We start from the raw sequence: 72,089 nt of genomic DNA on the forward strand, positions 1-72,089 counted from the left end.
AATGTTCCAAGGTTCAAACCTCAGTTATCTTATGGTTATGGCCATGAGGTAACTAGATTTTTGTGATGAACTATGTTACACTGTTTTTACTACATTTTACTAGGTCTGAATACTTTTTCCACATCTGGCTTATTATGCCATTTGGCTGCTGAATGAGATTCGTTTTTGTGTTATTTAGATTGATTCAAGTTGCCAGAAATGACAGACAATTTAAAGATTTATTTTAATCCCACAAAGTTATCATCAAAGCACAGCTACAGCACATCTGGAAGGACAGACAATGACAGAGATGATAAATTCATGCCATTAAGCTTCGGATGATTAAAAACAGGAATGATTTTAATCATTTAAAAGTTCATCAGATAGCTGAGATGGTTGTTTTTTAACAGATGCTTACATCTTATGGTTAAATGTACATTATTCCAACATGCTAGTTGTTTTTCTTGGTTTTCTAATTTTGTTCTTAGGAATTCAGGACGAGAAGATTGTGTTTTATTATGTAGATATAAACCTTGTTTTGTCATAAAGATTCTCCCTGTCAACACTGCCACAAAGGCTTTATAGTCTGCATCTCCTTTAGTTCACCTTAATGACCAAATTGCCCTGGGGAAAGAGACAAGTGGAAGAAAAAGAAGAAGAAAACGTTTTGATGTAGTGAAAACCTGAACATCAGACTGGTGCCCTTCTTCGGGTATCACAAAAATCATTAAATAAAATATTTTATCAGATTAATCAAATGCAAAACACTCTGAAATTGTGTTGGATGATATGAAAAGGTGCTTATCCTATTCCAGTAACAGAAAATGTCTCCATTGTAGCCTCGGTGATAGTATGATTAGAGAATAAACCACACTTGCTGTAAATTCCCATTTCTCCAGCTTTCACTGGCTGTTTAGGTTCCCAAAAACTACTTGGAGAGGTTTAGATAACGATGTAGGGTTAGATTACAATATAAAGACTTCAGATGTAAAACCCTCTGAACTCCACTTCTGTCAAAAATCAGAAAAAAATATCAAGTGGAAGTATAGAGTAATCAGATGCTTTTCATTCAAACATCACCAATTAACTCTAAATGCCACTAGCATTTGTCAGGAAAAGCCACTACAGCACCTCTAATGAAAAGATGCAAACCAGATCATGTGACACCGAAATAGTCAGACTGACTTAGAAGTTTTTGTATCTTAAGTCTTGATATACACTTTCAAAAGATTAATCTATCATAAGAAACCTCACAGAGGTCCTTTACATTAACCTGGTTCTTCACGGGACCGTCACCAAAGGATACATTGTGCGTTAGCAGCTTTGACAGAATGTTGCTCTTTGACACAAAAATAGGGGAATGGCAAAGTGCTCCTATGGCAATGATGTCCTTTTATAGTCTATAATTTCTGTTTCCTAAAGTGCAACAGTGACCATCCACCTTTCAAGGGCTTTGAAGTGGATTTCCCATTTATTTTCTCCACTGATGTTTATGAAAAAAATGGTTTTAAGCTTTGAACAAAGCCAGCCAGCTACAAGGTCAGTCATAATTATAAAAAGATTTGATTTGGATAAAAAATAATATAATAAATAGATAATAAAGTCAAACAAAAAAAGTAAAAAGATACAAAACTGTGCATGTTTATCACTTTTAAGAGTGAAGGAACCCACAATGCACTGCAAATTCCACAGGGCATGGCTTGTTTGTATAATAGTAGTTTTGAATGTATTTTGTAGGTAATGTATATGTAGTGACTTATAGTCTAGTTATGGATCTAGTACTGTGCTTCATATCTGACTGAATGGCGTAGAGTTCATGGATTTAAACGTTACTCTATTTCCAAACTCCAAAGCTTAAAACACACTAAAATTGATCCACCCCAAGGATTGGGTCCCCCCGGCACAAACAGAGTAATATAGTGTACGCTGTTAAGTGCCAGCAGGATTACAGTGATTTACTTTGGGGAAGCCAAACAACCTCTGGCTTAGGAGATGGCACAACACAGAAGAGCTACCTCATCGGGCCAGGACTCTCCAGTCTGTTTACACTGATAGGACAGTGGACACACTTTCAATGATGAGGACGTACATATTCTGGACAGAGAGGGACGCTGGCTCAAGCGGGGAGTCAAAGAGCCCATTTACAGCATGAGAACAGGGAAAGGCCATCTCTGAACTGAGGAGGGGGTTTAAGGGCAAATCTTACATTGCAGCCATTCCCCAGCTTTCTGTAAACGGCACTTATGGCCATTGATTAGTGGTCATGATGATTTGCATATTAATGTTCATGAAACTGACTTGTATTGCTTGTAGTGGTGCAAGTTTTGGTCTTAAGTAGCACATTATAGAACATCTCTCCCTGATTCACTCTGGTCACATGATCACTTGCATGCCCTGCTTGTCTGTCAAGATGCTTATACTTGTATATACATTACATTACATACATATATATGTGTACATATATATAAATCTATATATTTTACCCACAAAAGAAAGAAAATACATTTCATGCAGCTGCATTATTTCCCTGCTTTGTTCATGTGTTGACAAGTCTGCCAGCATCACCTAACTAATTTGCATAAAGATTTATGATTAGATTGCTGGCAGAATCAAGATAACAAGGATGCTTATTAATATCAGATGTAAATGCAAAGATAAAATCAAGATAACATACCCAGATACAAACAGTATGGCTTAAGTAGCATATTTGATTATATTACTGTGTTAGCTGGCTATTTGTTCCATACATGTGACTAGACATCCATAACCATGACCATGAATTGGAGAAGCAGTTAAGAAAATGGATGGATGGATATCGATAACTGTTGACGTCAGTCTAGTGGTGATAAAAACTAGGGCCAGAAATTTATGAGTGAGACAAATATAAGTTCAGGAATAGAAATACTGAGCAGGGAGACAATCCTGATGAAGATGTTTAGGTGGACATACAGGAAAAAATGAAAAAGGCTTAAGTGTTATAACACCCTGCCATTATAAGTCAAACTATAATGAACATTGGCCTCCAACAGTAAATGTCAAGGGCAGAAGCAAAGTCAGGGAGACAAGCCTATATACTGTAAAAGACGCTATTTGTCAATGTTCTGCATCCCATTACATACTCTAATTTGCAGCTGTAGCACAGCGCTATTCAAAAAAAAAAAAAAAACAGACTCTAATACAAGCCAGATAATCTCTACAAAGCTGCTATGCCTCCAGTCCTCTTTTGCATTTTGGAAGCATCCTTAGGACATAAAATGAAAAATACTATTACCGCTTGGATTCGAATCAGTGGTGTCTTCAAATGGCTAACATCATAACTGTTAAACTTTGATCTTCTTTTTCTGACTCCTCTTTTTTAAGGCAGATTTGAACTTTTATGAGAAGACACATTTTACAAACTGAATTATATGTCTTTTTCCACTGAAGATGCCTCATATTTAAGCAATATCACTTATGCAACAATGGAGTTCTCTATATTTAGTTCATCTTGATCAATGCTCAATGATAGAGCCATTTTCCAGCTCCAGGCATTAGAGCAGCCATTAGGGTTTCTCTGATGCAGCACTTTCCGTATACCGTAAGTGGACAATTTTGCTGACTTTCCCGTTGCAGGTCGATAATAAATTGGATTCTAAGTAAACACTGATGAAGCACCTTAAGCAGTCGGTATTGGCAGTCATAAACCCTGCTCTATATTTCAGCGATTCCTAATCATCAGTGACAAATATACTTAGGAGCACCTTTGGGGCACATTCGACAGAGGCGCTGTGTGCACCCAACATGACATCCACTCCCCACTGTTGATCAACCAGCTACCCTGACCTTCCTCCACCTTCTTGGCTCATGTTGCCATTTCAAACTATATTTTCACAGTAATCCACTCATCTGACAGTATCTTCGAGCCCTTTCATAATAATCTTTAATAAGGACGACCTTTTGATGCCACAGTAAGCTTCTCTGGGCTGTCTGATTTCGTCTAAGCATGCCGACAGGCTAGTAATCCTCTCATCTTGGCTCCCTGTGATATCGAGGCTTAATTTTCTTCAGGCTGTGGTTGCTCTTAGTAATGAACTTCGATTTTTTTCTTCCTACTCCAGCAGATTGAGAGTCAGTGTTAGGACTGATTGTCAAACCCCTTAAAAGGGAAATGATACTTCACACAAACTGTGGTAAACCTTTCCAAAAGGGGACCAGAACCATAGCTAGTTACAGCACAGGCATTTCACCAGGAAGTCAACTGTATTCACAAGTCTACTCACAGATATTTTAGTATTTCAGCATTCACTGTGTCACTTTCCTAAGAAGAATATCAGACCGTTTCAGGAAAATGCTTCCTGTTGGGTAATAAAACTTAACATATATAAGTTATATGTCCCCAAATTTCCCATCAGGGCAGTATGTGTCAGCCTGTGCTTCAGTGCTGAGCAGCAAAAACTGCCTAAGCTGAGCTGATAGATGGTTGAGAGCTGCAGGCATCTAGGACTGCCAAGCATCACCGCTCAGCTCACTCGAGTCTCATGCTTGAAGCCCTAGGTTACACCAAAGAGGCGAGCTACTGGAGCACTATCAGTATTCTCAGAGATTATAATGTCATTATAAGCTTGTACCACAGAGAATTGTACTTGGGAAAGACACATACACACTTCAAGATGGTCCACTTTAAATGAAAATATATGCAGCTACATTCAGACACAGTGCCAGTGCTTTAGGGAAAGACAGACAGGTAACGCATCAATATTCTCATCACGACTGCCACAGCCAGTTGTAGACAAGAGGGGTCTCGTCACTTAGCCAACATAATACTCTTGTGTCCGGCAGCAGTCGTAAGAACGAGCATTAGTCTTGGCTCATTTAGAAAGTCATAATCTGGGGGGCATTGCAAATTCTGTAATTTTGAAGTCATTGAAATAAGACAAAAAGTATAAGTCAGTTCAGAAAAAAAGTGTCAACACTTGTTTCAAATCAGGCAAGGTGACGGCAAGAAGGGAAAAAAAATCTGGCAAGTCATTTCAAGGCCGTTCCTGGTAATCAACACACAGCTGTTTACTCCAGGGAAGACACCGAGTGGTACTAACAACCAGCCAGCACCATATGTGTGAGCTATTAGTGCTCAATGGTTTAATCACTATACAAATCCAGACTGTTACTATACTGTGATGGAAAATGTGAAAATTCATACTCCTGACTCACCTTTAACAGATGGTGGAGTTGCATTTAAATCGAGCTGTTTATGTCTTTTTGATCGGGGGGAATGAAGTTCACGGATCCAACTTGGTGGCAAAACCGTAAGCCACCCAAAATAATTGAACTAAAACAATCCCCCCAAATAATCTGCACTTGGCTCTTTCTAGTGGGTGAAATATTGCATGGTGTCTTTTCTTTTGCTCCCTTCCTGCCAATTGAAGCAATGCCAACCTGTAATTCTCTTCTCTCCTCCAGATCCCCACACTGACATCAAGTGAAACAAGTCCATCCCTCCTCCCTCTGGAGGCAAGCTGCCAAATAGTTCCATTAGCATGCCTCTGGAGGAACCAGGCAGGGCAATAACGTTGCTCATTCCCTGCAAGTCAGATGGGAAAATGCTGCTGCAACAAGGCACCACAGAGAGTCACTTTAGCAGCGCGATTCAATTGCAGAAGGTGTGAACAAATGATATATGGCTTCATACAGATGAGACCATTGTAAAAGTTCCACTTTTAATGCAATCATGTTGAACTACTTCTGCACTTTTGATTCTGCCCCAAAGGAAAAAAAAAATATTTTGAGCGTCTGGAATTGGTTGGTAGCTAGTTGTCTAAGAATCCATTGACAGAAACAGTAAAGTATGGAGAGCCAGAGTAAATATAACTGGAATCACTTGTAAGCAATGTGGAAAATAGCAATAACCAAAAGAATTTAATGATATAACAATTAACAACTTGGTCTTGTGGGACTGGCTTGGTGCGTGCACTAATCTGCTACCAAAAACAAAGCCCAAGAGCTTACTTTTAAAGTGCAATTAAATTATGTAACTTTCAAAAGAACAAACACTCCTACACTGAAAAAAATGTTTTGTTCAATTTACTCAATTTTTTTATGACAAGTGGTTGCACGAAATAAATTTGTTTGAATCCAGAAATATTTTTTAAGTACACTGAATTTAATTTAAGCGAGTAAAACCAACATATATTTTTAAGCTACTTTAACTTAACTGTTGTGGATACGTCTTAGTCAAATATTATTAGTAAGTCCAACTAAGGTCGTGTTAAATGTACCAGAATAATTTGTTTCCTTTACACTTATGTCCCAAACTTATATTCAAATCAAATTGTTAATTTCTCTCTATTTCAATTAAGTTAAGTTTACTTAAAAAATATTGCTTACCCTGATTTGTAGTTTTTAAAAACGTCAATAATGAAAACTACAACATTCTTTCACATCATTTATTAATGCAAAATTTGTTGCAAACAGAATAAGAATCCACATCTCTAAGGGAAATTGCTGCAATTTGTATAATACAAATTACAAAACTTTTGCCTATGAACTAGTAGCTTTAAAAAGCTGTATTCAAACAAAACAGAAACAACAGACAAGAGAAATGTTAACCAATGTTTCTCTTCCTCTAAAAAAGAAAAAAAAAAAAACCAAACTCCTTACATAAAAGAATAAAACACTACCAGCAGTATAATGTATCACAATTAGAAACTGATGCATCCACAAACTAACCAGTTTCAGACTTGCTGTTCTGCGATCCATATTTAGAAATTGCATTTTAATAAGGTAATTAGACTTAAAATTAAACTTGTGTTTTCCTTACTGCTTATTGACCACTGTCTTTCCATTCTAGTCCTTCCTTGAAGATTCTGAATGTTTTACATATTTTCTGACCTAACATACTCGCTTCAAAACAATTAATAGTCTTTAAAGTGTTACCAGTGTGCTGCAGTGTGGTAATCATGAATGGTTTTTTTTGTTTTTTTTATCCGGTTGAGTTAACACTGATTATACGCAGGGCAGCAGCTATAACTGAATAATTACAAAGTTGCTCTTCAAGCTACTCAAATGTACCACACGTGAAACATTCATTATTGAAAGTTAAAATGTTCAATCGAAACATAACACAGAACAAATGATGGTTGTACAAGAGTTTCACTCCTATTCACAAGAGCACCAGTCATTGGTAATTTACATAACAGCATTCTCTTGATGTGTTATTTTAGAAATCTTCCTATCCAGTAGCAATTTTGTTCTTCAGCCCAAAGACTTTGGGGGAGAGCTTTTCAAATTCAAATTCAAATTCAAATTTTATTTGTCACGTACACAGTCATACACAGTACGATATGTAGTGAAATGCTTGGACAACTGCTCGTGACCTAAAGAGAACAAAAAAGGAAAAGGCTATGAATAAGATAGGAAATAAATATGAAAAATTAAAAAGGGTAAATTTAACTAGGAAGGAATAAAATATAAATTAAGGTTAAAAATGAAATAACTGTACAACACAAATTAGAATGAAGGGTAAATTTAACTGGGAAGAATAAGATAAAGATAAATATATAAATTAAAGTTGAAAATAAAATAACTGTACAACAAAATACACAATACACAATATAGAACTATATAAGAATGTATGAAGAAATCTAAATCTAAATAAATATATACACAATAACAGCAGCTGTACAAGTATTAACCGGAAATGAAGAATATAGTGACCAGTGTTGTGCAAAACCAAAGTCCAGAAAGTCCAGTGTGTGTGTAAGAACCATATGTGTGGGTCAGTACTGTGTGGTGGTGTGATTGAGAGACCGTATCGCCTGCGGGAAGAAGCTCCTCCTCAGTCTCTCTGTGTTGGTCTTCAGGGAGCGGAATCGCTTTCCTGACCTCAACAGAGAGAACAGTCTGTTGTTGGGATGGCTGAGGTCCTTCACGATCTTCACCATCGAATCCCATCAACACTTTCTAAATGAATTCATAATAGTCCTTCAATTCCTTGGGGAAGGCTAGGTTTAGTGCATAGATTACTTCAAGCATCAATGCACAAGCTTGGGCCAGAGATCCAATGTTGTCCATGACTATCTCCCCTTCAACAAATATTCCAATGTCATCATAATGTCCATTTTGTCCATCCTCCCTGTTGATGACATAAATGCCCATGGTGTGCTTCTTCAGGTCTCTCTGGATATCATCTCCTTCAATGTCCTAAACATTTAATAAAAAGGTAAAAGAAAAAACAATTAACTCTACAATTAAATTCCAATCTAGTCGTGTGTGTGTGTGTGTGTGTGTGTGTGTAAAATACACACACACACACAGATATCTATCTAAAAAGTGTGTGTATAGATGACTTGCTTACAATGACTTAAATGACTTACAAAGAACTCCCGAATAAGGCTTCCGTCCTCTTCACCAAGGTAGAGGCAAAGTGCCCTGAGAACTGCTTCCCTTTTCACTTTAACATCACTTTCAGCCTGTTTAAAGAGAGTTGCTGATTAAACCAATTTGGAAAAAAGAACAATGTCTGACATTCGCAATAAGTAAATTTTATCATATGTCAGTTCAAACATAGTAAATAAAATTTATATATGAAATTTCAAAATTTAGATTGCTTGGCTGGTCACCTAAAACGGCTTATTGGACTCACCAGTGACCTGCCACTTAAGACAAAAGAAATCCAAATAGAATTTGCAATTAGGGCTGCTCAATTAATCAAATTTTAATCACGATTACAATCTGGGCTTTCAACGATCATTAAAAATGACTGAGCCGATTATTAGCCCCTCCCTCATTTATCCGCGACACCTTAAAGGCCAGTCCGTGAAAATATTGTCGGGCATAAACCGGTCCGTGGCGCAAAAAAGGTTGGAGACCGCTGATTAAGAGGACCCGAGGGAAGCTCGGAAAGCTAAGCAGAAGTTATTTGGAGAGGAGAGAGTGACTGCTGTTGGTTGAAAAGAGAGGTTAAAAAAAAAAAAAAAAAACTTCAGTGGTGTTGCACACTATTTTATATTATTTTTTAAAGTCATTGAAGCCGGTCAGAGCAGCACACTCCGTTTTGTGTAACTATTTTTAAATCCCTGTAGAACCTGAACCGTGTAAGCTAGCGCAATAATTTTTTTTGCATATGAAACCGGAGGAGTTGTACTTACATCTGATGCCATCAGCTTGTCCTAGGTCACGGTTTCCTTCCACATATAGCTTTGCAAAAACTGCATAGAAAGCGCTTGCAGGAACAAAAACATAATATTCCAGAAACACGCTTTGCTGATCCGATCAGCTGTTCGTAACACTTCCCACAGTGAATCAGACGTCAGCACGAACTATCACATGTCTGCCATTTCCTCCCCGAAACTGGAAGTGACGTCATTTTCGCGGAAATGTAGTTTTTTACTTGTAGGCCTTAAAAGCCTATACTGGTCATGTTTGACTTTTCTGAATAGTTTCTGGGATGCTTAGAACTCGAATTGCACTGCTGGAAATCGTTTATTTTGATGCACCTTCTGTTTTCTTTGCAAATTTGCATCATAGGATTGTTTTTTCGTTTTTCCTGCAGTGTATATAAAAATTGGTGTATCTCCAAAATAAAACTATGAAGACACTCAAAATAAATTTCCTGTTGTTGTAAACTATTTTTTGCAACTTTTTTGTATTTAAAGTTTTGAGGGATAAACCTCTTAAATTTCTCCAAGTAGAAATATATGTAAAAAAACAAAACCGATTTTCAATTTTTTTGTAGTTTATTGCAACTTTTTTGCAATTTATGTAGTTACTATGGACATAATGCATACATATTATTAAAATATGGGCTATAACAGTTGTATAGCAACTTGAAATGCTCCCACAAATGGCACTACAACATGTAAAAAAATAATATAAGCTCTGGCAGACTTGGTTCTATGGTAGGTCTTAAAGGGTTAAATAAATATCGTCAAATAATCGAGATCTCAATTTCAGTGAAAATAATCGTGATTATCATTTTTGCCATAATCGAGCAGCCCTATTTGCAATATTCAGATTTACCTCTTGCATGATCTGCAAGTGGTGGGCAAGTTTCTGCCCAGAAACACCGCCCTTCTTCTGGAAAACTGTCATCAACTGAGGTGTAATTCTGTCTAACTGTGCCGCGAAGGTCATCTCCAGTTGAAGTGTTGTAATACACTGGAATTCAGCATTTACCTGTATCACACACACACACACACACACACACACACACACACACACACACACACACACACACACACACACAGAAAAAAAGAAGACTGGTGCTTAATCATTGGTATGATTATTTTGTTATTTCTTCATTAAATGCTACAATGCAATTGCCATCACTTCATAAAGCATGATTATCATATGGGTTAGTATACAGTGCATGAAGGATGTTACTACTGTTAATCAAAGAAGAAATGAATGGCATCAGTCCATTTAACGGGTTTAAAGGGTTTTAAAAAGCAGATATTTGTCTGTTTCAGGTGGTTGGCAACACATTTTCCTGTGCTCTTTGTCCACTGGTGGGAGTGTCTCACCTGTGAGGTCAGCGGGGCAGAACTCTGCCATCAGCAACAGAGAGCAGAGAAAATTTAGATGTGCAACTAAAAACATGCTTGCCATGTAAGCCCCAAACATCTCTGAAATTGCTCTGCAAACTTCAGAGTACTTATACTTCAGGAGTCCTGTGGGTACCGTAAAGACTCATGTATGCAAACAAACCACATTTTTTTTTGCAATCTGATCCTTTTTCTCTTGGCTGTTTCCTTCAGGGATCACCACAGTGAATGATCCACCTCCATCTAACCCTATGCTCTGCATCCTCTTAACTCACAAGAACTAAATTCCTGTTTTTCATTTCACTTTCGCAAGTTTTTTTTTTCTTTTGTCCTGGATAAAAGAAATTTAATCATATATATTAATTGATATTAATTAATATCAATATTAATAATCACAAGAACCCTTAAGATGAGATAGATAAACTTGTCCCTGCAATACTGTGACAAATACTGTTGTGATAAATATGTAAGGAATTTGCATGTACTTACCAAAATAACACCATCTTCTTGAATAAACAGTAACACATAAGGGGAAGAAAATCTGCCAGAAAAGGAAGACAAATAAAAAAAAAAAAAACTTTAGAAAGACAAACAATTACCGTTTCCAAGCCATTAGTGCATTACTTCATGATACTCCCTTGTAACAAAACAAATCTTACTTGTGCCTCTGTGCAAACTACAGATGGCACGATACCACTTTTTTATGTCCGATACCGATATCATAAATTTGATTATCTGCCGATGCCGATATGAATCCGATATAGTGTATTTTATAATAAATAAAACTGTTTTTATAAATATTTTACTGCATTTTGTATAAGTTCATACTCAGTTTTAAAAACAAAACATTAAAGCTATTCTGTTATACCTGTATGCAAAAAATACACTGCACCCAAAATATTTTATACTTCAGCAATACTGATCAACCTAAAAAACTTACACCATCCTCCTTATTCAGGTATTCTAAACAGTACATAGAAATATTAAACTAACTAATAGGACTGCCAACTCCCAGCAAAAATATTAGGAAACCACCCCGCACCCTCCGCCTGATAATGCTTAATTGACGTAATCTACTTTAATGCACAGAAATCAATTATTTTTCTATAATAATTTGATTCAACATTTTTCTTCAATACAGTTGCAGACAGCGCAGACAGCATACCTTCCCAAAGGAAAAAGTGCTATATGTACTACTATTACTAGGGCATATATTAGACTTAATATTTACTACATACAATAATGGATCTCTATACATTTAACCAGATCACCACTTTGGTAGTAAGATTTAGAATAATTATTTATTAAAAGCTAGACATTTTAAATGAGAATAAGAAAGAAAATTATGTCTTTGTGTCTCCCTTTCCCTGTTAATGCCCTACCTGGCCCCTGGCAAAACTTTGCTAGATCTGCCCCTGCACAGTTACCAGATGTCAGCTACCTAAAAAAGGATCCTGGAGTTATTTGTCTCTCAGAAACAGTTCATAACTTCCCTTCAACTCATTCATGTGACCTAAAATGTAAACCTGTTTCTTCATTACCTGTTCAGCTCTAATGATTCAGTAAAAACTTCTCCTGGTTTCACCTTCATGTTTCCTTCTCACCACATATCCAAACTATCATGACCAGCAGCTATTATGGCTGTGGCTCCAGAAAACATAAGCGGATACTAGAAGTAATATTAAAAAAATTCTAGCAACAGCTTATCAAGCTTAAACGTGCTGCTGTTGTTTATCTGCCGTTTTCCTCTTTCTAGCGCAAACTGGGTGACTAACAAATGAGAGAGACTAGCGACAGAAAAGCCGATCAGCTGATAATCGATCAGTTTCATGATTGAAGTAGCAACAGGAGAGGGAGGGGGGAGAATGAGGGAAGAAGTTTTAGCTGTTCAGCATGAAGACACCGAATAACTCCAGCTTTGTGTCTTTTTTCATTCTAGCTGAAGTATAAAACAAATCGCTTCCTTTCCCCCTCAATACAAAACTCCGACAGCCAGTCCAGCTGTGGCTCCATACATCGGTTGTTAAGCTCAACATGGAAATACTATGCAAACATAAAGAGATGAACTTACACACTTGCTTTACTTCTCTGTGTTAGTTTTCTCTGAGATTAAATGCAGCGGTTTGGAAGCACGTAGCGAGGCTTTAAATGCTAAACCAGACCGCTGACAGGTCTTGCACTCAACAGCTCTATCAAGTGAAGCAACTTCTTTTCTGAGTTAATTTCAGTTCTGACAAACATCACTCTCAGTGCCTTTTGATCTCACATTTTTGGCAACCACTGAGTTATTCTCCTCCACAGTTTACAACCATTATTTTTTTCTGCACAAAAGACGTTGTGCAACGCCAATCCTACTTATTTCCTACTGCACCCCTGACTGTGCAGGTGCGTTCAGAAGCCCCCTCCCCCGCCCGACTATTCCTTAATGCCAATGTTGTGGCGGGAGGGACGATTTCTCAACTTAAAACTGCAGGCGACTGTACAGTGAACTTTACAGCTAACTACAGAGAAATTGCCTCGTTCCATAATTTGTTAGTACAAAGTGTGCCACAAGAACTAAGCTAAAAACATATGACATTTTAACGCATCAATACAATTACTCTTTTAATAGAGCAGTAGCTAATAGAGCCCATAGCTAGCTTAAGTCAAATTCACGACAAAGTTCAGAGGTGTACAACTACTTAGACTTCTTTCTCCATGTGCACACGTCTTAAAGAGTCAACATGCTTTGACTGAGGTAAAAAAATAAAACAAAAACGACCGTAAAAGGTTTACTTACCGAAGCTAGACCACCTTTATATGAAGTTGTGCGATTAACTTGAGCCCGCTTGCAGCACACAAAGAGTCCGCTTCTTCAGTCCGCGCGCAAAATGGTGGCCTGTCCTAACGCATGCGCAAAATGGCCCAGCAGGAGGCTATGAAAAACATACTTAAGCATTTTGAGCTACATTTAATTAACTAAAATTAATTGGATTAAAACGCAGGGAATGTATTCTGGAGTTACTCGAATTATATATGTAGACAGGAATTACTCATTTGAATTGAAAAGATATACCAAAATATAATATGCTATATTTAAAAGGAGACAATATCACTTTTTTCAGTGTACAAATGAAAAAAAAAAATGTTACTGTATGTGCCTACAGTAGACCAATGGCCAGCATCTTATGTTGTGGAAGGTAATTAAAATACAGTCAGGATAATGGAAATAATGCTAAATAAAAATGTGCCTTTTTTCCTTAAAAAACCCAAACAATTAAAGTACATGGATTGAATATGCTAATATGATGCTGCAAAATGTAGTTGAACTGCCAGGACAATTAGTTTAAGTTCACACTTCCTTGCATCTGCTACAGTGAACCAGAATATGCTGCATTGCTTTGACCGATATGACAAACCTGACAGTATGTTCATCTTTTCAGTCATTCACCACTCTACCAACTGAAAGATGACAATGTAATCTTGTAATATGTGTGTAGGTTAATGTGACATAAAAGCCGCATATCCCTCTTCCTCTGGTGCTCCTACTTACAATAAATATTCATGATTTTCACCAGAGACTCTACCATGAAAATTATCCCTCTAGTTGGCATTACCACTTGGCTTAGTTGTTCTTGGATCATTCTGGTTATTTACCATCTTATTTTTTTTTTTCAAGTTTGTTATGATAAATGTGTGCACTGCTGAGCCGTAGCATTCTCCAACTGAAGAACTGAAAAAGCAATTGAACATGCAGTTATTACACCCACATTGCGTGTGGATTTCTTCACAAAGGCAATTGGGAGTATTGATGGGGGAGTCTAGAGAACTGACTTCTGACAGGAACGTTACAGAATCATCTTGAATACTTGAAATAAGTCAGTGGAGTCAACACCTTCTGGCTTCTGTGATACTTTCTGTAGTTTTGACTCGCAAAACAGCAAACACACTGAAATCATCAACATTTGTGCCAAAGATTTTACATGTATTTACTTTTTTCCCTTTCTGCTAATGCAAATCCAGTACTTCAAATCACATCTCTTATTTGTGCCAAAATAGAATAAATACATTGTTGCTGTTTGGCATCACTGTTATTTTCTTGGAAGTCATGGAAAGTGCACCCTATTATCATTCTTAAGTTTTACATATCAAACATAATAATAAAAAAAATGAATTTGGTCCTTAGCAAATCATAAAATTAGATAAATTCAACCTCTTCTAATGAACAACACATGATAAATTTGAGGGTTGATGACACTGCTGATTTGTTGATCATTGTTCACACTGCCAGGGAGAAAAGACTACACCAATGATATTAGAGAACTGATACCCATCTATCTGTGAAGAGTGAAGGCTATTTCCAAAGAATCAGTGAGAAGAATTATTCAACTGGAAAACATTCCAGATAGTTGCCACTCTTCCTAGTAATGGATGTCCCAGTAAGGTCAGCCCATGTAATGTTCAGAGAAACTGCAAAAATCCAAAGAGCTATATTTCAGATTCAGCAGGCTTGGTTAGCATGTTAAATGTTAAAACAGCTGAATAAGTTGAACTTGTTTGGAAAGGTTGCAAGAAGAAAGCCTCTTTTCTCTAAAAAGAGCATTGCTGCAATTCTTAGCATCACAATATTGCATCTGAAAAAACTGAAAAAGGACTTCTAAAACAATGTCCTTTGGACAGACAAGACTAAAGTGCAGATGTTTGACAGTAATGCACAGCGTGATATTTGAAGAAACCAAAATACAGCATATAGGCAAAAACTCCTGATCAGAATGAACCAAAAGGTGGACCCAAGAGGCCGACTCACACAAATGGAGAACACTGAAAACAATTTCATTTGCATACAGTGAAACAACTACTAAAGTTAGTGAGGCACAATAGAAGCAGATATAGCGAGATAATCTGAAAGAGGGAGAAAACCAGAGCTCGAAATAAAGGATTGGCTGTAACTAAATTAAACAGAGGAAAAACAAATAGCACTTAGGTGTCACACTGTAGTATGAGAGGAAAAGGGTTGCAAAGAGAGGGCAGGGAGATGAGCAACTGAGAGCAGGAAGACAGGTGAGCAGGAAAGCCAGATGGGTTAATCCAGGAGGATTAAGGTTTACAGTTTTTCTGAGAGTTTGAACATGATTTTGTGAATCTGGAAAAAGCTAAATGAATGGGAAACCAAAGGAGGATAAAGGTACAACTTGTAGCATGGAAATAAGATCATAAACTAGAGAGATCTAAATGTTACCACACAATGACGATCTGACGATGAACTGCCACTTGGACTGCTTCTTAAATACTCTCTCCTGATGATAGAGGTCAGACACAGCTGAGGAAGACAAACCTCTTCACAAGTGCATTTGGTCATGGAGGAAAGCAAAAAAGAAACCAAAAATAACTGCCCCAGCCTGCCCAGGCACTCACAAGCTTCACACCAATTGTCAAGCAAGGAGGTGGAGGGCTATTAATTTGCACTTGTTTTGAAGCCATAGGACCTAGGCATCCTGCAGTCATTGAGTTGACCATGAACTCCTCGGTATACGAAATTATTCTAGAGCCAGATATGAAGCCATTTGTCTCACTGCTAAAGTTCGGCCTACATTGGGTCATGCAGTAGAACTATTAAGGCATAGAAAAGGTATAGAAGTAGAAGTAGTAGAAAAAATATACAACAATCTAAAACAGAATGGATGAAAATTAAAAGAATCAAGGCATTGCAATAGCCTAGTCAAAGTCCAGCCTCAACCAGATTGAAATGTCTTAAGAGAGCTATGCATAAATGAATGCTCACAAACATCAGTGAACTGAAGCAGCATTGTGAAAAGTCAAAACTCTTCAACAAAGATGTGAGAGATCGATATAGTGATAGAGAAAAAAACATAGTGGGTTGCTCTTAGCTTTTTACACACTGCCTCTCCATTTTGGCTTCATCTTTTTTTAAACAAATCACGAAACAGTGGAATCTGGTTTGCTGCTTTACACCTGGGGTTTGATTTAAGTAATTTTAGGAGCCCCTAAAAACCAGCTGATTTATTATTATGTTGTGATATGTAAAATCTTAGAACTATAAGCATTATCACTCTATAATTACAGACCTGACAACTGACCATAAAAGTCATAACGTCAAAATACTTTTAAGCCTGCAAAGTGGCAGGTTTCATAGTTGTTGTTTTTTTCAGTAACCATTTAAGGGTGTAAACAATGTTCTGAATAGGAAGAAGAATTTTTACCTGAAGTTGTGTTTACACTGAACTCTGGTTTTGTCTCTTCCCCAAAGCGAGCCTCAGAGGACAGAATGACACATTAGCTGCTCTCTCATCTCCGCACCTGCATTTTCACTTGTGGCAAACTGTGTCTGCTGGTGCATGTCTTTAAGCCATTTTTGCATACATTTAAATGAAAAAGGAGTGAGAAAAAAAACATAGCAGTGAATGTGGTAGGTGTGGAGGTGGAGGAGTCTTTTTGTGACCTGCTGAGAATCTCATAAAATACAAGAGAAAAACACATTAGGCTGTTTGCATCATTGGCGCTGTTGTGTTGATGAGTTGTAATGTGGACGTACAGCATGAGTACAAATCAAAAACTATTCATGTTTTATGTACCGTAACCTGTGTGTCAACTAGAGAAGAGAAATACAGATAGGGTTTGAATTTATTTGACATTCAAAAGTTTTAAATCAAAGCAGCACTCAAAAATGCACAATAAGACTCTTGGTTACGAAGGACATAATGCATTTTCTGATTCTTAATGCTTTAAAGTGGACACAAAACTGTCAGTGATGCACAAATTCAAGCATCAGAATGCAGGCAAAGCTCAGGTGGAAGAGAGATGTCTAATATTAGCACAGGGAGGCTCTTGACTCCGTGATGACAGAAGGACAGATGAACTTCTCTTCAGTCCTTGACACCTTATTTAAATGTCGAAGAGGAGCATCACTAAACATTAGCTTTCAACTATTACCTTGCTCTGCTCTATCTCTACATCAGTCTGTCACTCAAACAGTCACAGTGTGAGACAAAAATGTCTGTTTCATTTCCCTGTGTACTGCAACATGAGCGAACAGCTGTATAGAACATACATTTAAACATAATGTATATTGACCTATATTGTCTTTTGAATAAATTATGTAGCTGCAAGGTTAGAAAATGAAAAGGCATTCCTGTTCAGTCAATCAAAAAGACTTGAAACACAGCTAACGTTTGCTGTGCCCCAATTACATACTCATCAGAGTGGGTTATATGTGTATGAATCTAAATTAGAATGAAATGAGTACATATAGGAAAACTATATTTACACTCCTGTGCATTTATTGATAGTTTGCTGTTAGGGAGACAGATTTTCCTGTAATTTTTCAAACTGGTCTCTAGGCTTCAGACACTGACTTCTTTTTCACTCATTTTTAGTCTGGTGCTTGTACAGGACCTGAGAGACGCATCTAGCCCTTCAGTTGATGCATCTACTGTTCACCAAAGCCTCAAAAGAAATTATCTCAGTGGAAGTATTGCTCTTAAGAAGCCATTCTTAAGGAACAGGGAGAAAATGTTATGTCAAATTACACAAAAATTAGTTGCATCATGTCATCATAGAGTAATAGTCTAAATTTGTAATTTTTGCGTCAAGTGATTGTCAGTATGTATGCTTCAGGGTTAGGAGAAAGGTATAATGGGGAGGGTCTCCATCATCTGTAAATCGTTATCATTCAAGTGTAGAATTTGAGCTTTAATTGAATAAAAATGTTGAATTACCTATATAGGAAATGCATTCTTTTTTTACAAGTTGGGCAATTTACTGACATTATCAGATATTTTTTCCTTATTATTCCATTAAAAATGAAATATAGAAAATATATGGAGTTGATTCCACATGCTAAAACTTTGAGTTGGAAGCTCTCCGCTGGAACGTTCAATATAGGGTTCAAAGAGATATCAGAGCAAGAAATGGGGGCTGTCGATAGATTGAAAACCCAAAATAATCTTATCAGAGAGATAGATACCATCAACACCATCAGAAGACCTGAAAAACCACGAGAAATAACTTCTTTTTTTTTAATTTCCAGAAGGCAAGTGCTTGCAGAGTTATGTAACATATTCTTTGTACAGCTAAAACAAAGACTGATTACATGAAATAGAACTACATAAAAAGATAATCATAGAGAAGGAAAGGAGCAGGTCATGATCCAAAGCTTACCACATTATCTGTAAAACATGGTGGAGGCAATGCTATGGCAAGGGCATGTATGATTGGCAGTGGATTGCATTTAGTGTTGATCTGGCTGGCATTGAAGCAGCAGGATGAACTCTGAAGTGTACAGAGCTAAACTGTCTGATTCAGCCAAAGTCTGAAAACCGATAATGGCTCTTGATAGTTCAAAGGGATAGTGACCCAAAGCATACAACAAAAGCAACCTTTAGTTGTAACACAAATAGAGCATGCTCTTCACTTACTGAAAACAAAACAAGAAGCAACTGAAGATGGCCACATCAAAAACATTGCAGAGCATATCAAGGGAGAAAATGCGGATTGGGTGATGACCATGGGTTCTAGACATCATCAGACAAGGATTTTCAGGATATTAGATAACATTAGTTATCCAATTATTTTTCAGGCTCTGAAAATTGTAGACCGCATTAAAAGAGCTTTAATCCCTAAACAGTTAATGCAATTCCTTGAATTAAAGCTGAGGCCAAACTACTAAAAACTTACCTAACTGCATTTTTTCAGTATCTAACAGTGTATCTGTTTCATATCATCTGCTCTTAGAATGTATATAGGCTCCACTGGGGGACTTAATGGAACATAAAGCTATTCTGTGTAGAAACAGACAGACAGCAATAAAGCTGCTGCTGTTCTATGTATATGCTACTCTGCACCGTCTATGTACAAATGTTGTTAGCAATAAGCCCAGAAAGCCAAAAATTACATCACAGCATGCACACAAACACAGGCGTTTACATTTATAAGGGCTGTCCACTGTTTGTGTTGGTTGTTCATCTTTAAAATCAGATTGAACCCCATTGTTACCTGGATTGAGAAACACCTCTGCACGTTCTTACTCAACGAAATATGACACAAATAAACAACTAACAATAAATCTTGCACAGAAGCTGGTTGATTCACGTTTGGTGCTGTAATTTCTGCCATGCAACACAGAAATATTATTAAGTTACAGGTTGCAAAAAAAGAAAAGAAATTATTTCCTGCAGTCTGAAGAAGAAGGCTTATCTGAAAGTGTACAGGGAGAATAATGTTAACATTTCACAAGGTGAGCACAAAGTGACTATAAAATCCTCCACAATCTTCTTGACTTTGGGAAAGGTTACCTGAGGTCACGGACCCCACTCGACTGTCCTGCATTTCACTTCAGCCCATGTCACAAAAGTTAAGCCTCTCCGAGAAGTGACTGAGCAACCACTCGACTTGTGAATAATGCAGGCAGGATGTCAGTAACATAGGGTGGAGAGGGGTTTCTGCTGAGAACAGCAGGTGCCTTTCATCATCATGACACAAGAAACACGTGAGACACAGCAGGGTGTATGCTCAGCACAAAGATAAATAAAGTACGTAAGCACGCATGTAGAGCTTGTGTGCATGTGTGTGCTTCTGATTGTGGATGTTTCAGAGTGAGAAATGGAGGGAAAAGAATAACATCCTTGGGGAAATTACCTCCACAATGTGGTATTGAGTGCACTTTACTGACGGAAACAGAAGCATTTTTGAGTGCCCTGTCCAGCAGCGGAATTGAAGGGAAAATTGTTTCAGTGGTTGTCAAACAAGAGCAAAATAACACAAGTAACAAAAAAACTTGTAAAGCAAGGCTATTGTGCTTTCACAGCCATGAATAAATGGATAATATATAAATACAATTATAAATACACACTAGAGCTGTGAATTGAAATTAAATAAGTGTTAGGTTGCATGTACAGTATGCAGCATTGGAAGGCTTAGCACATCTCGCCCTAATGAAGTGAGCAAAGGCTGTGGTCAAAAGTGAAAAACATGAAGCTGAAAAGCATTGGCATACCTCTTTAAGGATCCAGTTTAACTTTTAATCACCCTTGAAATTCTCTTTGATATGTGTTACTGAGAGGAGAAGGAGAGGAGAGATGAGACGACCTAGGCTTTCAACAGTCTGTACTGTATGATGATGCCTCGTGTAGATAGCGCTTGTGTCTAATTACCTAAACTTCAGCAGCGATTTCCTTTGAAGACGACAGCCTCACAGGCATGATCAGACTGTGACCGTAGGCTAAATCACTCTAGCATTCACTCCGTGTGCTCGGGACTGTTGGGTGAAAAGCTGCAGGAGATTTCAGGAATGATTTGTCATTTCTATGGTAATTTAAAGCTGAAGTTTGGGGATTGAGCTCTTTGAAGCTGCAGTTGTGAAGGGTCACATCATCATAAGCAAGTCGATTCAGAAGATCAAAAAGTACTTTAGAAACAAATGCAATAAGGATAGTTTTGTTGTTGTTGTTCTTGGTTCATTTCTCCACTCTTATTTTGATATTATTTTAGTTATTTATTATTTTTCAGTTTTATTATCAAATTGCATTATTGTTATTATTGTTACTGGCCTAAAATATACCATATTTTTTTCTTTTTTCCTTTACAATTCACGTGTTTTTGTTCAAAGTGACTTTGTGTTATGTAAGGTAAACATATTGCTCGACTGTGAACATGCTCATTTAATTTACTTGAACTAACACCGCACCAAACTGCTTACTTCTTCACTTACCTGGATTAAATAAGTGAATTAACATGGTACAAAAGATGGATGTCACAATAATGAAGTCACTTTTTTTTTTTTTTGCAAATTGTGAGCTGAGGTTTTTCACCATCTTCATCTTGGTGTTTTAAAGTCGATGTGATGAGGAAGAGGTGGATCAGACAGTTAAACTCATTACACAATGACTGAGCTAGTCCTTTTCTTTTAATGAGTCATTAGCTAGTGAGCATAACTTGATACTACTCTTTTTTTGGTTTTAGTATGGCCATAATTGCAGTTGCAGTTACCTGTGGTAATTTATGCACCTGTCTGCAATGATCTCATCTGTGGTCAATAATTGAGGCTGGCTGGCATTTTTTGCTAGAATGTCGAACTACACAGGTAGGAAAACTCCGGCTCTTTAGTTTAAAAGTATAGATCTCGCTTCTTCTCCCTGTGTTTCTCCCTTTGTACAGATCTTCCATGGATTTCCCTCCCTGTAGTGTTTGGTGAGGGTGCCTGAGCTGACTAAGTGTGGAGTGTTTTCGGATGTTTGGACCCCCTTCTCCCAGGAGCCCAGTTTTTCCCCCGCCACTAATTTATATATACAGTGGGGCAAAAAAGTATTTAGTCAGCCACCGATTGTGCAAGTTCCCCCACCTAAAATGATGACAGAGGTCAGTAATTTGCACCAGAGGTACACTTCAACTGTGAGAGACAGAATGTGAAAAAAAAATCCATGAATCCACATGGTAGGATTTGTAAAGAATTTATTCGTAAATCAGGGTGGAAAATAAGTATTTGGTCAATAACAAAAATACAACTCAATACTTTGTAACATAACCTTTGTTGGCAATAACAGAGGTCAAACGTTTACTATAGGTCTTTACCAGGTTTTCACACACAGTAGCTGGTATTTTGGCCCATTCCTCCATGCAGATCTTCTCGAGAGCAGTGATGTTTTGGGGCTGTCGCCGAGCAACACGGACTTTCAACTCCCGCCACAGATTTTCTATGGGGTTGAGGTCTGGAGACTGGCTAGGCCACTCCAGGACTTTCAAATGCTTCTTACGGAGCCACTCCTTTGTTGCCCGGGCGGTGTGTTTTGGATCATTGTCATGTTGGAAGACCCAGCCTCGTTTCATCTTCAAAGTTCTCACTGATGGAAGGAGGTTTTGGCTCAAAATCTCACGATACATGGCCCCATTCATTCTGTCCTTAACACGGATCAGTCGTCCTGTCCCCTTGGCAGAAAAACAGCCCCATAGCATGATGTTTCCACCCCCATGCTTCACAGTAGGTATGGTGTTCTTGGGATGCAACTCAGTATTCTTCTTCCTCCAAACACGACGAGTTGAGTTTATGCCAAAAAGTTCTACTTTGGTTTCATCTGACCACATGACATTCTCCCAATCCTCTGCTGTATCATCCATGTGCTCTCTGGCAAACTTCAGACGGGCCTGGACATGCACTGGCTTCAGCAGCGGGACACGTCTGGCACTGCGGGATTTGATTCCCTGCCGTTGTAGTGTGTTACTGATGGTGACCTTTGTTACTTTGGTCCCAGCTCTCTGCAGGTCATTCACCAGGTCCCCCCGTGTGGTTCTGGGATCTTTGCTCACCGTTCTCATGATCATTTTGACCCCACGGGATGAGATCTTGCGTGGAGCCCCAGATCGAGGGAGATTATCAGTGGTCTTGTATGTCTTCCATTTTCTGATGATTGCTCCCACAGTTGATTTTTTCACACCAAGCTGCTTGCCTATTGTAGATTCACTCTTCCCAGTCTGCTGCAGGTCTACAATACTTTTCCTGGTGTCCTTCGAAAGCTCTTTGGTCTTGGCCATGGCGGAGTTTGGAGTCTGACTGTTTGAGGCTGTGGACAGGTGTCTTTTATACAGATGATGAGTTCAAACAGGTGCCATTCATACAGGTAACGAGTGGGGGACAGAAAAGCTTCTTACAGAAGACGTTACAGGTCTGTGAGAGCCAGAGATTTTCCTTGTTTGAGGTGACCAAATACTTATTTTCCACCCTGATTTACGAATAAATTCTTTACAAATCCTACCATGTGAATTCATGGATTTTTTTTTCACATTCTGTCTCTCACAGTTGAAGTGTACCTCTGGTGCAAATTACTGACCTCTGTCATCATTTTAAGTGGGGGAACTTGCACAATCGGTGGCTGACTAAATACTTTTTTGCCCCACTGTATATATCACATTGGTGTTCACTGTAAATAAACACAATTAACTTGACCTCCCAGAAGCCTGCTCTTGAGTCCTCTCAGCCTGGTATTCGGTAATCCACCACCCTCTCAGGTTCCAATGCCTCTGCCGCCTGTGGAAAATGACCCCCTTCGAGTATCAAAGCTCCCGTAGGGGCCGTTACCAACTTCCGATGTTTTCACAGGTAAGTTGGAAAACAGTGCTGGCTTTGTCACACAACGCGGCAAATTCAAAACTGAGTGTATGTTAAAGACCCTAATCCTGATGCTGCTGCATACCACCTATTCCTAGGGAAGGAACAAGGGAGGCTAATTGTGGCCAATTTTTCTATTTATTTCTGGATCCTGGCGGAGGACACAAAGTTGGGAGGAAAACCCTCAGCAGGGGGCTTTCCTAGACAATTTAAGTAATGAAATTAAGAAAGAACTAGCTGCCAGGGAGTTACATGCCTGTCTTGACTTTCCTCTCCCTTTGCATTACGATTGACAATCATTCTATCGTGAACAATGAAGACGTGGGAACTATACTTCCCACAATGCCCCGGGGGCATTCTCTATCTCACAAGCGCACTGGAGACGACTGATAGGAGAAATGGTGTTGAACTTTCCTCTGCAGAGCGCACATGCCTAGCAGATATGCTAATAACAACCAAAAAGCTGATTGCATATTGCGATACAGTTTTCCATCAGCATACCTATGGGGGGGGGGGGGGGGGGGAGAGGCCACCAGCAATTCTAAGTCAGACAGGAGAAGAATGTATTTTTAGTGTCAAAGGCATTGCTAATGCTAATCCAACATTGATCTCGGATGTGTTGTGTCGTCATTGTGGTGTTTACAGAGAAGAATTGGTAGGAAATTTTGTGCTATTGCAGATGTGGTTGAGCTTGAGTGTGTGCTAAATTTGTGTGTTTAAGATTTTTATTGTAATCATCAACAGTTCAAAAATATCACTTTAGTGGACTGAATCAGTCATTACCTAGACCTTTATGAATATAACTTCAAATTAAAATCGACATTTGCATCACTTTCACTACAATGCACTATAGCAGCAGTATTTTCTAACTAGTTAAATCAGAAGTGTTAGCTTGTTGGCCTTTTTACAGTGTAATTAAGACTAATGAGCATTACCAGCTACAGTACATCAATACACTTGAGCTAAATAAATATAATGTGTACAATGTGTCTGCCATTACTGCCATCTCACGTCAGAATGATTCTAATTTTTAAAATGACAAATATTGAACAGATGCTTTGCAGCAGTGTAATGAATTATGAGCCAATATTTGTCATCTTAGTGACAATAAGGAAGTTAAGTCAGCTCCGCCTCCATTGTCACATTCTCTTTATCCCATGCGGAGCTTATGTTATGTCTATATTAATCTCCAGAAAATCACAAAAAAACAAAAAAAAACCTCTGCCCTTATATTAGCTCCTCCTGGAAACCTGAAGGCCTGCAATTATTATATGGGGGAAGGGAAGGGATGGCTGCATAAAGTAAATTGGGAGAACATGGATTTGACACCAAATCAGGTAGAGAAGACAGAGGTTAGAGCTCCTTGTACATCACACGTACTATCATCTTGAGAGTGTCACATTAAAGAATGGAAGGCCAGAAAATCCAGGCAGGAGTGTGAAATGTCACTGATGCTCTAGTGTACATCATCAAGAGGCTGTCTCCACTGCAGCAGCCTGCTCCTATTCTGCACTGTTCTTTTTTTTTTTTTTTATAAATGTTCCAATGTCAAACTTTGTCATTTTCCACTTACTGTAACCCCTACTGAGAATGTGAGAGGGAAACACAGGCAAAGGCCCCAATGTCTCTTTCCTTTGAAAGATGAAATATTTTTAAGAGTTATCAACTGTGATTGTTAGATTTTGTTTGTTTCTTTCTTTTTTAACATATGTGAAGAAAACTGTAAAAACAAGAAAGAGTAAAGCAAACAAACACAGTAAAAGATGTTCCTGAACTCATACACATTGGGAAATACATTCACCAGCCACTTTAAGCACACTTTGTTGGTATCAAGTTGGACCTTATTTTCCCTCCAGAACTCTCTTAATTCTTCATGGTGCAGATTCGACAAGGTGCTAGCAACATTCCTCAGAGATTTTGGTCCATATTGACATGATTGCGTCGCACATTTGCTGCATTTGTCGGCTGTTTGTTAATTAATTGAATCCCCTGTTCCACCACATTCCAAAGGTGATCTATTGGATTGAGAACCAGTGACTGTGGAGGCCATTTGAGTACAGTGAACTCACTGTCATGTTCAAAAAAAGAGGTTCAAAAAGATGGTGCATTATCTTGCTGCAAGCAGCCATGAGAAGATGTGGTCCTGAAGGAATGGGAGGACAAAAATGCTGTATTGGTATAAGGGAGCCCAGACGGTGCAGAGAATATATGTCCCACACCATCTTAGATTACCACCTGAATCCAGGCTTTCATGTTTACACCAAATTCTGACACGTTCACCTGAATGTTGCAAGAGAAATAAAGACTCACCAAACCAGGCAATGTTTGCCAGTTTCCCCAGCCCAGCCACACCCAGTGCGGTCTACTGCTGCAGGTTATCTGCTTCATGGTTTATATGTGTTGTGCATTCAGAGATGCTCTTCTGCATACCTTGGTTGGAAAACGTGTTTATTTAAATTAATGTTCCTTTCCTATCAGCTTGAAGTAGACTGGTTATTCTCCTTTGTCATCAGATAACTGCTGCTTACTGGATATTTTCTGTTTTTCTGGTCATTTTCTGGTCACTAACCAGCTTAATGCAAGGCTGTTAAATATCCAATCTAAGAGAAGTACTTTGGTGAGAATGGGTACAGTATAAGAGTCTGGGTAAAAGCTAGTGGGAAAATATTCTTTTCTTTTAAAAGTTCAAAGAAAAGCACACACCCTGAAATCTACAGGGAGACTGTAGGGAGGCTTTAGCACTGAAGTGAGAAACAGTGAGTGTGCGTTTGCACACATCTGTTAACAGCATAAACTTTTGAAGAGGTCACTGATGTAATCTGAGAAGTGATTTGAAAACAATTATATGCACCTTAAAGTCAATTTTACAGCTTAGAGGCAGCCAGTCAAGAGATAAGGGCCATATCTGTGCACGGTTAAAGTGTGAAAGGGTTTTGGTTTTGAAATATGCTGCCTCTCATTGTTTTATAATTTGTCTCCAACCTCTCCAGTTTATGTTTGTGACTGCATCCGTTTTCCAATTAGAAAATAAAACACGAGTAAATTATTCACTTCTGTGTTGGCAAAAAACTTGAAAATGCCCAAGGTCCTCTTGAAGCCTGCACAAAAATAGAGTTAGAAATAAATGAATTCCCATTGAGCTAAAATAATTGGCAACTCTCGAATACACAAAAAAAAATAAAATAAAATGTAAGGCTTAAAGCAACGTCTCCTTGTTATTGTATCAGTTGTGCCTGAGGATGGAAACAAAAATACCAAACTGGTAAGGGAATGCAAAAAAATCCCCAAAACACACACACAAAAAGAAAAGTTTTGTTGACTGCTTTTTTCATCAGAGACAAGCAGAAGACTCGGTTGCTTGTGTGTCTTGCTTGTGATATAATGTCGGTCCCCAAGCTGCAGAACTTAAGCCCTTTGAAAACCCATACGGAAAAGAAATAGTAAAAACTTATATGTGATTACTCATGAAAGTGGCCACTTTCATGAGTAAATCATATAAGGCTTACATGATTTACTCATGAAAGTGGCCACTTTCGCATTACTTTCATACATTGTTTTAGTAAGTATCCAAAACATACAAGTTTCATTATATAATTTTTCAAGGGATCTTATATCTGTTTTCACTCTTATATGCTTTTCATACAAGTTTCACACAAGACAGATACAAACTTTATAAGATTTATATATATCTTTTCCATATGGGAAGAAACAGTGAGCGTTTATTTTACTGAAACAAAAAGTCCACATACACTAAGTCAAGATGCAAAAACTGCACGTCATAGTCTCAGTCTGATGTGAAGCGTCATTGTGTGTTGGTGAACAGTCTTTTCTGTGACACACCACGATCTTTGTTGTGCTCACTTTGATGATGAGCAGTAATGTCTCCTTTAGCTTAAATTACAAAACCTCATGATTTCTGGCTAGCTAGATTCATGACATATCCAGTCAGCAGCAAGAAACAAAACATGTTGTGAGCGAAGCAGCTGTTACTCATCACATATGCTTTTTACTCTTGGATGACAAGTGCATGTTTACTAAAGATGGCGTACGTCTACAGCTGTTTGTTTTTTAACAAGTAAGAAAGAACTGCCTACCACCTGATCAAATTTGTATAGTATACTTTCAGTTCAGACTGCTGAGCATGTGAGTTGAATATGGATGTGTGTTTGTGAGAAGACGGTTCACTCATGTAAACAACCCAGTGCTTTTGCAAACATAATTTACAAATATATGCATTTATTTTTTGAAACAACACTCAAACTATTCCATCATTTCACCTGAGTAGCATACATATGTCCTGAACTATGCACAAAGTATCTCTGGGAGATACTTTGTCAAGGTTTCCTGAGAGAGAGGGGGGGGAGAGCCTGGCAGAGTCTCTGTTTCAGGGGGAAATAAAATGTAGATTTTGTCCTGGTCACGGAAGAATAGACCAGTCTTTATCAGATAAAGTAAGAGCCAAGGGAGCTTGTTAATCCTTTCTATATATGCTGTGTGAATGGGGAGAAAAAAGGCCGAAGACAATGGTCTCAGGGTTTCTATGGGAATACTGGTCTGTAGATCCACTAGAGTCATGCAGGCAAGTTTAAAGACATCTTATACAGTGCCATATTTTGACATGTTTAATGACAAAATTAATTTCATTAAAAGGAAGGTCCTGTAAAATTCTCAAATCATTAGAAGGTTGCTTAGCACAATCAAACAACAAGAAGGTCTGAACATATTAAACAGTCAGCATGTCTAAAAACAGACTGTGCCTGTTTTTCTTTTTTTGATTTTTTATATATAAAAATGAATATTGCTGGTTTTTTATATACATTGTTTTACAGATGTATTAGACCACATGTCAGTAAAAAAACCACACATTATAGAACTTTTTCAATAACTTTGCTGCATTCACTGAACTGAATGAATGTTTTTATACCCAAATTTGAGCCAGCACTCTGGACCTCTTTGAGACATCAAAAATTAATCAAGCACAGCATTCAATCACTAAAATTAATTTGACTGTTCAGGAATGCAATGAGGAAACTGTAACTACAATCAAAAAATGACAATGTGATTTACTTTTTTTTCGCTTTTTTGTAAAGCAGTAAATTTGAAAATTAGTGGATAACAACACCAATTATATTCTAGAATGAAAAATATAATTTTGATTAAAGAGCTTGAGCATAATGGTGGAATAATCATTACAGAAACATAAAAAAGAAAGTGAAATTACCAATAGTGGTAAGTTAGGGCAGCTGTGGTCTTTCACTTCTTTGCATCCTGTTCAAAGTGCAAACACACAGAGATCTCTGCTGCGCATAATTAACTCAGACTGCACACATACCTGTAGTCAGTGGTTGTGAAATACCCCACACTCAAAGGTACTAACTCACATATGAAAATTGAACTAAATCTAAGAAAACAATGATCTCAGATACAGGAGGAAATCACAAAATCTGCCTTCAAGGCTGAAATTTCTCAGCAACTTCTCACCCAAGCTGCTTGTTGTGCATTTCTATAGCCCATTCTGAAAAATCTGCCCAAACTGATCCTCCTTGGTAGTAATCATTTTCTGTCAGTGTGTGTCATGAATCACATGTAAAAATCTATGAGATTGCTAGCAGTAGCTGAAGTCATTGAATATTGTCTCAAAGAAGAAATCCCCATTTCCTGAGCAGTCTTTTGATCAAAGTTTAAAAGAAAATACAAAATGCTAAACTGACTACTGAATTTGGTGCCTTGACTGGCACACATACCATTGTGTGGATGACCCAGGAGGATTTATAAATCAACAGGCTGATCTCTCCATCATGTAAAGATTCCCCCGAGGTCTCTTGTATAAATGGGAGAAAACTTGAGGGCAAATCCAGGAGACAGCATTTCCCAGCTGGCCCGGGATCACCTATTGAACTCCAACAAAAACCAGGAAAAATACTGCCATCGTGCTTGGTTCCCTCTTAGGCACTAGACTGTGATAAATCCTTAAAATGTGCCAAGGTAACGGATTGATAAATGGATGAATGAAATGGATGAACATAGCTAAACATTAAAGATGTTAATTCACTTTTGTTAATATATTACTCAGCCACCCTTACATAAAAAATAGAGTGTCCTAGAGGATCTACAAATGGTCTACGTGTCTTGGCAGTCATTTGGTGTGGATTCAACAGTTCAGCAGGTATAAAATGATTGAAAACCTACTTAGTGTTTTTTATGGTAGTGTAACTATAAAAAAGCAATGCATTTCATCAGTTGAGTGCCTGCCACATTTTGGCCTCCTACAATAATGTTACTATTCAAAAATGTATTACTTTAAAGTGTCAAGTCACATGGGATAATCTCATTTTTATGACTTGATTTCACACATTTTAAAGAATAGCAGTCACCTAACACTGGGCCAGATTTTATTATTTTTTTTAGGTGTCTGCACCCAAAAAAAAAAAATCCCAGATATGTTATTGTAAGGATTTAAATGATAGTTTTGATGAGGCAATTTAAGGTAAAGTGTGCAGAACAATCAGGAATAAATGAAAAAACAAGGCAGGCATTGATTCCACCTGTTATCATTTTAACCCTTGTGTGGTGTTCGTATTTTTGTTACTCAGCCAGTGTTCATGGGTCTGGTGGACCCGCTAGAGTTTTGGCTTTCCAACTTAACACTATCAAACAATTTTATGTTAAATTACTCAACAGATGTTTACTTCATCCCAATTACAAGACATATGAACAGCAAACATGGTTAATTTTTTCCCTTTACCTTTGTTAGATCACATTTATGAATTAATGTGCTTCTCGTTTTTCTTTTATATAAAATGTTATAAATAAATCAGTTATAATCAAGTGGAGTGAGTGAAAAGACACAACACATTTACACGTGAAAAAATAATTAATTGTTTAATTTTTCTTTTGAAAAAAACTGAACACGGGTCTCACAGACCCGAACACCATACAAGGGTTAAAAGAAGTCAAAGAGGATCTGACAGCGATGAAAAGAAAAGTGAAGTTTACAGTCTAGACGGTTCCATATAAAAAGTGAATCAAAAATCAAAGACTTGAGACCAAAGCGGAGCATGTTCCCGTTTCACCTGTCACAGAGTTTCTACCTCGGCTCGTTCTCGATTTTTTTTTCTTTTTTTTTTGTCAAAATGTCTTTTTTTCACACCAAGCTTCTAAAACAAGAAGTTGATGCAAGTAACAGTGATGATTACTGAAATCCTTTTAAGCTGCAAATGGCTTAGATTCCTTTTTCCTGCTGTGAACAAGCATTTGCAGCAACACGTGGCCCTTAAATCAAGCGCAGCCTCGTGGGGGTTTTCAAAAGTCTGTGTTCTTAACAGGTGATGCATTAGGGGATTAACCTGCTGTGAAAGCAGATTTAATATAGTCAGAAAATGGACATGAAATGTACACACTTCATGACAACTGTGCATGTGATAAGATGTGAAGAGTCGCTAGCACCTGTTAGCACCTGAAGGGTTAGAAATTAAGGAAATTAAATGACAGGCTCCTAGAAGGTTGACTATTACGGGCAGCGCCGTGTGTCATTAATTCAATTTAATGGCAAAATGAAGAGTGCAAAACAGAGAGTTTGTTTTTCTGCAATATTACAAGTACATGAATGTTTGATACCTGAGAGCAGATTATGATGGCCCATGTGACCAGCATTAACAAACGGCACTGGTAGAGTTAGTACTAATGCAACAATGTTACATTATTGAACTTGAAATGTTACATGTTATCTGTGACATCATTAATATTTGTGGAAAATGCATTTGCCAAGCATAACAAACTGAACTGAGTTTATTCTCAGCTTCTCACTCACTTTCATAATTTCAAATTTGCAAACCACAAGCCCTGCAGGCAAAAAAATATATATATCTAAGGCTATATAACTGTAGATGAAGTCTGTAATCTGAGCCACAAAGAAGGCAAGATCTGCCTTCTGTGTGATCTGCCTGATCTGCCTTATTGTTGCATAAAATTGCAGGGCTTTCACTGTGTGTAGTGTTAACACCATGTATACACAATTGGTTTGCGTGCAAGTTATTAACCCAGTAAAATGCCCTTTTAAACAAAAATTGGACAAGTTTAGCAGTAACTGTATTATTTGCATGAGCAACCCACTAGTACGGCAAAGCGTGTAATAGACGTGCTGGTCCACCGTGTCCATGTCACATTGCAGTACCAGCAGAAAGAGATAATATATTTACAGCCAAGAAGTTGCTAGTGTCCTTCTATGACACGAACAATAAAGGTGGCTAATATGTATTTACATGTATATGGGTTGATAAAATCTCTTTAAACACTTTCCTGTGTTTATTTTCATGTTAGCTTGAAATAAAATATCTCCCTTTTCTGGTACTGCAGCTTACTGCAACTTCTGCACGCAAAGTGTGAAATGGACACGGTGGACCGGCCTGCTTTGCCGTGATACAGGGTTGGCATGAGATGTCTGATGTTTTGGTGGTTTGGTTACTGTGTAAAGTGCAAAATTACCCATTGTAGTTTCAAATATAGCATAAGCAAATTTAACTAAAAGCAGTCTTGAAATATAAATTTCAGGGAGATAGATAGATGCTGCAAAAACTGTAGCCAATGAAGACGTGTCTTCTTGTCCACTTCTTGTCTTTTCTATAAGGGGTCTCCAGCTAAAATCTTTGAAAGCACGAAATGGTATTTTTTATTTTTATATCAAATTTAAAAAGATTTAAATTATAGCAACAAAAAACAGTATGTAATACGTGCATTTTTCATGAAAAGTGCAAACCTCCAAAAAACTATATTATATATACAAAGTATTTAAGTTGATGTGTTTAGTTGCTCTACACCAGTCCCTATATATGACTAGCTCTGCAATATCGGTTATATGTTTCCTTGCTGAACAACAAAATTTACACACCTGCAGTATGTTTGTGTTTAAAATGTTGTCTCTCGTGTTGGCTACTGTTCAAAACAGTGATTTTGCAGATTCCGTTATTAATGTTAACATTTGCAAGTGGCCAGACCAGCTAAGTTGAGCAAACTTATCTTATGTGGTATCTTACTTTTTGTGTGTCTGTGTGTAAAATATTCAATGTTCTGAATAAAACAGTGTATGTTTCTAAGGTCGGCAGCAGAGATAAACATATGTAAATGAAATGTCATCATGTGATTGGTTGTCATCTTCTGTTTCCGTACCTGGCTGCTCCTTGAAGAGACAAGGAGGACATGTCCTTCTATTTTTTGATGTAAACGTTAAGAGACTGCAAAACACCGACACATGCACCGCCTTCTGTCTGTGGAGCTTTTTGATGGTTTCATAGCACATTCCTCACTTGTTTATCAGAATAGATGAAGTCTTTAAAAGATACATTACACATCAACTCTGATGAAAATCAGAAAAAAAAACAGCAAAGAAAAAAACTTCTGCTGAAGTTTTGCCCTCCCCCACCCTCTTTCTCCACTCCACAACAAATTTCTGTTTTTATATGAGAGAAGACAATACCAAAAGCACAAAATTGTCCTGACACATAATCAAAAGTCCTTCGTTTTCTTATCTATTACTTCTTTGTTAGGTTTAAAAAAAAAAAATCAAAGCAGTGTTTGTGGTTATCATCGCTGGCTTTTTTTTTAAAAGTTTGTGCATCTGCTCTTTTGTATTTTACTGCAAAAATTACTGCTTTGAATCTCACTTCAATCTCTCTGCAATCATAACAGTATTGGGTTTTAAGTAAATATCAAATGTTTACCTGTTGGAAATTGTTATCTGAGCTTCTCTAGTTATGCTTTAATTTTATATTTTATCGTGAACAATGAAAACTGTTACCTAATCTTTTTTTTATACCTGGAGTTGCCTCGAATTCTTTATATACTTTCATTACCTTGTGAGTTTTCTTTTGAAGGAAAGAAGAAAAACTAGCTGTCTCTGAGGTCCAGACGTCTTGACTTTCTCCACTGTATCCAGTACCAGAAGCATCCACATTTGCATGCCACTGTAAAATGCCCGATTACATAGCAAAAATGAAGAGTCAGGACTTTTGGTGTTAGATATTAAAAAATGTTGCTTAAATTCTGCTTTATAGCCTTTCCTATTCTCTATTAATGGTGCATAACTAAAACTTCAGCTTTTGTGAGAAATTATGCTGCGACTATTTTCATCCCATCACAAACATTACTATTAGATTGTCCTATACCACATACATTTTTTGTTTTGTTTCATTTTTTAACAAGATCTCTGCATGCCAGAGCAAATGGAATTATGAAACTTAATGGCGAGTGAAGTCCTTTATATAAAAGCTGTTGAAAATCCTTGGACACCAAGGTAAAGTCTGACAGATGTCAGGGTTGTTTAATTCTTTGCTATTATGTACAGTCACGCTGCTTCCATCTTCCATTAATGAGTCAGTGCAGACTAAACTTCTTTCCAGTGTAAAAGGCAAAGGCAAATTTTTGGCTAGTGAATCTTTCACTTTTCCCCTCTTTGAATCGCCACCGTGTTGTCGACGAGGGTGTCTTCAAAATCAAATTTGTCCTGGGTGAAAGCCCAGATGAAGAGTGATTCAGAAAACTCCAGTCAGAGTTAGCCTGGCCCATCACCTGCATAAGGCTTTGGTTCATTGTGGTTTGGGCAGCAGTCAGAGGCAGATGACCTGATCCTCACATTTACAAAAGGACTTTAGAGCTGTTACCCCTACACTAAAAGGAGTCAGTTAAGGCAGTTCCACTATCTGACTAGGATGCTTCCTGTCTCCTAGGCGGGATGTTTTGGGAAAATCCTACTGAAAAAACGTCCCAGGGAAGACCCGAAGACATTGCTTGAGAGTCTATATCTCTCAGCTGGCTCTGCAGCACTTCAGTGTTCCTTGGAAGGGCTGAGGGAGGTGAGGGAGGGAGGTTTGGGGTTCGAGCATACATTGATTCCAGCTTAAACTGCTGTCCCCACAACCTGAACCTGGATGAGTGATGGATGGATGGATCTTCCAATTTTGCAATGTTGCAGATCATGTAGCAGGTAAGAATATCAATAATTAGACCCTATTTTACTTATGCAAAGTTGCATAAAAAATAAAATATTTGGAATTTCACACACTGAAAGAGAAGCACAAAATTTTGCACCACACATCAAGTCATAATAATAGCCAGATAATCTATTAAAATGCTACGACAGCATGCTTACAGTGAAGGAATAGTGGATGAGGTTATGGAAAGGCTAATCGGGACACCTGTCAATCGAGAAGAGTTCACACTTCAGTTAGAGATGTTATGAAGGGGAAACTATCCATAGAGCGTGGATCGATAGCATTTCTTTGATCCAGACTCTAAATATGTTTTTTTACTCTTCAGCTTGGAGGTTGCATCTTGGTCTGACCTTCATACTAAAATTTGCATAGACTGAGGGAAGCTGTGAGTCCAGCTAAAAGAAAGAACACTTTTTAAAAATAAAAAAATGCACGCATGAATAATTTATTGGACCCAGTTGACCACTTGGCCAGAAACTTGAAGTTACTTATCTGTCATTTTTGCTTTTTTGTGTCTTATTAATTTAGTTTCATAACTTTCTCATTCCAGCTGATCACATTAGTTATTTTAGGCTTATAATGTAATGCAGTCATCAAAAGAAGTTGCACTTCTCATCAGCTTCTCAGTGCAACTGTAACCCCGTATGCAATTAGAATACACCTCTATGTTTGATATGGATTTATTTCTACCTGTTATTATTATTAGACTTTAAATTCTATATATAGTTGCACATTTTGGCTGAAGGCAGAAAAAAATTGGGGGAGGGGGAGCCACAAAATGGAAAGACAGTCCGCACATTCACACTTCCATGGCAATGATTGCACGTAATTAAGCAGTGTGTTGACACATAGTATTTTATTTGTGGCCCTTCCCCAGTCTCTCTTACATATTTTTTTTACATTACAAATACTCTGCTTTATTCATGATCAGTTTATATGCCAGCTTGTTGTCAGCTCATGTGTAACTGCAAGACAGAAAGAGGACAGCGCACAAAGAACCGAGTGAGAACACAAGCAGACAGTGATGTCATCATGCAGTTCAGACTCAACTGAAACAATTGCATTTCTTTTGTATCTCTGGCTTGATATAAATTGTCCTTCAACTTACTATGGAAAATTCTGAGCATTATATTAACCATTCTAAAACAGTGTGTGTTATACTGAAACCCTTAAACATTCATTATGAATCACCAAACTAATTAGGTTCCTTCTTAAGCAGCATTGTGTACTTAAATGAAGTTAATCAGTTGAATGCATTTGCAAATGGAACATTAAGATTTCTATTTGAAATGAATATAAACATATAAAATGCTAAGCAATAAAATAATTTAGGATGGGGATTAAATATATATTCATTTGTACTGTTTGCATGTCTCATTTCTAGTCGTTGTATCCTGGACCCCTGGATATGACACTAACAGAAGGGCCCCAGTCATGATTTTCAGTCTAATGAGAGACAAGCAGTGGGATAGGCTTGACTTGACTTGGATTTCCTTCTGCATTTTGATGTGCAGCTCTGCTGTCTCATGGACATTCTGACTGCCACAAAAAGCTCTTCTGAAAGTCATTCGATTAGAAAGTGCACTGAGACACTCCCTTATTTGCCCCTGGATGACTGACCTCAGGGCCTGTCTGGTGCTTTACCGGAACACACTTTTTTATATGACATGACAGGGAAACTCTTAACCCTTTAAGACCTACCATAGAACCAAGTCCACCAGAGCTTACTTTATATTTTTACGTGCTCTAGTGCCATTTGTGGGAGCATTTCAAGTTGCTATACATCCATACAACTGTTATAGGCCAAATTTTTATAATATTTATGCATTAAATCCATAGTAACCACATAAATTGCAAAAAAGTGCAATAAACTGCAGAAAAATTGAAAATCGTTTTTGTTTTGTTTTTTTACATATGTTTCTAATTAGAGAAATTTAAGAGGTTTATCCCTCAAAACTTTAAATACAAAAAAGTTGCAAAAAATAGTTTCCAACCACAGGAAATTTATTTTGAGTGTCTTCATGGTTTTATTTTTGAGATAGACCAATTTTTATATACTGCAGAAAAAACGAAAAACAATCCCATAATACAAATTTGCAAAGAAAACAGCATGTGCATCAAAATAAACAATTTAAAGCAGTGCAATTTGAGTTCTAAGCATCCCAGAAACTATTCAGCAGAGCATAAAATCAAACATGACTTTTAAAAACACCAGTATAGGCTTTTAAGGCCTACAAGTAAAAAACTACATTTTCCGCGAAAATGGCATCACTTCCGGTTTCGGGCAGGTAATGGCGGACATGCGATCATTGGCACTGACCTCTATTTCAACAAAAGAAAACCATTAATCAACACATGAACATTACCTGATGCTGCTGAAGTGAAGAAGAGCAAAGTTACAGAGGTTTGATTAGAGACACAACTAAGCGTTTTACAATTTTGCATAAATTTAAAATTTTTTAAATTTGTTCAGTATTGAACGGCAGAAATTAGGTTTTCTTTTTGGAAGTAAGTAAACGGAAAAAACAGCGGCCGACGGCGCTGTAAACAACGGTAGACTTGTGCGTAACAAGCAAGCGAATAATGAAGAAAACTGATTTATAGACAGGAAACTACGGTGGCCCCTAGAGACAAAGCATGTACAAACTCCAAAACACTTACAAATTCCAAATAGCACGTACAAACTCCAAAACACGTACAAAATCCAAAACACATGCAAACTATCGTAAAACACAAGCGTTTTACGATAGTTACGGGTCAGAGTATCTGTTAAGATGTTAAGAATAATAAGTATCTCTTAACATGTTTCCAATGATGAAGCATTTCAAAATAATGTAGACAAAAACGAAAAATAAAAAGATAGTTACGGATCAGGACTCCCCGATCCTTACTGCGCATGTGCAAAGTCGGACCGTACAAATCAGGTCTACCCGATCCGTACCGCGCATGTGCAGGGGTTTTCTTCTTCTTCTCTTCGTTTAATGGCAGTTTACTCCCCAGTATAAGAGGATACTGCCACCTGCTTACCAAGCGAATGAACCCTATTGTAAACTGAATTAGCGTCATTACAAACGTGTGTTAAATTTGATTTAGTGATAGTCGAGTGTGTTTATGCTTGTCTGTGTGGAGAAGATTGATTGGAATAGTGATGATGATGTCCGCTTACACTGTCAATTGTCAGTAAACACTTAATCTGGCTGATGAATCTACACGTGAGATATTACAAAGTCTGTATTATTAACTCTGTAATTAGGCGCCATTCTTCTTATTGTACGACGCTCTCTGTTGAGGAGAAAAGCATGAATTTGTTTGTAAACGGATTATCCATTGTTTAAATGTCCCGGTAGTCGAAAAGGAGGCAGAGCTGCTGAGAAATGCTAGGAGCTAACTGGGCGCTTACCGTATCATTCAAATATATTGAATGTCGCAATGTTGACAATTCAGGGTCTGCAGCTTTAACCTCCTATGACCCGAACTCTTTCATGACATGCATTTTTAATTTCTTTTTGCTATTTGGGCTGATTGGGACCTGATGAATGTAAAAACAAAGAATGATCTTTTTACCTGATGTAGTTTCTGAGAAAAATGATGGCCACATATTAGGACATTCGTTTTAAATTCCAATAGACCACTATAAAGTCACAAGTAAGTAATGATGTGCAAAACTCTTTATTTTTTGTCTGAACACAGCAGCAATTTTCCTGAGTACAAAAAGAAAATTAGAAACAACAGTTGTTCCCCTTTGACCAATATGGCTCATTTGAAGTTCTGCTAACAGTTACAGGAAGACAGATGTCTGTAACAAAGTCCAAAAAGTAATAGAATTATGAACATTGGATGTAGCAGGAAACCTAACACTTCAAAACTGCTACTTCAAATTTTTTCCCCCATGTTTACACCTATGTGTGAAAGGCTGTGTAACAGTTCCGATCTGCCTGTAAGCAGAGGAACACCTTGCATGTAACACACTGTACTCGAATTTTCACTGAGCAGCCTTTTGCTCTGCAGTGTGCTGCATTCTTCAATTTTGCCACCTCTGGCAGATGTGCATTAGCCTTCCTGCGGAATGAGACATGGGGCACTGCCTTCACTGGACGCCTTTTCCCTTGGACTAACACGTCTGGGTCATCTTCCTGCACTGAAAAGTCAGAGCTGTCATTGGCATACTGAGCCAAGAAGGTCATGGCCACTTCCATGCGAAATTCAAGAAACTGCATGATGTCCTTCTTTGGTGTGCCACATACAGTAAGGTCTTTACGGTACAGTAGCCAGCTGTTGGCTAAAGCCAGATCCATAAAGTACATTAGCATCCGCAGTGTCCATTTCTTCGTACGGCCACTCATGCGATAGTAACTCATCATTCTATCGACAAGGTCAACTCCACCCATCTTGGAGTTGTATTCACGGACAATACTTGGTCGCGAGATGGTCACATATCGTTTTCGTTTTTTGTCCCATCTCTGGCAGGTGTCTTCTGGCTCGCTAGCATGAACAGCAGACATCATCAATATGGTAAATGGCCTGTATTTGTATAGCGCTTTACTAGTCCCTAAGGACCCCAAAGCGCTTTACATATCCAGTCATCCACCCATTCACACACTGGTGATGGCAAGCTTCATTGTAGCCACAGCCACCCTGGGGCGCACTGACAGAGGCGAGGCTGCCGGACACTGGCGCCACCGGGCCCTCTGACCACCACCAGTAGGCAACGGGTGAAGTGTCTTGCCCAAGGACACAATGACCGAGACTGTCCAAGCCGGGGCTCGAACCGGCAACCTTCCGATTACAAGGCGAACTCCCAACTCTTGAGCCATGATCGCCCCGTATGGGTTTATTGTCATACCACTTCACCACACAAATCTTTCCATCCTCAGTGGTAACTTGTGCTGAGGTCCCTCTTCCTTTCTTTTTCATTGTTTTGTCATTTGGTAGCTTCTGTACTGCTGCAGCGACCCGATTCTTCATAACTGTACCAGTTACATATATCTGCTTCTTCATCATGCGTTCCACAACTTGGATGGAAATGAAGAACCGATCACAGTAAACCTTTGTATTAGGATGCAGCGTTTGAGACAGACGATCTATGACCAAGCCTCCCAAACCCAGATCCCCTGGTTCTTCAACCTGCTCAAGGAGTGCAGGTGCCCCTTGATAAATTTCAAAGTCCAGCACAATACCATCTGCTGTTGCACAAACAAAGTTTTGTATGCCAACTGGGTTTGGCTTCATTGGCAGATATTGTCGATACGGACAAGCTCCTGTGAATGGAATCATCTGCTCGTCAATGGAAACGCATTCTGGGCGAGCTTGAGATTTGCAGCCTTTCAGAATGCGGTTCAGAAAAGGCCTCACTTTCCAGAATTGATCACGCTCTTTCAGATCCTCTGGAACATCATCGTCAATGAGCACTTTGAGTGATTGCCTGAGCCTGAAGAATCTGTCACGTGTGAACCTTTTGGTGATGGCAGGGAATCTCAAGGTTTTGGACCAGTACATCCTGATTGCAGGATATGGTACGCAAGGCATCAAAATATTCAGCATCCCCAACAGGATCATCAATGTCTGACAAATCTTCCACATCTGAGTTGTCTCCAATTAACCCCAGTAACTCCATTGCTCTTGCGAAAGAAAAACGCTCTGGAAAAAACATCATAAGAAAGATCAAATAAAAACCTATGGAGATTTTTTTTTGTAAAACTTGCTATATCTGCGTGTACTGTAGTAAACTATTTTTTTCTACCTAAATCATCCAAAAATACTATTTCATTGTCACAATTTGCTAGCACATGTTGCTGACTCCCTCTTTCCACATTGTAAACAAAGCTAACAAAACTAAGTCCCTCTGTTCACATACATGTACCACATGTTTAGCAGCATGGTAAATCATTACAGTTACTAACTTTTGTAAAATTTGAATTCCATAACAAACATTGAACACTTTTATCCATATCTGAACAAGAATGAGCCATGAAATGTGATTGAATTTTTTACCTGGTCGAAGTTTGGCTCGGGAGTTGCCATCTGAACTTCAGGGTGTGTTGTCAGCCATCTTGAATCTAATGTGGAATGAGAAATTATATTCTGCCACCACCAGGAGGCAGTATAATGTCCTCGTAATATCCTCGGATATCAGAAAAAATATATAAAAAAAAAATTTGTATTGTGGTCTAGACAAACCAAAATGTGATGTCCACATATGTAAACGCCAGGTCCTAGGAGGTTAAAGTACGCAGCCTTAACGGTCCACAAGTGGCGCGTACTCAAAGACCGCTAAGGCCGAAAGCGCGAGGCTTGTGAAATGGGACGGTCTAGTCTCCGTGGCGCTGCCCAGGTTGCCTAGCAACCATGATACTAACCGCTGGAAACAGCTTTGTTTGACAGAAATGAAGGAGAACATGTTTTGTTCATTTGTTTGTTTGTTTCTACATGAGCTGTGTGATTTAATAAGTATCTGAGGCTGAGACCACGGGACTGTAAAACATGATTTTTGGGCTTCATTTCTGTACTGAACAGTCATTTAAAGATTAGCTAGTAAATAACAATTAGTTAATGTTGTTCATGAGACTAAAGTCTTCTCACTTTGGTAATGTAAATATAATATGGCCAATATTATAGTTATTATATTAATCATTATTAGTTATTACAGCAGTGAATATCAGAGCCTCAAACTAAACAGGCTGACGTCTTCTAAATGGGTCAAACTGGGCAGAAAGTATACAAACACATAACATCCTTATAGAATATGATGTAACACTATAGATCAACTTACCTCAGAATATATGAAGCATATAAACAATTACAGCAATATGATGCAACAAACACAGCAGTACTACTAATCCAAAAATACTCAAAGCTTCATAGAACTGAAACAAACATTTATTTTTAGGTCCATTCTGCTGCTGATACATACTTTAGGTTTCTGAATATTAAACTTGTTTCTGCCTTTCATAGTGTGTAACTTGAAGGCCCTGAGTACTTTCTCCCACACTGAAAACACTGGAATGATAAAATGATTTGAACATTACCTAATAAGACTGATTCAGGACAGACAAAAGGTTTTGTTAAACTTTTCTAGCAGTCCTTCACAAACAGGGAACAGTCTGTCTATTCTCTCCATCTGTCAGCTGCTGCTTGCTCTTCCTCCTCCTCTTCCTCACACACTGCTGAGTTTGTCCTGGAGGATCATCAGGGGTGCAAAGTCTCACAGATGATGTGCAGCAGTGGGTCCCTCAGTCTGTCCTCACTCTGGACACTTGCAGTTGTCACATGGAAATCAAATGTGTGATAAGCTGCAGGATTCAAACACAAGTGTAACTTATTAATACATGTTCATACTTTTATTCCACAATCAGAGAGAAAGAAACAGAGAGAGAGTGCAGGACAGACAGACAGGTGGCAGTCTCAGGTGTATACACTGCTACAAAACAGCACAAGGGAAGGAAGATGTAGTGTTTGTGTTATTATGAGTGCTAAACAAGAAGAGTTCCCAGATGGTACAGTGGACACATGTGTGACTCCTGTGATCAAAGCATCTTTCTTTCAGCTTAACGAGTGAACTGTCAGCTCGTTCAAACACGTTAAAGTCAGTTTGGCTCGACACCACCGAACAGAGGCAGCAATATAACATAGCTAACATTAACAGTGCAGTGAATCCTGCTTGTGCCGTGATATTCAGGACTGCAAACCGAGCAGCATCACTGACTTTCAGCTTGTTGTGTTTGTGGATATATGACTGACTTTAATTATCCATAAAATCATCACATTCTCTGTAAGATTAAGGCCAACTATTGAACGGTGCATATTTTCAAGTAAAGGCTTTAAAACCAAGTTAGTACAAACATCGCTAATGGCACATAACTTTCCCGACATGTGGCGAACATTGTTGAATTCTCCCAATTCTTTGAATCTTTGGGCTGAAGGAAGGACAATACTCGGTGTATAAATGCTCAATCAACAATCATTTATTTCCATACAATTCAACAATAAGAGCATTACAACGTCCGGACGGGAGAGATGCTACCAGAGGGTCAGGCACATGTCTCAAAATGGTGACGGGTTGCTCAGCTTTTTATAGTCTCTAGTGGCCCCCAGCTAGTCGTAAAAGCCAAAACATCACATTTTTTCTCTGTTACAGCGCCTAAGTTATGACCTCGGCAGTTGTTTCTCTGCTTTCTGTAAGGTGGGGGTGTGGAATGTGGTCTATCTATCTCCCCTGTCTTTAGACACAGAGTCTCCTGCTTACAACCTTCTCTTCATGATTCAACACTTAAGCATGTCAAGAAAGCAGTGTCACACATTCCCAGCAGATCAAGGATACAGAGTGATGCACATTTATCTAATGAACTAATATGTGAATATGTTCTGTTAACTCAAAAGTATAATGAGAACTAAACTACATACAGATCACACACTCTATTTTAAAGGGTATAATATGATCTACAGCAGTATTCTAATTCAACTACTTTGATTACATATATAAGGTAACATATAATAACAGAATAATATCACAATACCCTCTTTTGATCTCTCATTAAAGAGATCACTAATAACAAGCACTTCAGCGTTGCAAGGTCCAGGTTTTCTTGATCCTGAGGCCCTCTGTCCCCTTTTAACGGGTGGACCATATGGGGGATGACCTCTGTGTTCACGCAGTTCAGATGCAAGCAAAGTTAGATTTACAACCATAACAGCAGTTACAGATGACACTCCCATCACTCCCCATTTTCCCACAGCTTTATTTTGGTGCTCCAGTTTTCCACTCCCATTTTAATGCCCCCTTATACCTTTCAAATGTACTTAGACTAGAACCTCTGTCTAAGGAGCTTTTAACCTTTATTTTTATTGCTGCAGCTACCAGTGTCTTCCAGTTGGGTGATTCTCAGCTTCTTTCTTCGACCTCCGGGGTTAGACCACCCTTTAGTCATTGCACAGTTCTGGGGATTATTCTGCCCTGATTTCAAACAAAGATCTGTGTATTTTGGGGTCACCGGCGTGTCCCCCTTTTTGCCAAGAGCCTCTTGAACCTCGTTGGTCTGGTGTTCCTGGTTTTCGCCAACCCCTTCATGGTTATTGCTGTGTTTGTGGGATCCATCTTCTCCAGGAGCCCAAACGTCATGACACTTGACCCCAGTTGCTGTCTCGGCAGTCCCTACATCTGTCCCTGCTGTGAAGGGTCCTCACATCTCCGGGTCCCCGTCTGGTGTCTGTTCCTTTCTCTGCAAGAGACAGAAAACCAAAACACCTCTCTCCCTAGCCTTGATAATCTAATATTGTTATCCATTGTTCTTCTAATGATTCAAATTTGGTTTAAAATATTATGTTCAGGACTTATTCTAATCATAATCTTTGTGTGTGTAAAAGAAATCAAAAATTAGTGAACCCTTTCTAAGTCTAACACATTATAAGCTTAAGTTTTACCATCGCTAATTTATTAAACACACAAATAAAGTCATAAAATGTTCATAACACCATTGTTTGATGTTCGGACTCAACTCCCCCTTTTTGACACACTCCCATGTGTCAATTCATTGGAGCTAGACACTTAAAAGAGAAGGTTAGTGACATCATATCTGGTAACTGGTCCATCCAGAGCTGTAACATTTTGAAATGTACATACAACAAGCCAAACCACACCTTGGTCACACCAACCCTTTTCTGCCCCGAAGATGTCCAATGCCATCCTAGTATGGACTGTCAAAAGTGGCTTTAACGCTGACTATCCTGACAATCCATTTTATAACGTTTCCTGGTCAGATTTGCCAATCTCTGCACCAGGGTTGTAATAGTTTTGCAATTTTCATCAGTTTTTATTTTTATTTAGCTTCGACTTCAGATTTTCAATTTTATATCAGTTTTAATTAGTTTTAACCAATTCTTTTTGTAATGGTACATTTTAATTTGAATTTATCCAAACTAAACACAATATTTTCTTTATTTACTTTGCTCTTGTTCTTTTGCAGTACCACATCCTATCAGATGTCCCTGTCGATTATATTCTACATTTAATAACTTACTATTTCAAGTGAGAACCTAAATCATGTGGACCAATGTTTATTATTGCATATCTCTATTCTGAATGTGGCCAGTCATTCATAGGTATTGTTCAATTTTGGCGATTTTCCTCTATAAAATTTAATTGACTTTTTACAGTGGCCTGCTATGGTTAATAATAACATGTTCCAGTCATGAGTGGCATCAAAAGTCTTCTCCACTGTAGCATTTGGCATTCCCAATAATATAACATGATACCTTACTCAAAACACAGCTAATATAGCACAGTTTTCTTAATGCAAACATCGGTAACTCAAAATCAGCAACCACAGTGTTAAGTCTGCAGTTCATACTTATGTGAAGCTAGAGTCTCCTCCTCCAGTCTCTCTTATCCTCCTGCTCCTGAAAAAACAAAACAAAACAAAGCGAAGCATCCACCCTTCTCTTGTCCGCTGGGTGAATTGTTTATTGGCATTTACTAATCCTAAAGTTGGTGCAGTCATTGTCTCAGTATCAAGTCAGTCAAAACTTTTAGTCGTCAGTCCATCACAGTCCATTCACATGCATACCTCCATACACATTCATACCAGATGTTGCTGATAATGGAGTCTCACGCGCAACCTATTCGAGCATCCATCACCAGCAAGATGACGTCATCATTTTAAAGGAAAACAATTCCTTGTTGTTTTTTTGTGGGCCGGATTGACTCGGTGCAATCCTTTTAGACTCAGAACTTCTCAGTGTTCCCTATAAGTGAATTTCTCCCAAGCCAATTACAATCATGGAGAAGCACACTTTGCAACTGTTTACAGTAATAATATTTTATAGCGCTTTAAATTTCAATCTTTCAGGCCTTGTTTAAAGAGCTGATTGTTAAATCATGAACTCACAAAATATCAACATATCACCACCGGTGGATCACACCTCTCAGATGTTTTTTCTCCAGTGCACTGTAACAAAAACGAAAACAGACATAACCAACAAAATACTACTAAAATAACACAAACTAGGGCCCGTTGCAGACATGTCCAAGCATAAAACTATCCCTCTCTCGCTTACGAGAAAGAACACAAGCCAAAGCTCACTGATAAAATCAAGCTAGCGCTAAACAAAACCAAACAATCAACCAGAAATTCACAGGAACATTTTGCTTCCTGCCGGGACAATATTGTGTGGGAATGAGAACCTCAGGTGCCGTAACACCTTTTGTTCCTCCTTGAATTAAAACTCAATCACAGAAAATGCCGTACTCCGACCTAAAACTTACACTATTAATTCATCATTTTCACTCTGTGCCACTGTTCCTCATCAGGGCTGTGTGAAGCACAGCAAAGAATTCAGTCAAGGCCTTGAGCCATAAACAGACATCACGCACAGACATTGTTTTCATAACCAAACCGTTTTAGAGCTTATTCCTAAAATCTACATAAATGCCTTCTAGGTGACATATAACACATTCTAAGTATTTAATGGTAATCAATGGCTCCTCATAAAAATTATGCATTGGGATGTTTGTGTGCAGCATTTTGCATATCAGCATAAGCAAAGCATTCTTCATTGCATCAGCGTGTGTGTGTGTGTGTGTGTGTGTGTGTGTGTGTGTGTGTGTGTATGTGTGTGTGTGTGTGTAGTTTCTCTTCATTCTGAGTCAGTGCATGTAGATGTGTGTGTTTGTGTGGGTGTTTGTGTTCATCATTTTCCTGTTCTGGTGTTCTGGGTAAACCACTGCCTGAAGCATGCCCTGGGGTCCTGCCCCCCTCCTTTTCAGTTTGTTTGCGACCATTGCTGCTGCTGCTGCTCAAAATTCAGTCCGTCCTGGTTCTGACCCCAATTGGGGCAGTCCTTTCTCCAGTGTCGATGTTCACCGCAGGTGAAACCTGCATCTTCTTCTGTGTTTTTGTCCATTCTGAGGTGCCTTCTGTCCTCAGTTACTCCTCTTGTCTCGGTCACGCCCTTTTTCGCCACCCAATCATCCGTGTTGGTCCATCACTGTCCTGCACAGTGTGAATGCAAAGTTATCAAGGTCAGCATTCTTTCGCTCGGCCTTACTTTTCATTCGGGCTTGGCGGGCGTCTCGTCACAGCTCTGTCAGCTGACACAGTCTGGGAATTTTCCCCCGTGTAGTGAAACGGGCCTTAGGTTTAGTGCTCTCCGTCTCGGCTGCCTGAGATCACATTCCTGCAGGTCTGTTGACATTCTCAGGTCGTTGTTGTGGGTCCAGCTGTTGCAGCATTTGGTCAGTGTCACGTATGGGGGAGAGCAGGAGTCCAGTCAGCCTCGGCTTTCAGGGCCGGCAAAGCAGCCTGTAATTAAATATGTATAGAAAAAACAAAAACAAAACAAAACAAAAACAAACAAAAAACAAAAACAAATGAACAGGAAAATGATGTTGTGTTGGCTGTGTTATTCAGAGGGGAGACAATGGGGCCAGGCCCTGTGTCAGCCTTCTCTCCCCCTTTTTTTGTTTTTTGTCTCCCGATATAATCAACTCCTAACCCACCAAGTTGACAGGACAACACCGGTATATGTTAAAATTCTTAAGATCATGTTTAAAAGCCCAAAAAAGGAACTTTCTTTCATTCAGTAATCACTTTTATTAATCAATCAACAGAAAACATGTCACAATTTGAATCTTTTAACCACTAAATTTGTCATGTCTTGCCTGGTTGGTTAGACCAGTGTTCCTTTTTTTTTTTTTTTTTAGTTAAATTGTTGTCCTGCAACCCAGAGGGTTTCTTTGTCAGTAATGTATAGACTTCATCATTTAAGTATGTTAATTTTTCTTTAACCTTGCTGGAAAATCTTCACGTGTTCATGAGTGTAAGCTGTTTCTTCATTGCGTGTATGTGCATTTGTATAAAAGCAGGTTAATTTTATCTTTTCTCAAACTAGGCGTTACCTTAAAAGGAGCCTTTCTCTCAGATTTCTCTGCTTGTGTGTGTTTTTGTTTCACCTTTTTGTTGTGATGCTCCGGACGCCTTCCCAACCTCCACAAGTCCGTTGGCCCCAATTTTATGTGTTAAAACTTCTCTTAATTTCTCCTCTAATTCTCTCCTCGCTGCTGTCTTTTTCACAGCTGCTGATTCGTGCTGGGTGTGGTTCCCATTACCTATAATTTTGCTTCGGCCGCTGTGCTTGTGGGGGCAGTTGGTCCAGGTCCGCAGCTTCCTGTATTAACACACTAAGAGATTTATTTAATTTCATTTTCATCACTGTTAAACAGATAAGCAGGCAACACGCCCACCTTGACAGCGTAAACTGTACGTCAGTCTCCCAACACATTCCTCTCTGTACTCCTCCATAATTCTCCACTGCACACCTCTTACTATCTCTCCTTTTTATTTTTATTACACCACAGAGTAATACACCCAATTATGCCCGTCTATCTCTATGTGGCTCCAAATTCCCTCTTTATTCTAATTTCACACTCGTCAGGGGACAGGCACACAACAATTTCAACCACTGAAACGAGGAATTCAACCTTTTTATATTTCTTTACTAATCTAGACTCAACGTTTGTTCGCAAAATGTGTCTTGTTCTAGTCCGGAATAAATGTGAACCCGTGATTACACGGCCGTTCCAGTGTTATTTCCGTAGCTATGCGGGGGCCCTCACCTCCCCAAGTCACCACCTCGGCACCCGGACGACGCCGGTCCTGGCCACGCGTCCACGGACAGGAGGGTCGCCACTCCTAGGGCAAAGTTCCACAGGTACACTAGGCATCAACCTTTGATCCTAAAATGTGTATTTGCTCTAATGTCCTCCTAATCAAACACATCAACCGTCACTGTCACTGTGTTCACGCTTCACACTTCACACAAAACACACTCAGAGCGCGCCTCACTCACACTCTCACTCAGTGCGCGCTTTACCCACAAGACAGCACCCAGAGCGCGCCTCGCAGCTTCACACACACTCTCTCACCCAGAGCGCGCTTTCACACTCACACACAACACTTTTCCTCAGCGGGAATTTTACACAGAAACCTCTGAGCTCAACTATTAGATCTTCTTAAAGCACACTGCACCATAGACCAAAATACCCCTTTCTCTGCGATTATGACCGCCACCACGGGGCAAAGTCGCATCATAAAAGTGATGCTTGCATCCCCGAAGTTATACCTGACATCATAAACCAGGTGTTGCTATGTACTTAAATTTTTACTTTGTATTATGACCGCAGCCCTTTATACTCGACTGACGCCACAAACCACCGTCAAAACCTCTATCAAATGTACTAAAACTAGCACCAACCACTACTGCACTTCACGGCCGCACCACCGGAACACGCCGTATCATAAACCAAACCTACGGACGTGTTTCGCTCTCGCGTTGCCAGCGTCCAACTGCACCGTGAAGCCAGCATCTGCTTTTCCTTAAATCAACTTCTATTTCATAGCCGGCAAAAGCCAGGACGTCACTGACACCATAAACAAAATAAACAAACCTCGACTTCAATGTACTGGACTAATGGCCGCGTCTTCAGAATAAATTCTAATGTATTATTGCTACAGAAGCCAGTATTAGACAAAATTAAATGTGGAAGGTAAAGTGGCTGCAACTAGTCCAACGTAGTATGTTATTAGTATCTCGGTAGAAGCAGTTTACTGCAACTAGTCCAACGTAGTATGTTATTAGTATCTCGGTAGAAGCAGTTTATTTAACACACTGGAATTCAGCCTCAACTTATGTTGTTAGTATCTTGCGCCAAAAACCAGACACCGACAAATTTACTGTGAAAATACATGTGACTCAGCGAACAGATTAATTTGGAAAGCCCAATATGCACATTTGGTATTTATAATACAACAGGCTGTGCTTACCTTTTTATTTTTGGACCGGTCCTCTGTTCACCTCGCCTCACGATCTCACCAAAGGTCAAATCTGCACCTCCTCAGCACACCAAAGATCCGGGTCACGGCACCAAGTTGTTGAATTCTCCCAATTCTTTGAATCTTTGGGCTGAAGGAAGGACAATACTCGGTGTATAAATGCTCAATCAACAATCATTTATTTCCATACAATTCAACAATAAGAGCATTACAACGTCCGGACGGGAGAGATGCTACCAGAGGGTCAGGCACATGTCTCAAAATGGTGACGGGTTGCTCAGCTTTTTATAGTCTCTAGTGGCCCCCAGCTAGTCGTAAAAGCCAAAACATCACATTTTTTCTCTGTTACAGCGCCTAAGTTATGACCTCGGCAGTTGTTTCTCTGCTTTCTGTAAGGTGGGGGTGTGGAATGTGGTCTATCTATCTCCCCTGTCTTTAGACACAGAGTCTCCTGCTTACAACCTTCTCTTCATGATTCAACACTTAAGCATGTCAAGAAAGCAGTGTCACACATTCCCAGCAGATCAAGGATACAGAGTGATGCACATTTATCTAATGAACTAATATGTGAATATGTTCTGTTAACTCAAAAGTATAATGAGAACTAAACTACATACAGATCACACACTCTATTTTAAAGGGTATAATATGATCTACAGCAGTATTCTAATTCAACTACTTTGATTACATATATAAGGTAACATATAATAACAGAATAATATCACAACATGTTTTAATGTTCTTCATTATTAAACATTTGCGCATAAATAACTGACATAATATTCAGTACTTACTTTTGAAAGTTTACTGTTCAGCCGCCCCGCTTCAACCGTTTTTTTCGGCAAAATTATCCACACCCACCACCGCGCTATGAAGTCTGGGATATGTTGGGCCATGAAGGCTACACCGACCCATCCTTAAAATTCAGGGAAATGAAGGTCGCATTTGAGGGCCGCATTTCGAGCAGCCTTTGGTACCTAGTAAGTACACAAGCCAGGTACTTCCTGGCTTGTGTAGTTACTAGGTACCAAAAGCTCAACACTGCCCCTAGCGTCCTGGAGCACTTCCGTTGTGTTTTGGAGTTTGCATGTGTTTTGGGGTTTTGCCTGTGTTTTGGGGTTTGTAAGTGCTTTGGAATTTGTAACTGCTTTGGAATTTGTAAGTGTTTTGGAGTTTGCATGTGTTTTGTATTTTGTACGTGTTTTGTATTTTGTAAGTGTTTTGAATTTTTACGTGGTTCCGGTTCTACAGGGATTTAAAAATAGTTACGCAAAACGGAGCGTGCCCGCTCCGGCTGGCTTTAAAGGGTTGAAGAGAGTCGCTTTGTTCTTACACAAACTGCTGCATTGCTTGCTAAAGCCAAATGTGTAAATGTGGATGAGAGGCAAGAAGAAATGGTGTGACCCTCAAATGTAGGTTAAAGCTCTATCATGCAAAGAAGAAGTGAGCATGAAATGTCAATACGCAGATTTACCTTTCAGCATTGGGCAACAGATGCACCCATTCAGGCATCTTTTTCAGGAAAGGCTAGTTGTCCATCTGGACATTTCACCAGTGGAAAACATTCGACACACAATAAAGCAAAAATACAACAAAGAAGACCCAGGACTGTTGATCAGCTAGAAAATGGGACAAAAGTCCAGCAACTGATCTCCAAAGTTCCCAGAAATTTATGTACTATTGTTAAAAGAAGAGTGATAAACATGGGCCTTTCCCAAATTTTGTGAAATGTATTGTTGCCATCAATCAATCTATTTTTTTTTTTTTTGGGGGGGGGGGGGGTCAAAATGGTAGCTTTTCTTGATTTAACTGCTGTTCTAAGCTATATCTTCTATTATAGTTTTATGAGATTTCCAAATTAAATTTTTTGGTTTCTTTTTATTTACATTTTGCACAAATCTGCCAACTTTTTGGAAGTAGGGTTGCACTTCTTTCAGAAGTAATAGGTTCTTAAAGAATCTTGATTATGTGAACTTTCTAACAAAAGAAAACCCTGAGTAATCAATGTCTACCATCTCTAAGGACATGATGAAAACATTATAGAAGAACTTTCACGTTAGCTGTGGAACCAGATAACTTAAAGATGAACACCACAATACAACTGACAATAAGGGACTGACAGTGAAGTCGAGGCTGTTTATACATATATGATTGAAATTATAGCATTATTTTCCTGCCTACCTGGGCTGTCCAAACAAAGTGAAGCACTCTAGATAGAAAATTAATAAGCTGAAATAGAATGACAGACACTTATTTATTTATTTATCTGTTTATTTATTGATTGTTGTAAGGCATAAATAGCTCTTTCTACACAGTTTTGGAGACTATGTCAGTACCATCAAGCATCCCAAATTCGTTTCACCTTAGGAGCTTGGAAAGAAAAGCGTCTGGACTTCTTTAAGTTTCCTTAAAGACGTTTCACCTCTCATCCAAGAAGCTTCTTCAGTTCTAAGAGCAACTGGTGGATAGTCCCAGATTTTAAGCCCAATGGCAGTGTCCCCAAGAGGGTCATGGACCCCATTTTGACCCTCTACCTATTTGCACAAACCAAGGTATGAAAACGGGTCTAGGTCACAATCAACCAAGGTTTCGAGTGAACACATTGTGAAGTCTAGCCCCACCCTATCTTGTGATTTACTGAGACTAGACTACAATGACCTGGATGACTGACAACCTTCACAGACATATTGGGAAGCTGTACACTAAAAATATTTTAAAAAGCTGCTAAAGACATTCTTAAGGAAATCTGTCCAGTGGCTACTTACCCCTGAACGTGCAAGTCTAAGAGCCGTTTTTGATCTAAGCAGTGACATATGTGACTCACTGAAATTGCTTAACAGGTTAAGATTGAAGATGTGTTTGTGATCTGCACACAGTGACTTGAGCTTACTTTCTCAAGAAGCACAGATACACGCATGATTATAATGCTGCATGGATTTCTTCATACATGGCCAAACCTAATCACAATATATATAATTTCATCATTTCTCTTGAGTTGAGGTGTCCATTTTTTTTTATCATTTTTATCATTTATTTATTTATTATTTTTTTGTATTTTGATTGAATACTCTCATACCACAACAAATTATTTTAGACAGGCAACATGAGGATAGCAGAGGCAGATGGCTGAGAAAGTATGCAACCCTTTGACCAATCAATTATTAATCACAGCGTTATTCAAAGTTAAATAAAAACTCCATGTTATTCAAACTAAAAATCTTGTTCTATAGCAACTCTAGCAAGTTGTTTTCAGTGGCGAAATTAGTTCCAGAGTAAATCTCTTTCTCAAATTCTTTTTTGTTTGTGAGAGCCTTAAATAGCTGCAGGGGATACGAGCCGCTGAATTATGTACTGGGTTGTTACGGTTACTGTTGAAATTTGGCTGAGTACAGCAGGCCTTCTAGTATTACAGATGGTCAAATGAATTGCATAATGAGCATTTGAAAATCTGAATGCGAAGGTTCCTTTTTCCATTTAACAACACACCATAAGACTAATCACAAACAGCAAATACAATAATAATAATATTTATATATTTATAAGCACCTTTGAGTTACAAAGAAATAACAAACAGCAAATAAAACATTCAAGATTAAAGTGAAACAATATGAAGCACAGGAATACTGCAAGCAAAAGGAAATTAAAACTGAGGAATAAAGAAAATGAAAATGAAAACACGGGTAAATTAAAAGTAAATATGAAATAATTAAAATAAAAGTTTGCCTTAAATCTTAAAACCTGCCTTAAACCTGGACCTTGATCCCTTAGTTGTTTTCTTTCCTTCCTTCCTTCATTTCCAGTAGACCAAAATTATCTTGTTAGACATGATCATGATCTATCAAACAAGAGTGAGAACTTTCCGTGTTAGCTAAATGGGGCTTCGTCTCAATATCTAAGTGCAAAAAAATCGTCCCCGAATCCCTTCAAGCAAATAAATCTTTAATTTTTTTGTTGCAAGAGAAACACTTTCTATACCAAACCCTCGGTTCAGGTGAGACCAATTGGAGAATCATTCTGGGAAATTAATCTTGTCTTTCCAGTATGCAGTTGACTTACTCAGTTTCCTGCACTGTTGCTTTGACACTTTGCTGAGGGACAACTAACGAGCCAGATGCTCTTACTTGCACCTGAAAGAAGAAGAGGAGGGAAAAAGGGTGGTGATACCGCTGGGTTCATTTCCCTGTTCACACAGATAATAGATTTTTTCTGAAGCTGTGTGCTGCTGCTTAGATAATCATTTTTTTTCTAATCTTACTCATATCTGCGGCCTATAAAGTCCTATCCATGCAGAGCAATTCTGCTGCTGTAAAACCATCATGAAATTGAAAACTTCTGGCAAATTCAGGAGAATAAGGATCAGCTCAGGGACTGCATCTGAAGAGAACTATCACTAAATCTATTTTATTTCTGGATATCAAAGATCCAAAACAAAGCAGTGCATAAACCTATCATTTCTCAACCCATCAGCCTATTATTATAAAACTGATTTTGAACTGATTGACCTTGACGTTGCCATTTCCTACCTGTCCACCACATTCTCCCAGACATTTCCCACCTTTTGTCGATCACCTGATTGTGTTTGTATTCTGCACACTCATTAATTCTAAGAGTACAGATTAAGGGATATTAAGCACTCTAATTATTGTGCCTGTATTGTGAGTCTATTCAGACATGTTCTGTGCTGCCAGTTCTACGTTTTTGGCCTGCTTTCAATCTACTTCTTGATTTTCCCCAACAACTAACAACTGAACAGTCCTTTAACTCATGATTTGTATGTCATTTTTTTGGGTTTTCTTACTAAACGTTTTTTGCAGCGCATTATTTTTAAAAGGAAAGAACCTGAAGATTTCTGAACCAGTTTTTGATCCAGAGGGAGGGGGGGGTCAGCCATCTGTCATGACCAGCTGAGGGGGTTCAGAGTAAGAGAAGCAAGAAAAGGAGAGCATACAGATATAAAGACAAACTTTGGAAGAAAGTGGACAAAAGCTAATAACATGCAGTAGGGACATATAAAAGCATGAGGAGCAGCATGAGACTATAGCAGCTAAGAGATGGTCCAAGGTCAAAGAGTAAATAAGACCAATGTAAATTAATTCTTGGAGAGCATATTTTATTCCATGGCCTATTCCCATGTTTTGCAACATTCTTCTTTTGCCAATTTTTCACATAACCTTAAACCTCATCCTCCCCCCTCTCACGCTGGCAGAGAAACTTGGCAGGTCTTAAAACTACCATTTGTCACAGAGACCCCTCTTTAAGATATCTATGCACCTGTCTTAGCTGATACTAATAAGATTGCATAAACAGAATTCATATGGTGTGAAAGTTTACCCCTGTGGAGTTGTCTACTTTGCCCAGTTGGCAACACAACCTTGTTGTTTGTCTTTTTTCCCAGCCTGATGCTGGTAAATTAATTGGTTTCTTTGTGCATTAAAGCAACCTGTAGAATATTTATTTTGTCCCACATGCCTCCTTCTGTGTTTATGAGGAAGAGCAAAACACGTATACACATGGAAAAAAAGTGTTAAGGGTGGCCGAAAAGTCTGCAAGTCCTTTTTGAACAAATTGTCTATAATTGCTGCTTGATAAAGAGTACAGCTCTGAGCTCTTTTTTTATATTCTGTTTCAAATGCTGATAGATAAAAATATTCTACTCTCTCAGTTATCATTTATGTGGGAAAACAGGAGAAAGGATGGAAAATATTGGTTTGTTTTTAGTTCTTCTTGGTTCATTACTACTGCTGTCTGAAGGTCCCGTTTTGCTACTGACTTTGGATGGCAAAAGAAATCCAAATCTTTGTGTCCATTAAAGTTGTGACACTGAGGCATCTGCAGAAACTTCGGAGACTAATTTTTTTTTAAGCCAAATGGCTCCAGGACAACCCACAAGACAAAACTTGCCCCGAGTGTTAGAGATTCCAAATGACCACCCTGCCAAACACACTTATCTCTGTTAACACATGGTTTGTAATATTAGAAAGAGATTAGTGGCTGTATTGAATTATTGTCAGCGACTGCATGAGTGAGAGAACTCAAATGTATTACAAGGAATAATTTTTGAAATATTTGCATGTTGCTTCTGAAGGTTAAGTAAAGGTCTTAAATTCTTTTCTGCAAACTACTTAACCAGCAAGTGTTGTCTGCACAAATCCCAGCGCAATTGATCTATGATTATCTTGGGGAAGGGTGTGAAAAATATGGAAATTACACTCTCACGAAAATCCCACTAATGCTATTTTTCTGCGCAGTGTTCCATTTTTTTTAAACAAGAGTTTTGCCCTGATGTCACGCCATAACGTTTAAATGCCTCAGTCGCCACAATTAGCAACCTTGTGCTCAGTAGAAGAAACGTACTGCACAGCTTAAAATGACTCAAGCATGAATGAATTAAAGAAGTGGGTGTGGGTTGTTTGGCCAGAAAAATATTTAGAGGGTAGATGTGTGTCAAAGTAACAACCCAGCAGGACATTACATTGCAAATGACATTATCCTTATTCTACATGGTACCAATAAATTGATTTAATATTGCTTCATTCAAAGCACTACAACTTACAGTGTGTGCTATTCAGTAGCTCTTTGGATGCAGTAGTAGTTGGATGTGCAGACCTGAAGAAGAAACCATGCTATGATAGATTTGAATGAAAATCACTGCACTAAATGTCTTCATTTTCCTTGCCTATAATAAGCCAGTGTCCCTTAAACATGGCACACTTGAACATAAGAGGTCCCCACTGTTATCAGACTAACTGGCAGCCAGTCCATACTGCTCATTCACTATTTTGAAAGGTGTATGGCATTTTGATAAGAGTTTGGGTTGACCTGCATTTCCATGCTTCTATCTGGGTGTCATGACGGCCTGTATTACTCTTTGGGGAGTTGTGTCTGGCCTCCAGGCGGTTTCACTGTTATCTAGGCTAAGCCAGACTCATGCAGGAGAGCTATAAATGAGCACTGTGATATGTGATAGCTCATGTGTGGCTATACACTATCTTTACTCTCATGAATAAAACATGAAGAAATATGGACAGTTTCTGCAAGAAATACATGTGAATCTCTCCAATTACTGTGTCTATCTTCATCACTATTCCTGTTTCTCTTCCACACATGAAAATTTGCATTTATTTCCAATTTGTGTTCTAATATCACAGTCTGGCTCTCAAAGCATGACTGACTTTCAGGTTTAAAGAAGGCTCTTTTTTTTAACTTATTTTCTGTCAATGGGATGTTTCTCCTCTCCTCTATGCTCTCCTTCATGAGATAAACAGCTTACCTTTGGCATGACCCTTTCCACTTTAATAAGAGCTAAGTACTTCACTGTCCCAATTTTAAAGCCGTTAATTTGATAAGTGAGGGGACCTCTCACTTAGCAATCATATTCTGGACAATTAAACCCATATCTGAAGAATAGGGTTTGTCTGGGAGGCTTTTTAATGCCCATTATGTGGAACCACCCTGGTGAAATGAGCCATTATTGTCACAGAGCTATCACCAATATCTTGCCATTGAGTATTTATACTTCAACTAATTTTAGATCAAATACTGAGAAACAGACTTTACCATAAATGTAGTCTACTTGTTGATTATGACTTTTTTCACATTAAAGGAATCCTTCAGTATTATCTAAGGATCTGGTCCAGTAATTCCCACAAATACTCTAAGAGGATATGTCAGCAAAAAAAACAATTGAACACAACTGATGTATAACTGAATGGATTGTCTTGTTTTTATCTTCCAAATCTGAAAATTTCAATTTAAACTATTGTTACATAACATTTTTATTGCATCTTTGCACATAAATTAATCAACATCGTACTTTTTTGTCATATGTAAATGACACAATAGTCTGATTAACTTCTCACATTTAACTGCTTTTATTTTTTGATCTAACTAAACCCTCGAGCCACTATTATACCTGTTCAAATGCTTGTATACAAAAATATCCAATAAGCCAATCACATGGCAGTCACATGGACAACCATCTCTAGAGTTTACAGAGAATGGACCAAAAACAAGAAAATATGCAGTGAGCTTCAGTTCTCTGGGGTAAAATGGTTGGCCAGACACCTTTGTTGACAGGAGGGCAACAATACCTCAAATAAACACTTACAGCCAAGGTATGCACAAGAGCATCTCCGAATGTCCAACAATCAATCAATCAATCAAACCTTTATTTGTCACATGCAACTTTGCACCTGCAGTGAAATTGGAATCAACTGCATGATGCATTAGATCCAACAGGATGCTAGCAAGATGTACCTAATAAAGTGTCTGGCATCTGATTAAGATCACAATCACATTTCTTCCTAATAAAGTAAGCCTCGTTTTTTTTTGTTTTTTTTTGCTTGTGTTACCGTCAGATGCTCGTGGTGCATAAATTAATCTCAATAAAGCAGAAATGGAACAGACTTGAGACTAATTACACTTGATCCAAAATGTGGTCAACCAGAACAGACCCAAACAGAGCAAAGATGCCGACAATGTTTCCAATTAACAAGCTACAATAGCTGAGCATCACTGTGCCTTCACCACATGATCGGATTGCATCCATTACTGTAATGCATTTATTGACACGCACACTCGTGCCGCGTGGAGGTGCAGTTATAATCTACTCAACGCAATTAGGCTGGATGTAATCATGAGGACTGGGTCTCAGAGGACTTTGGGTTTTCTTTGAGTTGCGTTAATTTTTAATCTTGAAAGATTAACCAAAAAAAAAGGGGGGGGGATTACATTCAAAAGAAAACAAAAGCTACGCACACAAACAAAAAACTTTCTTTGCATTAAACTTACTTAGGTAGGCATCAGATAGGGCTTTGGCTACAATGACTTTGCTGACTGGCGTTCCAAACCACCACCCACACGCTCTTTGCCCTATCCCAGCCTGAAAAATGAACTATGAGGCGATAGAACAACTTGGAGAAACAGAAGCAGCAGAGCTATCAGTCAAACGTCATTGCCTCCTGACAGCTGGGTCAACCAGGGCTCGTTTAATAGTGATGAATGTTTCCCCTCCACAGACATGAGGTCTACAAACTATTGGAAAAATACTCTGATTATTATCACTTTATTTGGACTGTCAAATGGTCCTCAAAAGCAGAGCAGGCTTATTTCTATTACATTTCTAGCAGTATTTGATTGCAGTGAGTGAGTCACTGGTGTGATCACAGCTCAGTAGGAAAAAATATGCTAAGGGCATGTCACTGACCTTTGTGATTAGACATTCATGATGTAAGCTTTAGTCACTGTGATTCATATTGCTTTCCAAAAAAGTGAACATCATGTTGTGATAACTGCATCCAAGAAAAAACAATAAATCACTCAAAAGAGGAAGCATATCTATATTCACCTTAAAAAGAGAGATAATTCTGGTACATGTTATACCTAACAGGAAATCCGTGCAAACTTTTAAGAGCTGTTCGGGTAACCCTTCAAGACTGCTTTCTGTGTATCCTCAAAAAGAGCTTCGTAATAGCAGAAATGGGATGGTACATTTTGTGACTGTTTCTGTCTTGATGTTCTTTCCATGGAACAAGCCACCTTGTTTTGGTAGACAAGATTAGATCATGATTCATTTCATGGAATCAATTTCACAGCGTATTACAGCAGCATCCCCTGCAAGATCAGGCTGAATGTCATTCTGGGGAATGATTTGTCTTGCTCAGAGCGCGCACGCATTTCCCGTGTACTGTACCTACACTTGTCAGTTTATCATATTTGCCCTCGGAAAAATCTTTATTAGCGTGAAAGGCTTGCATTGGGTCTCATGGGGAAGCGAGCTGCCACTGATGCAGATGACAGCAGCAGTCTTTCTCACACTCTGTACTGTTGACAGACTTGGAAATAGTAAGGATCTGTCAGGAAGCACTGCAGAACTCACTGCTCCAACTGCAGCAGCTATAAATATTTCAGGAAGTAACAATCATGGCTGTTTATTCTTTCCAAAGTTATCCGTAAGTATGACTGGCTTGTTTTGAAGGTGGTTGTTGTTTTGACACATTACGGGGCCGACAGTGACTGCTCCCTGTCTGTGTTCTGTGTGCATGCTGACGTTGAATCTGCCACCTGTGCTGTGACGAGGCTGACATGCTGCGAGTGCACACAGCGTACAGCGGAAGCCGCACTGACATCAAAGCTCTGTGTCTTTGCTTAGTTTTCTCGGAAGTGTTTTATTTTTCACGATTTAGTAGATTTTCTTATGTCCTTTCCTTCAACGGCAACAAACAAATAAATTAAGCAAATTTGCCAGCTGGTTCAATAAACTCTATTTAAAAAAAAACGTTTCTGGCAATTTTTTCAGGGTGCAGGCCAGGGGTGATTTTAGCCCAAAATGAATCAAAGCACCCCCAAAGATTTCTTACTTTTTTGACAATATTTGGTGTTTGTGTGATACACAACAAAAAAAATATAAAAAGCATACAGTACTTGGTTGAGATGTAATATTTTAACAACAAAAGTATAGATGCCCCTCCCCCAAAATGGTTTGTTCCAGCTCGCCTCTCCTCTGACAGGTGGAAGTGCCTGGCTTAAAACAGGAAATGTTAGCTGCATTTAACCTTCAGTTACTCTTTATATAGTTAGGTAGGAGTCAGGCCATGTTTCTTTTTAGCTGAAAAACACTACACCAGGTAACCTGTAGTGTTGAAAACGTGTTTTCCGACGATGTTTGCTGCCCTACAATCCGTCCTGCTCTGTAGTAAAATCAGTGACATTTGACCGTCCTGTTGCTCCCATTGAAATTTATATAGCTTATTTAAATTCTACATAACTTAAAATTATCTGTAGGCTGCTGTTGTTACCACTGTCCTGTTTGAAAAGGAATGAGAGAAGCTGCTTATTTTGTCATATGTGCTGATATTAAACCCAAGGTACTTACTAGCTAACTGACTGGATTCCCATTAACCGTATAACTCCTGGTGTGTATGTGTGTGTTTGTGTACAGAGAGACAGCCAGGTTCATAATGGATATAAGGAAGTTTTTTTCAAAAAAGGAGCCACATTCAGGTAAAAGTGTAAGAACAAATGATCCGTTAATAAAGGATAATGTTGGATCAGAGTTTCAGTGTTTATATCTTTTATTAGATGTACATGTGGTTTGGTTATTTGCCTTTTGGTTGAAAGTACACTGAGAGAGGACTTTTTTATTAGTGATTTCAATAGTATTTTTTTCATATTAATTAAATTTTTTCATCTAATACAATCTATTTGTGTATGATTGTCAGTCCACAGAGGGAGAGAGGAAAGAGGGGAACGTGAGGAGAAAGTACAAGTTCAAGAAGAACCAGGTAAGAAAACAGACAGGGAACAGTGACAGGCACAACAGAAACTGTAAACTGCTTGAGAGAGTTGACCACCAAACAGTGATAGATTTGCCAACCTCAAGGTGAGGCGACATAGATTAAAATAAAAGAAAAAATCTGCAACGCCATTTTAGAAGTATCTGCAGTAAAGATCTTTTCATACATTGTACCATAGGCACAGTTGCCTCCATTTTTATAATTTTTTAATTAATATTTTGTACATTTGTACATTTAAAGGACTCTTCTATTTTTGGAGTGTATTTTTATGTATCTGTATTATATTATACATACACTTTAAAAGTGAATCTCCGTTCTTACTCACTATGAGCATCATTCATTATTCTCCCTCAGTAGTTAAGGTTAGGATATGTATTTTTTTATTCCACTCCATTCTTCTTTTGCAGCATTTAAATAACCTTTATCAGATTTGGTGGTTTTGTTACAAACTTTTCAAAAAAGTGTTTTGCTTTTCTTTCACAAATGTGGGGATTAGAATTTTTTTTTTAGAATTGAATATTGATTTATTGATTAGCATTCAAATATCTCAGTGAAAACAGAATAAAGATTACCACAAAGCAAGAAACCACAAGACAAGGCTAATCAAAAGGTATTGGCTGAAGCATATGCTTAATAAATTGTGTTAAAATGTACAAAACAGTGATCTCATGTTTTGTGACAAGGACCCAGGCACAGAGATACTTGATGGATTTAAGAATCTTATGATTTAATAAAGAAATTTGCAGACTTGCACAGAGATGGTAAAATTATGATGACTGATAACGGAGACAGGGAGGAACAGGGGTTTAAATGCACCAAGGAGACAGTCAGAGAGAACTCAGGACAACTGGAGACCACCACCTGGGTCTGGGTGCAGTTCCCCCCTCCAGGGGCAAGGGTACCTAGACCCGGTTTGTAGAGTACGCTTGGGGAGTGTGATCGTGTGTACAGCGTCTCTTTATGTCTGTCTCCACGTTGGTTGAGTGTGGAGTGAGTGCATATGAGAGCATGGGGGGGGGGGAATGGATGTTTGTGTCTGTGTGTGCCTGTATGTCTGTGTCTATATGTCAGGTTGGGTATCAGACGCCACCTCTCTGGGGACACCTCAGGCCCTCCAAGGTTTGGAGGCCTATCTCCGCCCACCACCACTTCCCCTGCCAGTGGCAGACTCCCTCAGGTGTCGGTGCGTTGGTGGTTCTTTGTGTCTGGGGGTGGGCGTCCAGGTACACACCGGCTCACTCCTTGGCGGCCGCTTATCGGGGCCTGGAGCCTGGGGCCAATACGGCAATGCCACGATGATCCATTTGGCAAAGTAAATCCATTGGGTATCCTTGTTGGTCTTCAGACAACAATTCTGATGGCTAAAGAACCAAATGGGACAGGCAAAAAAAAAAAAAAAAAAAAAAAAAAGGACAACTGGTGACATTTAGGGATGCAGGGACTGACAGAGATGAGGTCTCTGTGACAAGTAAAGTTTATCTTGCCTGGCTGGGCAGCTCTCCTGGTGCTCAGCACCCCCTAAGCTCTGATCCTAGAATCGCCCCTGGTGCAGGCTTTAAAGGGTTAATCACTATATTGCCACACCAAAGTTGCTTTGAAGATTGGTCATGCTGTGGTCAGTGAGCTGCAAATTATAAATCTTGAAAAGTTCTCCCATCACTTATATTTTTATTCAGGATTAATTCAGATGCAAGGAAATAATTGAAGTTAAAAGGCTTTCAATGTCATGCGTGTACTTTCTCAACAGTCTTTAAATCCGTGGAACCAAAATGGTACTTATAAATCACCTAAATAACGTCAAGACAAAGTGATTCTTTTATCTATGCATTATTTTAATCTTAGAAATTGCGCCTCAGTTGTGGGATAAATAAAAGGGAATAAAGAGCCAGCAAAATTGATACATGACTTTTGAGAGCACATCTGACATAGCTAAATGTAACGTTTAGCAAAACAAAGAAAGAAGGGGGAAAAAAATAATGTGGAAAAAGAGGCGTAGATATCCAGATGCTGCCAGGAAGCAGCAAAGCAGATAAAGTCTTGCCTAGATTACCTGCCTACAGTTGAGCATACTTGTTTGGGTCAGCCTCATACTGGTTCAGCAGGGATCAGCTATTCCAAATGTCTTCCTAATGGTCTGATCTCTCATCTTTCTTGAAACACCAAGGTCTGAAAATAGCTTTATGTGGGTAATGACATGAAATATTAACTTCAGAAATGCCACTTATCAGTTCAAGGAAATGGAACTACTCGGAAAATATCTCGTGCTGGAGTCATGTTGTTCGTGTAGAACTCATGTTTCTGCACTACAGCTTTGTACACATGCTGTCAGTCAAGCACTTGTTTTCTGTTGATGTAGCAATAAGCATGGGTTCATTCGAGTGTTACAGCAAGCGCCTGTGTGAGCTCATGTGTGTATATTACACTTACAAGAACTGACAATTTAGCACTATGCACCCGAATACAGAAGTCATAATACCTATGCAGATGAGCTTCAGGAAATGAACTGAACCAGATAATTTTTTTGCAAATTCTACCTGAGGTGGTTTGATTGTGCCCTAGTAATACATTGTGGCATTTTTAAAACCTTCTGATTGCTGAACGCTTGCTGCTGTCAGATGTATTTAATTGTTTGTTATTTGTTTATGCATGCTAGGGTAATGCATTTGTATAGTACAATTACATTTCAATTTGACTTTTTTTTTTCTTAGCAGATCTCCTGAAAACACCAAAATCTGTTTGATGTTAGTCCACATCTTCCACTTTGTTATCATTAATAACAATAACACATTTTATTTGTAGGTGCCTTCAAAACACCCAAGGACACTGTACAATAAATGAACAAAAAACAAGAAAAGTCAAAATTAGGCAGTGCAAATGTGATTACAGGGAAAAAGAAGTTTTAAATAGATGGGTTTTGAGCCGGGTTTTGAAAAGTGGTAGTGAATCAAAAGTTCCAGAGATAGTGAGCAGAGGAACTGAAAGCTCTGAGCCCCATGGTTGTGAGGGAAGCAGAGGGAACTGTCAGGTTGAGGGAGGAGGAGGATCTAAGCGTGCAGGAGAGGAAGTGGTAGCATGGAGAATGTCAGATAGATATGGGTTACGATACGTATGGGTTATAGATGGCCTTGATGTCAGTAGGAGAATTTTAAAGTTGATGTGGATTTTAATTTTCATGCCAGTGACACTGTTGCAGAACAGGAGTGATGTGGCAAGTAGAAGGGGTTCTAGTGATAATACAGACACCTGAATTATAGTGCTATAGTGCTAGGACCAATTCTGTTTACACTATACATGTTTCCCCTAGGCAACATCATTAGAAGACATAGCATACATTTTCACTGCTATGCAGATGACATGCAGCTCTATCTATCTATGAAGCCAGATAACACACACCAATTAGTTAAACTGCAGGAATGTCTTAAAGACATAAAGACCTGGACGGCCGCTAACTTTCTGCTTCTTAATTCAGATAAAACTGAGGTTATTGTACTCGGCCCTGAAAATCTTAGAAATATGGTATCTAACCAGATTCTTACCCTGGATGGCATTACCTTGGCCTCCAGTAACGCTGTGAGGAACCTTGGAGTCATTTTTGACCAGGACATGCCTTCAATGCAGATATTAAAGAAATATGTAGGACTGCTTTCTTCCATTTGCGCAACATCTCTAAAGTTAGAAATATCCTGTCTCTTAGTGACGCTGAAAAACTAGTTCATGCATTTATTACTTCCAGGCTGGACTACTGCAATTCATTATTATCAGGATGTCCAAAAAACTCGCTGGAAAGCCTTCAGCTAATCCAAAATGCTGCAACAAGAGTCCTGACAGGGACTAGAAAGAGAGAGCAGATTTCTCCTGTTTTGGCTTCCCTTCATTGGCTTCCTGTTAAATCCAGAATTGAATTCAAAATCCTGCTCCTCACATACAAGGTCTTAAATAATCAGGCCCCATCTTATCTTAATGACCTTGTAGTACCATATCACCCTATTAGAGCACTTTGCTCTCACACTGCAGGCCTACTTGTTGCCACATTAAGGCCTCAACACTGAGGAACTGTTTATGAATGCAAATTAATTTTGAATATCCTATTGCTTTTCAGTTTTTTTTAATTCACCATCACCAGCATAAACTGAATGAAATGATTTGTTGTGTTTAACTAAATGTAGAGCCAGTGGCGCTCAACTGCAACCTTAGAATCTGCAACAATGTGAAGTGCTATAAATTTTATGACCAGGGGTTATAGAAATAATAAAACTGTTTGTTTGTTGGTTTCGTTTTTTTTTTTTTTTTTTAAATCATTATTGAATATTGTGTGAAAAGCCAGGGGGAATTAAGAATCATTTTGGGGCCTGTGTATGTGTGTTGAGAGTGTGTATGTGTGTGTATTTGTATCTTTTTTTTTCTGAGTGAAATAGAGGATGACAGGATGTCATCTTCCTGTGTCCGGTCTGTATGTACTTTCTCTTGGTTCGCCCTTTGGCAACAATGAAGCAAACTACTGATTCATTTTTCAGAAAAAAAAAAGATCAACGTGTGCCACTACAGGTTTCAGGGATGGTATTGGTAAGGCATTTTCTCTTGAAAAATGCCTTTCAACAGAAATGGCTGATTCAGCTTAGATTACTCTATGATATTATAGAGCAAGATTGCCATGTTTTGTTGTACTGCTCTCAGTGTGGTCCAACATTTCCACTGAAATGGAAGTTTGCCAACAAATATGAAACATAAATAAAGCAGAACAAAAGCGTGAAATATAAGACACACACTGTCTTTTTTTTTTTTTTTTGCATATTTGTCCCACTTACATGTACATGTTTCGGATTATCAAAAAATGTTTAATATTAAAAAATGATAACCTGTGTAAATACTGGGAGTAAATAAAAGCTACCCAAACACATCCATTATCCACAAATGGAGAAAACTTAGAACGTTGGTAAACCTTTCCAAAGTTTATGTGACTAAAGCTGAACTTTGTGGAAGGTTTGAGTCCTGTTACACTTTTCATAAAACACAGGATAAAAATAAACATCATACCAGCAGTCAGATATGATGGTGGTAGTGCTTGGGACTGGGGCTGCTTTGCTGCTTCAGAACCTGGACAACTTGTCATAATCCACAAGGATCAGTTCATGTCCTGAAGCTCAAGTGCACTTGGATTATGTATCAGGACGATGAACTGAAACAGACGAGCAAGTCCACCAGATGGCCAGAAAACTAGGTTTTACAGTGGCCTAGTCAAAGTCCAGACCTAAATCTGATTGAGATGCTAGGATGTGACCTCAAACTGTCCATTCATGCTCAAAGTCCCCCACAGTGACTGAATTAAAACAATTCTGCAGAGAAGAGTGGGCAGAAATTCCCCTACAGTGATGTGAAAGACCCATTGCCAGTTATCACAAATGCTCCACTACCGTTCTTGTTGCACGGGATGATACAACCAGTTATTAGGTTTAGAGGGTCAATTACTTTTTACAAAGGACCAGGTAAATTTGGTTAACTTTTTTTCCATAATGAATTAAGACATCTTTAATTGTCTAATATCAAAATTTATTTGACAATCTGAAACATGCATGTGTGACAAAAATTCAGAACAAAGAAACTGTGAAGGGGGGGAGTACTTTTTCACAGAACTGCAAACTAATGATTTAACATCACCTCTGTCAGCATTTTCAAAGTGTTTTTCAAAGAATCTACTAATCAGTCTACAGGATACATTTCAATGCAGCATATCACAATGGTAAGAAAGATCTGGGTCACACTGAATTGTTAAACAAGGCGAGAAAAAAAAATATGGGGGCTCCAGACCACAACTGTTCTGTAGCTGGTAATTTGTAGGCTTTATGTTGGTCATGCTGAGAGAACTAAATCTTAAGTAGTAAAAGTTAAAAGCCAGAAAAATGGCATTAATCTACTGTGAAATTATACATACGGCAACTTCACTATGCTATGTTGTAAAGGAACAGTTTCTCATTAGATAAAACGGGATTATCTGTGTTGATATAAAGACACCGACAAGAGGATTGATTTAGCCTTGTGTGTGTGCTAAATACGACGTCACTACAACTGGCTGTTTTATCATCTTACAGTCAAATATATACAGTGGGGCAAAAAAGTATTTAGTCAGCCACCGATTGTGCAAGTTCCCCCACTTAAAATGATGACAGAGGTCAGTAATTTGCACCAGAGGTACACTTCAACTGTGAGAGACAGAATGTGAAAAAAAAATCCATGAATTCACATGGTAGGATTTGTAAAGAATTTATTCGTAAATTAGGGTGGAAAATAAGTATTTGGTCACCTCAAACAAGGAAAATCTCTGGCTCTCACAGACCTGTAACGTCTTCTGTAAGAAGCTTTTCTGTCCCCCACTCGTTACCTGTATGAATGGCACCTGTTTGAACTCATCATCTGTATAAAAGACACCTGTCCACAGCCTCAAACAGTCAGACTCCAAACTCCGCCATGGCCAAGACCAAAGAGCTTTCGAAGGACACCAGGAAAAGTATTGTAGACCTGCACCAGACTGGGAAGAGTGAATCTACAATAGGCAAGCAGCTTGGTGTGAAAAAATCAACTGTGGGAGCAATCATCAGAAAATGGAAAACATACAAGACCACTGATAATCTCCCTCGATCTGGGGCTCCACGCAAGATCTCATCCCGTGGGGTCAAAATGATCATGAGAACGGTGAGCAAAGATCCCAGAACCACACGGGGGGACCTGGTGAATGACCTGCAGAGAGCTGGGACCAAAGTAACAAAGGTCACCATCAGTAACACACTACAACGGCAGGGAATCAAATCCCGCAGTGCCAGACGTGTTCCGCTGCTGAAGCCAGTGCATGTCCAGGCCCGTCTGAAGTTTGCCAGAGAGCACATGGATGATACAGCAGAGGGTTGGGAGAATGTCATGTGGTCAGATGAAACCAAAGTAGAACTTTTTGGTATCAACTCAAATCGTCGTGTTTGGAGGAAGAAGAATACTGAGTTGCATCCCAAGAACACCATACCTACTGTGAAGCATGGGGGTGGAAACATCATGCTATGGGGCTGTTTTTCTGCCAAGGGGACAGGACGACTGATCCGTGTTAAGGACAGAATGAATGGGGCCATGTATCGTGAGATTTTGAGCCAAAACCTCCTTCCATCAGTGAGTACTTTGAAGATGAAACGAGGCTGGGTCTTCCAACATGACAATGATCCAAAACACACCGCCCGGGCAACAAAGGAGTGGCTCCGTAAGAAGCATTTGAAAGTCCTGGAGTGGCCTAGCCAGTCTCCACACCTCAACCCCATAGAAAATCTGTGGCGGGAGTTGAAAGTCCGTGTTGCTCGGCGACAGCCCCAAAACATCACTGCTCTCGAGAAGATCTGCATGGAGGAATGGGCCAAAATACCAGCTACTGTGTGTGCAAACCTGGTAAAGACCTATAGTAAACGTTTGACCTCTGTTATTGCCAACAAAGGTTATGTTACAAAGTATTGAGTTGTATTTTTGTTATTGACCAAATACTTATTTTCCACCCTGATTTACGAATAAATTCTTTACAAATCCTACCATGTGGATTCATGGATTTTTTTTTTCACATTCTGTCTCTCACAGTTGAAGTGTACCTCTGGTGCAAATTACTGACCTCTGTCATCATTTTAGGTGGGGGAACTTGCACAATCGGTGGCTGACTAAATACTTTTTTGCCCCACTGTACCAATTACATATTTTTTCATACTCCTAAAAAGACAAAACTGCTTTTGTTGTTTTACTGTCCAGGATCCACCAGCATCCATCTCCTTGTGATAAGCTCTTCCTTCCGTTTCATTTGTTTTTCCATTCTGACAAATTTTCCTGTAATGGATTGTCGACATCTTAGAAAGAGCCACAGCCCAAATGTTGAGATATGAATAAAGCTTCATTTTGGGTATTGACTTTACTTCCAGGTTAAAATATTGGGGGGATGTGTGAGTGTATGCATGAATGTAAGACAGAAGTATAGCATGAGGGACAGGGAATCGGCCAAAAGACACTTGGCAGTGTCATTTTCAAAGAGCACAAACATAATTAACTAATCATTCTGGCCGACACGTTACAAATACAGATGTAACTGGCTGTCGATGTGAGTTTGAAATATTCAAAGAGATGAGCTGCAACACATAGTGATACTGTAACAAACACAATCCCAAAACTAATTGGGTCAGTCACTGCTCAAAGAGGCAATTTGGAAAGCAATTACAGCCTCCGGCTTGCTCATGAGTAACTGATAACTGTGCGAAATGTCTGAATCTCATCAAAATAGAGGTTTGCTCCTTTAAAACATGACTTCACAACACCTAATCCATTTCAGCATCACAGGTAAAGCAATGAATGTGCAGATATTTCACCTCCCACTCCTTGAATGAACTCTATTCTGTGGGAATGTGTCGAATCCCATGATCCAATCCCATTATCACCAAAGTATTGCTTCCTCTCTGCATATGATCAAACACTGGATTTGTGCCTCTGAAGTTTCACTCACTGAAACCAACTCCAAAGCGGTTGGAAATTGAGCGTCTGATGTTGAAGGTGAATGAAATTGCTCACATATTCATTGTTGCATAAAGGGGAAAATGGCGATCAGTAGAGAGAGACTTGGTGATACAACATGTGAGTCATTACTATGACTCAGTAATGAATATCATAATTAATGTCAAATTACAATCAAAATTGTATCACAACTTTTTATTAACTTATTTTGCTTTATTTTGTCTGTTTTTTACATTCTAGCATTTATGCATACTCAGTCCACAGGGGTTTTAAAACCTACTCAAAGCAATATCAACTCACTGAACACTTGTTCAACTGCCTATTAATGCAAATATCTAATCAGCAAATCAAATGGCAGGAGCTCAGTGGAGTTAGGTATTTAGACATTGTCAAAATGGTCTGCTCAATTTCAAACTAAACATCAGAATGGAGAAAGAAAGGTGATTTAAATAACTTTGTGGCATTGTTGCTGATGCCCAGAGGGCTGGTCTGAGTATTTCAGAAACTGCTATCTTCTGTAGCTTTCCTGCACAACCATCTCTGGGGTTTCTAAAGAATGATCTGAAAAAGAGTAAACATCCAATGAGCAGTAGTTCTCTGTGCAAAAGTGCTAAGCTAAGGCCAGAGGTCTGAAGAGACGGCCCAGACTGCTTCAAGTTGATAAGAAGGCAAAAGTAACTCAAATAACTACTTATTACAACCAAGGAATTCAGAAGAACGTCTCCAAGCACACAGCACATCAAACCTTGAAGCAAATGAGCTATAGCAGCAGAAGACCATACCAGGTGCCATTCCTGTCAGCTAAGAACAGGAAACTGCAATGTTCAAGTGGCAGGATCAGAAATTCATGTAAACAACATTGATCCATCCAACCATGTATCAGTGGTTCACCTGCTGGTGGTGGTATAATGGTGTGGGAGGCACAATTTTGTCCTCTTAGTGTCAACTCAGCATCATTTATATACCTTGGCCTGCCTGAGTGTTGTTGCTGAAAGCTGAAATCAACTTGAGAAAGACAGTGTGTTCACCCCCGAAATACCCTCCAGACTCAACAGATTTCAGTCCAACAGAGCATCTTTGGGATGCGGCGGCATGGTGGTGTTTATGTCGCAGATGTGTTGCTGTCAAATGTTTAGCAACTGCTTGATGCTATTATGTCAATATGGACAGATCTTCTGTCTATGTGATGATAAATTAAGAAAGTTCTGGGAGCAAAGGGGGGGGGGTTCAACATGGTACAATCAAGGTGTACCTGAAAAGTAACCAGTTAGTGTATTAAATGTATTAATTTCTGAACAAATGATATCATTTGAAAACAATCACATGCATAAATCTCTTTCAGATGTTTAGATCAACAACTATTTGTTATTTGTTTGCTTCTTTGCTTTTTTTATTCTCTCGTGGATATTCTGGACTTCAAAATTAGGGCGTATTGTCAAATGATTTTTTAGACTGACTTGAATACCAGACTTCCATTGTTTAGCTTCAACGCTCTCTGCAACATAAATAACCATAAAGAGAACCTATGTTTTCTGTAGCTGCAGGGAGACGGACACCGTTGTAGCTCTGCAAGCAAAAAATGATTTACAGTTATTTCAATTAACTCTGAGATTCTAATATAGTAGCTGGAGAACAGTGCATTGCCTCGGCTATAAATCAAATGGAATTACAAAGTATAAAACATGCCAAGACTGAACATGGATATACATCCAACTTCGAAATGTGCATCTACAGTATGCATTTGCCATCCATTCTTTCATATACTTCCATTTCCACATCCATCAGTGCATAGCTTGATAAAGATTAGTCACAATGAGTGCTTTGAGTCAGCTAATGCTCAGCTAAATCATTAATTTGCTCCAATTAAAGAGGCAAAAACCTATTTCTGGCTTGCATACTCATTCTTTCAAACAGCTGCGTTATTAGTTGTTGATTAAGTTTGTTTGTGAGCCTCTGTTCATTTGCATTTTTGAAGCTCCTTACAATTTCCAGCCTCCAAAATGCATTCACAGTGAGCCAGCAGATGGCTGCTATTCAGTGTTTATCAAGCAACACTAACTTTTATGTCATTCACTCTGGTCTCCAGAGACTCATTATCAATGCTAGTTAGATGCTAAAAGGCAGTGCAGAGGTTGAACACCTGGCAGCAGAGATGAAATATACAAATAATTCATTGCACATTATAAAAATAAAGCCATAAGAAATATATATATATAGAGGAAAAACATGATAGGTTCTAATGAACACACTGCTGGGTTAAGTTTAATTTAGGAAACTTCATTGGTGTAGCTATGGTATAGCTATTCAAGTAAGGATCCCCTACAATTCTGTGAAGTCAATCCTCCTATTGTATTTGTACATCCATTACTTTGGCTTATTTTCTTTCATTGCTAGGCTTTATCAGTGTGTGCTGTCAGGGCCCGGAGCAAAAATGTACTGAAAACCATCAGAATAATTCAATCAGATTGCCCAGAGATCTCATTACAGGGCTGGAGCGGGACACTAAGCATCAGAGTTTCAGTGTTGCCAGCAAAGGCTCTCTGAAGGCGGCGGTTCAGCTGATTGACAGACTGAAGGTTCTTTCAGGGTGAGTTCATAGTTAAATTGCCTCCTGCTCCCCATTCTCTCTATGAGTGTTCTACTCCCCAGCTTTCACATGCTCTGATATCCCCTTTCAAGGCCCTCATGTTGAAGGTTAAAAAAAGAGCAGGCAATGTACATAAAGGTACATTTGATCATGAAAGAATCTTAATTTCATTAAAAATTAAAGGTTTTCAGTATAATGCAAGTTCTTTAAATAATTAATCTCAATAGTACTATGAATAGTGCCCATCTGGCACCAACAATCATGCCACGTACAAAATCACCTCTCTTCT

General features: G+C 38.7%; 1 protein-coding gene and 2 long non-coding RNA genes across 3 annotated transcripts; 1 reads left to right on the plus strand and 2 right to left on the minus strand.

The window, feature by feature from the left end:
• Nucleotides 1-9,980: 9,980 nt before the first annotated feature.
• LOC308385737 lies at nucleotides 9,981-13,539 on the minus strand. Its single transcript, XR_013969618.1, has 3 exons — nucleotides 13,279-13,539; nucleotides 10,989-11,040; nucleotides 9,981-10,131 (listed from the first exon to the last, which is right to left on the minus strand). It is a non-coding gene; the product is annotated as an uncharacterized lncRNA (long non-coding RNA).
• A 24,940-nt stretch (nucleotides 13,540-38,479) lies between these two features.
• LOC308385361 (piggyBac transposable element-derived protein 3) lies at nucleotides 38,480-40,076 on the minus strand (the record flags this gene model as incomplete). The annotated part of the gene is made up of 2 exons (XM_080864217.1): nucleotides 38,480-39,062; nucleotides 39,424-40,076. 2 exons carry the CDS (start codon nucleotides 40,074-40,076, stop codon nucleotides 38,480-38,482), a joined length of 1,236 nt encoding a protein of 411 aa, XP_080720343.1.
• Nucleotides 40,077-42,467: 2,391 nt separating this feature from the next.
• LOC308386326 lies at nucleotides 42,468-47,441 on the plus strand. The gene is made up of 2 exons (XR_013969773.1): nucleotides 42,468-46,167; nucleotides 46,202-47,441. It is a non-coding gene; the product is annotated as an uncharacterized lncRNA (long non-coding RNA).
• The last annotated feature ends 24,648 nt before the right edge of the window (nucleotides 47,442-72,089 follow it).

This window comes from Rhamphochromis sp. 'chilingali', assembly GCF_963969265.1.
Source record: "Rhamphochromis sp. 'chilingali' genome assembly, chromosome: 18".
Classification (NCBI taxonomy): Eukaryota; Metazoa; Chordata; class Actinopteri; order Cichliformes; family Cichlidae; genus Rhamphochromis; species Rhamphochromis sp. 'chilingali'.